Source organism: Petromyzon marinus, chromosome 49 (genome assembly GCF_048934315.1).
Source record: "Petromyzon marinus isolate PM22_M1 ecotype Great Lakes invasive population chromosome 49, UKy_Petmar_22M1.pri1.0, whole genome shotgun sequence".
NCBI lineage: Eukaryota > Metazoa > Chordata > Hyperoartia > Petromyzontiformes > Petromyzontidae > Petromyzon > Petromyzon marinus.
Genome location: NC_133715.1, coordinates 10,753,729 through 10,809,843, shown reverse-complemented (window position 1 = coordinate 10,809,843; position 56,115 = coordinate 10,753,729). Strand labels below are relative to the sequence as shown.

General features: G+C 41.6%; 2 protein-coding genes across 4 annotated transcripts; both read right to left on the bottom strand.

The window, feature by feature from the left end:
• Positions 1–2,948: 2,948 nt before the first annotated feature.
• LOC116953024 (gap junction beta-2 protein-like) lies at positions 2,949–3,981 on the bottom strand. The gene has a single exon (XM_032972841.2). The coding sequence runs from the start codon at positions 3,956–3,958 to the stop codon at positions 3,152–3,154; it is 807 nt and encodes a 268-aa protein (XP_032828732.1). The 5' UTR covers positions 3,959–3,981; the 3' UTR covers positions 2,949–3,151.
• Positions 3,982–5,960: 1,979 nt separating this feature from the next.
• Positions 5,961–54,042, bottom strand: SPAG17 (sperm associated antigen 17). Of its 3 annotated transcripts, none has more exons than XM_032972879.2 (47): positions 53,809–54,042; positions 47,084–47,224; positions 46,488–46,547; positions 45,833–45,964; positions 44,818–45,007; positions 44,043–44,189; positions 42,889–43,055; positions 42,608–42,739; positions 41,941–42,013; positions 41,608–41,717; positions 40,958–41,095; positions 40,434–40,544; positions 39,596–39,749; positions 39,052–39,276; positions 35,548–35,600; positions 34,842–34,934; positions 32,725–32,879; positions 31,893–32,071; positions 31,471–31,568; positions 29,885–30,181; positions 28,375–28,486; positions 27,714–27,881; positions 27,134–27,241; positions 26,824–27,038; positions 26,218–26,356; positions 24,762–24,910; positions 23,518–23,662; positions 22,871–23,085; positions 22,490–22,628; positions 21,839–21,993; positions 20,178–20,378; positions 19,339–19,460; positions 18,306–18,436; positions 17,383–17,516; positions 15,537–15,731; positions 15,252–15,365; positions 14,493–14,541; positions 14,166–14,265; positions 13,157–13,213; positions 12,966–13,068; positions 12,396–12,528; positions 11,664–11,783; positions 10,378–10,529; positions 9,017–9,153; positions 8,044–8,104; positions 7,389–7,509; positions 5,961–7,027 (listed from the first exon to the last, which is right to left on the bottom strand). In XM_032972879.2, exons 1-47 carry the CDS (start codon positions 53,905–53,907, stop codon positions 6,885–6,887), a joined length of 6,372 nt encoding a protein of 2,123 aa, XP_032828770.2. In that variant the 5' UTR covers positions 53,908–54,042; the 3' UTR covers positions 5,961–6,884. The 3 variants fall into 3 exon arrangements, with proteins under 3 accessions (XP_032828770.2, XP_032828769.2, XP_032828771.2); XM_032972878.2 differs by having other exon boundaries at positions 14,166–14,268; positions 53,809–54,040; XM_032972880.2 differs by lacking the exon at positions 53,809–54,042 and adding an exon at positions 53,721–53,798 and having other exon boundaries at positions 14,166–14,268.
• Between the last annotated feature and the right edge of the window lie 2,073 nt (positions 54,043–56,115).

Genomic DNA, 56,115 nt, shown 5'->3' with positions numbered 1-56,115 from the left:
AAGGGGATATGCTCTCGCTCAGGAACGTTGAGTGAGCGCTACGGCTGATAGTGATGATGATGAATAAATATCCAGTACAAGTGCATATTCGGTAGAGTCCAGAATTTAGAAGGTGATTCTATGGATCCTATTATCAGCGGGGTCATATGCGGTTTTACTCCCATCCGCAGAGTACACATTTGTAAATAACCCTGCAGATAATAGGAATAAATATGGCTCCCGGATAATTCTAGGGATTTTCACGTGGGTATTAAGGCTGCGGAGAGGAGAGGTTCTCCTGTAATGTGCTAATACTACCGAGACGACATCTCACTGACAAATGCTGTCTACACGAGTGCGGCACGCGGTTGAGTGTTGTCTATAAACGTGAATCGTTAACCAGATGCTGCATGAGCAGCTATGCAGCAAGAGACCATGTACACACTGCCTCACCTCCCGCATCTGCGACAAAGGTGTCCTAGTGGAACATTAGCAGTCAGGGGTGGTGATGTGCAACCAGCGAGTAAGAATGTTAACACTGCCACACTGGTGAAAACATTATAAAAAAAAACAGCAACCCAGTGTTGTTGTAAGCTCAACTGATTTTTGTGACCCCATTGCTGGCAGACAAAAATACAAATCCTGGTTTTGTGAGTGTCAGGAGTGGGGGTAGGCGAACGTAAACTTGAACGGAACATGTGCTCAGTATTGCATCATGCAAAACAAAACGGATTGACCAATAGGTCTCTGTGCAAGAAAACCATGTGTTAACCCGTATACGTAAATATATATATTTTTAAATAATATTCATCCTATATTTGATATCTCATTGTAAACATCCTTTACGTGGTGCTTAACCTAGCAGTTCTTCGTCTTGGAGCCCTCCCTTGATGTGGCGGAGTTCCTGGTAGACCTGAGCACTGGACTGGGGCACCCACACCAGTCAAGTACTCAGTAAGAGGCCAAACGAAACGTGCTCCTCCTGACCAACCCACGTGATCCAGCGTGATGGAGTATGGTAAAGCCACCCCCATGCACCTAAACCACAACGCCCCAAATCACCAGCAGCTCTGCATCGAGCAGCCAGGGTATCAGTTGGGAAGGTGAAGGAGCAGGGAGGTCTTCATCCGGCAGTGGATTGACCAAGGCCGATGATGATGGTGATAATGAACGTAGGAATTCACCTAGTATTGTATTTTTACTTGTTGCAAACATTCTCTTGGCAGGTTTTATCACACGTCAGTCTTTACAGTTTCATGTTTCACTTTCTGCAATCTCTGCAGAAATAAACAAGATTATCTGGGAATATGTTGGCAAAACAATATCATAAACATGTGTTATGAGGTCTGTACACTACAGTATATATACACAAACCCATTTTCAAACATTTTGTTCCAAGAAACACTATACATTTACACAATACTGTACTTCGTATAAAATCATATTATACGCTATTGGACAGGATATGAAAATGTGTGTGTTTTTATTTAATGCTTTTCAACTCAAATTAAAGCGCTAATGGATTAGCTCTGTGTGTAATGTGGGAGCACGATAACTTTCATGAAGATCATCGTTGACAAACTAAACCTGAGTATAAAGATGTGTTACTATTGTGCACTAACCCCACATGAAACTGGACCAATTGATCAAAACGTTGCCTGCGTTCTTACTCGCTCCTACTGGATATGTGAAAAGAGCTTTATAGCTCATCGGATTCCTCCAGTATCAATACATATTCTGATTCTGATGTAGCAGAGCCTCTATCCAAGCCCCATTGTCGCATTGCGACCTACAGACAATGCTGACTTATGTCAGCGCGAACGTTGTTATTGATCCGTACGGCATATTTCTGGTCAGGCCACCTGGTAATTTTATGCCAAAATTCGTGGTTTTGCTCATTTAAGGCCATCCTCGTGGAGGGTCGATGCCTGGTTCAGATACCACTTGTCACTGAATGAATATTACACACACATGAATCTTACATGCAAACATTGTAAGTGTTTATAAAGAACACGACTCTCCGCTAAAGCAATAATCCACATACTGTACATATTAAATAAAGCTACATCTATGCACTGAAATATATATTTGTAATGATTAATGAAAGAACAATATTTTTTCTTTCAGATGGTCCACAAACATCACGTCAACCGCAGCATGTGCTGTCGATGTCTGGCGCTGACGAGGGTCACGACCCTCAAGGCAGTCGTCAGTGGTGACGCTGGACCATTTGGGGGCCCTGAAGCATTCCTTCATTGTGTTGACCAGACGAAAGGAGGTGGAAACAAGAGATACAGGTATACTTTAACTTAGCTATTTCAATGCTAAATTCTATGCTAATTCCTTTGTCAAGGGGTGCCTCTGCGGATGTGTATACTTTAACTTAGCTATTTCAATGCTAAATTCTATGCTAATTCCTTTGTCAAGGGGTGCCTCTGCAGATGTGTATACTTTAACTTAGCTATTTCAATGCTAAATTCTATGCTAATTCCTTTGTCAAGGGGTGCCTCTGCGGATGTGTATACTTTAACTTAGCTATTTCAATGCTAAATTCTATGCTAATTCCTTTGTCAAGGGGTGCCTTTGCGGATGTGTATGCTTTAACTTTAACATAGCCTTTTCTGTGACCAGTCACAAGCTAACCACTCAGCCATTTCAATGCTAAATTCAATGCTAATTCCTTTGTCAAGGCGCTTTGTTTCTTCTCACACAGCTTAAAGGTCGCGATCTGAGCGTGGCTTTTTCACTCCAGCGCTGTCCTCCAGACAGTCTCGTCCCCTTCACCTGATGAAGGCCGCTTGTGTTGTGGCCGAAACGTCGTGAGAATATTATTGTGTTATTTTATTTTATCAATTTATTATTTTATTCTCATTCTACGTGACTTTACCGAAAGAACCAAAGAAGAAGATACAGAGTTATTAGTGATATAAGAGAAAATTAGACGAACATAGTAATTAGAGATGCAGACAAGATAGAAATTAGTGATTACTTGGCATTTATACTGATTAGCTCGTAATGTTGATATCGATTTTAACTTCAGCTGATATATATTTGATGCACCCATATTTTTTTGGACTCTTGTGACCCGTCGAGTCCTGTTGGGGCCCTAAGCTCCTGCTTGGTCTGCTCATGCCCAGCACCACGACTGGCAGTGGGCAGCCCACCGCTGATCTCAGCAAGGCCGCGATGTCCGAATGTCCTTGCTCGTGGCCCCTTGGCACCTCCGCCGCCGCCGCCGCCGTCTGCGACACAAACACTCGCGGCTCAGCAGGTAGGCCACCTCGGCCACGTTGAGCAGCAGGCAGACGGCCGACACGGCCAGCATGAAGATGGTGAAGACGGTCTTCTCGGTCGGGCGCGACACGAAGCAGTCCACCAGGTTGGGGCACGGCGACGCGTCGCACTTCAGCAGACGTGGCATGGCGACCCCGCTGTGCAGCGTGTAGAAGATGTACAGGAACGTGCACTCGATGAAAATCCGCGAGATCACACTGAACACGTATGTGAACAGGAGCGCACCGTCCATTCGGATGGTGCTCGGGGGACTTCCCGACGGAGGCCGAAGCTCTGAGCGGTGCAGCTCCACGTCGTGCTCCTCGTCGTGCTCGACGCTATCTCCCGGAAGCTCCGCGGTCTGGCCCGGCAGGTTGTAGATGTTTCCCCTCTTCCGCTTGGCCCTGCGGTGGCGGTGAGCGACGTGCATGCCCACCAGGAGGGTCGGCGTCGACACGAAGATGAGCTGCAGGGCCCAGAGGCGCACGTGCGAGATGGGGAAGTGGTGGTCGTAGCACACGTTCTGGCAGCCCGGCTGCAGCGTGTTGCACACAAAGTCGGACTGCTCGTCGCCCCACACGCTCTCGGCCGCCACCACCAGCACCATGATGCGGAAGATGAAGAGCACGGAGAGCCACACGCGGCCGATGGACGTGGAGTAGCGGTTGGCGCCGCTCAGCACCTCGTAGAGGCCGTCCCAGTTCATGGTCTCCCCCGCAAGCCTGTTCAAGATCAACACATTACAATTAGTGAATGCGATGCGGGAATGCTGCGATGTGTGGTACAATGGTGAGCACACCCGCACAAGAATACGGAGGGCGCTGGTTCGAATCGATCTCTTCCTGCGGGGCAGTTGGGGCAATGATTACGTTTCTTAAATGCACCCCAACCCACCTTATGTCCACCCAACAGTGTGAATGGGTGCCACCACAGTTCGTTGATCGGCAGGTCGCAATGTGGTGGGGTCAATTGTGGTGACTGCCACCTCATCCAAGACGCCTGGACAGTGTGGAAGAGTAGGCCTAAACATCCTCTAGAAGGGCTCTTTCAAGGTCCCTGTAACGGAGGCCCTTCCACCAGCATTTTTGTTGTCCTCCTGCGCCACCGTTGGCTACGTACGGTGAAAAGAAGTTGAACATACAGCAGTGGCATGATAAAACAATTGCAGGGCTGCGCTATTCTGATGCCGATGTGTGTGGTCAATGACCTCCTCCTCTCCTCTAACCTTGGAGTTCAAAGGTAACACATTCAAATTCTGGTAAGGGGATGACTTAAACCATCATCCGGAAATATTGATAAATTGAGTACCACTTTTACGAAAAGTGAACAGTGGTGCGGCACCTGTCACGTGATCAAATGTTGTTTCACACCACCGATCCCATTGTTTGAGCAGAGGCAATTTTAACCCTTGCCTTTTGACATGAAAGCTACAAATCATAAAATGATTTTTTTAATTATCACAAAAACGATGACACAAACTATAAAGACGATCACAATCCGACGAATTAATATATGCTAGGAATCAACCAGAGCTCCGTTGTCCGTATATCGCGACCTTTCACTATGGACCAAACAAATCATTTTGCGTGTGATGTACAAGTCTATCTATATGGCATCCAGTTACAGTATGAATAATTTGTCACTACATTTCTTATTTAAAAGGCCACAGCAGCTCACAAATTAATGTATAATCAATTACATCAGCTATGAAATGTATTAATTTACCCACCTTGAGGGAGCAAAGCCTTGTCACGGCGACTGAATGTTTAACCTCTAGGCGCATTTGTTAAAACATTTATAGTGTCGGTGTTTTTGCCGGTGACTGAAAGAAAACATGGGTGTGTCCACAGTTAACTGCCATGGGTGTTATGCATACAGAATGGGTACTTTTTTTTAATTGCCTGATGCACGATGAAGTTAGGCCATAGCGTGCCGAGCTGTCGAGTATAATTTGTGGATACGTGCGGTACCGTACAGAGATAGACCATTTCCCAACCCACATCACATTTGGCAGCGCGTGGTTTTTAAGTTGTTACAAATTACCTTTCTCCCGTCCCAATCTTTTGTGAGGCCATAGCATGTAAACATTCAGCATAAGATACTTCATGATTCGTACGAATGCACACTCTAAGTTCCCACACTGAGGTTGCACAGCAATCCATTATGGGGTTTCCACATTACCCCACATTGGGTGTGCCGCCTTCAGTCGCATTTGTTCTGCAATTACTGGGTACAAAGTAACCACTTGGATCGGGCAATATGGAAAACCCGTGTTGGATCATTCCACACCCCTTTCTGAATGTTAAACTATACGCTATTTTTTTTTATATACCAGATAAGGTCCACTGAGCTATGTAGCTCTTTTGCAGAAAGCGACCTGGCCACAAATGGAAGCTAAACGAAGTGGCTTAACACGTGGAAATCTACAGCAGCCAAATACTGTCAACGCGTGATGTTGATTCTAAATGTGGAGGGAAAACCCAGAGGACCCGGAGATAAATCCACGCGACCACAGGGAGAACATGCTATCCCCAAATATATACAGGCGTCAGGATCGAACTCACGACCTCCTGTACACCAGGCGAGGTAATTAACATGTCGCCACAATTCCACTATTGGATTGTAGATGGAGTCGACTTAGATTTCTGCGGCTTAAACCACATTACCTTGTATAAACATTAACATGTAAAATCTGAGATTCAACCACATTATTGAAATCAGCATCGGTTTTTATTTGGTTTTGCAGCAAGAATACAATCCACAGAAGCGCACACAAACCTATGGAACGTTTACTTTACAACCCAAGTTTCAACTAGCTTGGGTGTGAAAAAGCCACCTATATGAAATTGATTATGTCTGAAATTATTTGGAGCTGGTTTCAGCAGTATCGCTTCACACATGAATTATTTAAGCCTAATGCTTCCACAACACACAATCTTGGGGTAAAGTTAAGGCTCATGGGTAACCCACCAGGCTACCTACCCACTCTAGATAAAATACTGTGGTTTTGGTTCGAATAGTATAGATTCATTTAATTTCGTTGTTTCATAACTCAATATTAAATCAGAATAAATCGTCACAGCAATAATGCTAACTTTTAGATGATTTACAAACATAAGCATTGCCTGGCACCTAGTGATCAGAATGTGCAAACATTCAAGGGTATTTTAAACACATGAGGAGAAGCAGCTCAGTAGTAACAATAATTATATGAAGAAACTATAATGGATATTGTCTGTGCATTTCATGCTGCTTTTTCTGTTATATCCAATAATATAGCAAGGGCACAATGGTATCAAAACTGTTATAAGACATCAGCTAAGTGTCCAGAGAGTGATAAGTGACACAGGCGAGTTATAGTGCGATAACGATTGCGAACGCTCAAGCTCATGTCAAAATGTTTCCAGAGCTGGTGGTGGTGGAGATTTAGAGAATATGTAGTGAACTAGTCCAGACCACATGCACTCAAATATCAGCCACATCTCAATTTATTGGTTATTATCTGTTCATTACTGGATTCAAATTGGCACCAGAGTCTGCTCCTTAAAAGTATGATTCGTTATGCTCCTCCATAAGATCGGAGTACATCACGCCATCTCTTCTTAATGGAATTCCTTGAAATGCATTCATATTTACACCGAGGGCATGTGAATGCTTTGTGTGTCGGGAGTAAGCACAGCATTATCTTTATTCAAAGTTGGAGCACTCTTCGTGTTTGTAGCCGCCCTGATCTTGCTGTTGCATGCCTCTTCATACTCAACATCAGAGAGCACTGGTGCAGGCAGAGAGTAAAGGAGACAGGATTGGTAGCATTGACAATAAAACTAAATGTATGAGAAACCAGCCAATTCAAAGTCACAGCCAACATCAGTAGTGATATCTTAACTGGTCTGACCCCCTTCACCAACCTGCACTCACTAGCTGAGTACAGTCAATCGACCCCTTGACTGACACAGGGTGGAGAGGTGTTCATTCAGCAGTGTACTGGCAAAGAGCTCTACATTATGAATTGTTATTTAAAGGATAAGGAATCAGTATTTATTGTCTAGTCCCTCGGAGTTGACAACATAATTGTATTACTACGAGAAATTCAATAGCTGGTGTGGCACACGTGCAGACAGACTGAGAAAGGATATTTGCTGTGACAGGTACGAGCAGGGTTTCTGCCTCGGTTTGGATCTGCACTTCATAGGAAACGGGACCCAAGTTCTCTGCTCTCAGCTCCAAAATCAGCTCGATGTGAATTCCAGCTGCCACCTACCACAAGTATGGGCACAGGGAAAACAAACATAACAGCAATTGAACAAATTAATCAGTGGATACAGAGCAAGACTTTAAGGAAATTCAGTGGCCCTTTTTGGAAAATGGGACATCACAAAAAAGCAGAACAAATATAACATGCAGTTTGCTTGAAACATATATAAGCAAATGCATTTACATATATAACTCTACATTAAATAAATGCAAATTCATTACAGTGTTGTATTAAGAATACAATCAATAAACAAATCGCAAGCTTTATAACATTTTGTTCAAGGTAGGTGAATCCTTCCAAGTGGCTTCAAGTTGCAATTTTTACATTGGTAGCACTCACCAAGTTAAACACATTGCATCATTATACGTTTAATGTTTAAGTACATTGGGTACAGATTAACCATTTGAATTTTCATTCATAATCTATATTTTGGAAAGAAAATCACAAACTGTACCTTTCCCCGAGTTTTTTTCTCGACAAAATATTGACATAGCTTAACGTGAAGAATAATTGCTTTAGTTGCACAAAAAACATACTGGCCCAGGCGTGTAGATAACTCGGATGCCTGTGCTGGATGGAGGAGCTTTCACTTTGAATCTGTGAAGATAGAAATGTTACTTTTTCATTTCTGGGTTTGCGCAATACAACTTCAAAGCCATCACCTTGGGTCTCGGGAGTGTATCAAAAGGGTCATTATAGGTACGATGCCATAGATTATGTAATAATTTCAATGAACTAGCCACATTCTATGAATCACACTCTGATTCTATATTTGGCATCACCATCATCAGCCAAGAACAATGCACAGTTGGATGAAGGCTTCCCCAATCAGTTGTCATCTCCCACGTGCTGCATTGTAACACTCCACCTGGACCCTACACACGAGTTGATTTCATCGCTCCATCTTCTCAATGGAGGTCCTCCTCGACAAGTTCCGTTCCTTTGATGCCGCTCCATCACAATTATATACTATGGGCCATCATCCCTTCTCCTGATGCATCCTGCCCAAGCCCACAACAGTTTGAATGATGTCTTTGACTTGTGTATGTTCTGTAATCCATGCTTGTTGATTATATTTCTAAATGTAATTCCAAGCATACCTCTCCATTCTTCTTTGTACAGTTTTTATACAAAAGAAATAAGTGTTAATGATCATGTTTTTTTTATAAGTCACAGCAGGCAACTGTAGCCAATCAAAATGGAGGATCACTCAATCAACCTTCTTGCCAAACTTGTTTAAATGCACCCTGGGTTCAAGGTTACAATCCTCAGTGCTCCAATAATGCCCTGTAGTGACACTGTCAGATGAATGCAGGGCCCTGTGCGCTGGTGTCATGACCAAAACTGATGAATCATCCATAATAACTTAATCGCACGATTGCCCCTTTATAAAAGCCCGTCCGAGCCTAGACGCCAATGCGTTGACGTAATAGCTGGCATAAGGGCAATGATGACACATTACATTATAATGGACGTACATGCGTGGATAAGAGATAATGACTCGCTGACCTGTGCTGCTCCGTGCCTACATTCTGGAGGCGGATGCGACGCACATTCGAGCTCCCTTGTCGTAGGGACCCAAAGTTGACACGCGTTGGAAGCAAAGTGAAGCCCTGCAAAAGTTCTGATCTTGCCAATGCTCCCACCTGTCATGGAAGAGTAATTATAGAATATCTCTGATGAGTTTTCAGGTTGTACCACATGTTGTTGGGCGTGATGTCGGACGTTTTGCTCCATGTGTTAGGTTTTTCATGAACTGAAGCTCCCAGCAGGTGCAGCGAAATGTAGGACATCATGCTGAACAACACACAGTATAACTTTAAAATACTTTGAAGAGCTACACAGCACAACCGCAGAAGAGTATGCAGGAATAATAAATACAGTATAACAATTTCAAAAGAATAACATATGCCTTAGAATAAATGTATACATCATACAGCTTTAAATGTGAATTATACAGGGTTCACCATTTACTACAATTCCTCATTTTATAAGCCATGCTCATTTGAAAATCCCCCATAAAAGAGCCACGTTTTTAGGCCTAACTTAAGACGAGACAAAAATGGGCATGACTCAGTTTGTGATGGAAGATGATTCCATAATTCTGAATGTATTAAAAAAAAACGCTGTCACCAGTACGAGTGTTGGTTGGCAGGCCTACCTGGAGTTGGCAGTCTATTGATCATTGTGTCCGAAATGGGTTCTATGGCGTACCCATTTACATTAGATAAGCGGATACAGGTCTATCAATTTCCTTCAACATCAATATAAAAAAACACAAGGTCAGTTGAATCTCCAAATCTACAAACCCTAAATTGTGGCAATCTATGTCACTAAAATTGCTACCTTCAGAGCACAAGATATTTTTACATTGTCAGCTTTATGTAAAGAAGGTTCTTAATAGAGGTTTACTTAGGTAGACATTGTCCTGATAATGTTATTATTGTTAATTTAAGATATTCCGATAAGTTATATCTTCAAAAATTATACTGTATACTCATCATGATCATTCGATGTCTTCAACTCTAAAACAGGAGAGTGAACAATTCTGAAATAAGTGACAATTTTACATTCTGTCTCGTACAGAAGATTACAAACGAGAGGGGGCCATTCGGTCTACCGAGCTCATTTGGCTGTTAGTAGCAGATCAATTCTAGGATCTTAACAAGGTACATCTTGAGGAGTGAATCAGCTTCCACAATGTGCGTGGGCTGTGTCTTACGGACTCCCACCACATCCAGCTGATGACGACGATGATGTCGACCACGACGATAATGATGACGATGAAGACGATTGTGGTGGTGGTGGTGGTGGTGACGATGACACTGACGATAATGATCTTTGGGATGAGACTGGGACACGCGAGCGACCTTCTCGTTGTGCACCGAACGTGGGCGTGAGGCGAGGACAGCGGCCGGGAGCCGCACACGCTCCCTGCGCGCCGAGCCTGTGACGTCCAGCGCGAGGCTCTTGGCATGGTGACGCGTGGCGTCGCGAGGGTGACGCTCGGCAACTGCTGGCACTGTCCTCAAGGAAATGCACAAGCACAAAAACGAAAACCATCACGTATAGTTTAGCATTTAAATGTAGTTTCCGTGTGTATGTTGAACTTATTTTTCACCGTAAGTAGCCAACCGTGCTAATTGGAGGTGTGAGGGAAGGACAACCAACTAAACATAGAAAGCAGCTCTAAAGAAATTCGTTTTCAATCTAGGTGATTTAAAAGTGCACAGCTCCGGTGGCTTCCTAATATCGGAAGGAAGAACATTCCAGACAGTCGCAAGAAGCGCCTCTGAAAGCGTGCGATGCACTGACCGTCTTTGGTCGATGGCCAGACAAAAGCCGCTGCGGGGATGACCAAAGTGAGTCCGCGTGATGATGGTTTATGCTCCTTGACGAGATCAGCGAGGTATTGTGGTTCATTTGTGCCAAGCACTTTGTGTGTAATGAGTACGACTTTAGAACTTATTATTTCAGCAACCGAAAGCCAATGCAGCTCGGCGAGCACGGACATAGTTGGATGTTTTAGCGTTTAAATTGAGTTTATCCTCGTGTGTATTGCATATTGCCAACACTGTATTGTTGTTGCACGCTGTATTTGGTCTCTAATCATTTCCTTACTGAGTGATTAGCTCAAACACCCCTGTGTTCTGGAACTTCAAGATATACTGCGGTATAAATAGTCAATGATGATGATGCCTCCTACAATGTGGTAATGAGTACATTAAGCACAACAGCGGGTATCTTTTTCACATACTTGACATTTTGTTTGTAATAAAAACAGATGGAAAAATATACATGTATAACCCTTTCGTCAATATACTGCTAGACGAGGGCCTCTGCACTCAATGTAGTTTGCGATAAATTATTTGACTAAACATCACCACACTGCCCAGTACGGCTTGGTGAATGCAGGCATCATAGGCGCTGCACTGCCCTCTGCTGCTCAACACATAGGCCTGTAATCTAAATGACAACTTGGGGTCACACATCCAAGGGCTATTCAGGTTCAACTCGCTTCGCTTCCGAGATCCAACTAGTTCTGGCACATCATAGGTAAATTCTGGGTAGCACTTATAAGGGTTAACATAAATGGGTATGCATTGGGGATTGAGAGTTCGGTTTGGTGTTCATGTTGAGATAGATGTATATGAACCTGCAGTTACAGGGCCATCTGTGTGGAGCTGTGTAGCTGTCCGGGGAGAACGCACGTGCTGGTGAATTGGGTACAAGCGAGCAAACTCAACTTGCCCTGTGGCTTGTGGGCCAGTGCTTCCTGTAAGCATATGAAAGGTAGGGTACCAACGCATATGCACGCACAAGTCATTTGTAGAAATATTACCAACAAAATCACAACACCAAAGATGAACTGCCAGTAATCCGGTATATGTCTTATTGTCTCTACATTTCACACTGCATGTGTATACGACTTAGGTGCCAAGTGCACTGGCTAAAATCCCATGCAAAGTGAGACCTATTGTTTAGCCAAACTCTCCCTACATGGATAATTTGTGTAACAAACCGTGTCTCTGGAGGGCATTTGAACAACATGCGTGTATCTTGGTTTATAATTCTGCCACGTTTAAAAAAAAATTGCATACTGTCCTAGTAATGATAAATTGGTGACATGTGATCCAAAAGTTGACATGGCCTAGCGTAGTGCATTCGCTGCTTGTTGCAGAAGTTTACAGTTCGAATCTAGCGGCTGCCCTGATTAATACTGCGGGTGTATTAACAATATAAATACATGCTATCTGCTGCACAATAGCTGTTAAATATCCTGTGACGTTTTGCTGAAAGTTTGGCAGGACCCTCCTGAAAAAGTCATGAGACTCAGTAATGACAGCACTTGATAGCGATGTTGTGCCTTAGATCAAACATACGGTACCTCCCAGTGAAGTTATTGGACTATCATCGTCTGTTTGTCTCTCATCACCATCTTCAGACGTGCAGTCTAAAGCGGGGGATGGCTTCCGGGGTGTGTGGGGCACCTCTTTACTCAGGGCCTCCAAGTCCATTGCCTGGCACATGATATAATACACAACATGAATACTGGGCATTTTGACAATAATCTCAAGCCAATGGGTATATCAAAAATATGATTAGGTGTGTAGGCCTAAAAGTAAATGTATTTGTTACTTACGACAGGTTCATCAAACCACCTTCATGGATGTGTGCTCTTCATTATTTTTTAAATAAGTGATGAAAGATATTTTATATATAGAGCAACTCATGGCACAATTTCTTTGCGTGTTATAAATTGGACTTATTATTATCCTCTTATGGATGAAGGCCGTCTGGATATCTTTTAAGTATCTAAAAACATATACGTGCTATACTCAATATCTGGAATAAAAATGTGCAAGAAAAAGTAACGAACTGACCAGGTCAGTGTATATAAAAGAAAATCACCACCGATTTAACATGATTCATGAGGCTCTAGATTACAGATGTATACCTGGCTGAGTAGAAAGGTTCGGCCAAGCTCTGAGCTGAAGTAGGGTGTGATAATTCTGTGTTTTAAGGCTTGGATGTCCTCCTTTGCTTGTTCCACCTCCTGCCTACGGAACACACAAAAACATTTCAGTGTTAAATACTCAACCTGGATCAGTGACTCTCTGGGCTTTTATCCGACTCATTAAACACTACCTTTCTTTTGCTATCTTCTCAGCCCACAGAGCCTGTGTTCTTTGGCTGGCCTCCTCCCTATGGAAGACAGAGAATAGAATGCATTAACCGCCACTTTTTTCAAAGTTTCTTGCTGTGGTTTTCACACCTGATGATGATTGCTTGTGTTGCAGTCGAAACGTCGTGAGAATTTTTATTTATTATTTTATTGTTTCCCTTCTATGTGACTTTACCGAAAGAACCAAGAATATAAGTAAAATGTAAATTAATTCCCGAAATAAAAGGTGTAAACGTTGTCATTATTTCCGCATCAACCTGCATTTGCATCACAGCCCACGGACGACCTGGAGGAGTGTCGCGGGCGGCTTGGTGGTGGTGTGGGGCCCGCACTCTGAGAACCACCGCATTATAAAATCCAAGCACTGTCTTAAAGCTTTCGTGACTGCAGGAATTAATATTACTCTTTGGGTCTCTCGGTAAAGTCACGTAGATAGGTTCAAAGAAAATAACAACAAGCAATTTATTGTTATTTTCCTTGAACCTATCTATGTGACTTTACCGAAAGACCCAAAGAATACAAGCACTGTCTTTCACTGATACATATGAAAGCATTTTTGCCACTGCCATTATTGTAATGATCCTCAACAACATCACATTGTTGTTATTATTACAGCATTTGATGGTAAAAGGTTAAGCTTTGCATATAGACGCAACAGTAAAGCCCAACTTACTGTAGATTGCAAATAATGGGGTAGAGCAGTAGTGCAATGGTTAGTGCACTCCACTGTAATTCTAGTGACTGGAGTCTGATTCCAGGCCTTGGCTAACATCAGTGGAGAGTGAAATCTGAACCGGCGCTGACCTCGCTCCACTAACATGAACTGACCAGACTTTTTTTTTTATAATTCACTATCCTGGTCGAGTATGGTCAACCAACCCCATAAACTGTAATGCCATGGGAAGGCCATCATCCAGCAGTAGAATGACTAATATCCGTAAAGTATTATTAATAATGATTATTATTCTGTACCTGTTTGGTTTTAATCCTGTTTCCTCTTGTTCTGCTTGAGCATCTGGAGGGAAGCTGGGAGGCTGTGTTGTGAAGGATTGCTCGTAAAGATCCGCTAACTCTGCTGCACAGGAAACATATGGCTCAACTTACACATGGGAAATTAGATCCAAACCATTCCACTATCGTCACTGGATCAATGATGAAATGACATTGAATTCACTTTACTTGAATCGCACAACTCTAATATACGGACTCACAATTCAATAATCAAATAATTTTGCGATGAACCAGATGGGCTGGGAAAGCCCTCCCTTCTGGCAGGGGCTCTGATAGCTGCATGCTCACCTCTCCTTTCATCTTCATTATAATATCTGGGGCTGTCTTCAGGCATAGACTGCAAGGTACAATGTCACATTCAATAATCGCTTTATTCAAAAGGAACAAAGGGAATGTGTGGTGTATTCAGAAGGGGATATTAATAATTTGAGAGAATATAGTGTTAAAATTACATGTCCACAAAAAACAATTACACATGCACATGTATTAATCATACACGAATAAAGGACATTATTACAAACAAACATCACCATGAACACAAACAACATAGAACCGCATATGAGAGTGTGGCTTTATTACTCCAAAATTAATTAGTGTATGTTTTTTAAATGTAATTTCAAGATCATAAAAAATATATATGAAGTATCTTTCAATAGTTGTACCCTATAGATTGTTTTGTATCATGTCTCCTTGTTTTTAATTTAACCACCTACAATGAATTAACATTTACTGTAAGATCATTGCTTTGGGAAAAAAAAACATTTAATGAAACCATTTACATTTACCCTTTTCTTGTAAGTGCAATATTACACTTCTGGAACATTTCTATTCTCACCCCTTAAATCATGCATCCATAGATTAATGAAATAATAAATAATTGGCAATGTGCAAATATAAAGGATCAACATTATTGGAGGATGCAAATTTAGGACAGATCTCAACGACAAAGCCATAGAAATTATAGTTTCAAATCATAACTAAAAGACCCACGATGATATTAATCATTAAGACGATGAGAGCTGACAATGATTATAAATGCACTTTTACCAGCACAAGTTTGAGAAGTTGGCTGATGTGGGTTTTCTCATCAGCCAAGCGAGGATCCTGAATCTTCATCTCCTCTCTCTGCTTTTCCCTCTGGAGCAGCTGCTCCAGATATTCCTGTTGACAGGTAGCCAGATTGCACACTCATTCACACCCATGAATGTGACTGACACAAATAGGCCACGTTGAAAATGGTACAGTATTTGCAATGAAACTTACTCAAGAGCAGATGGAAATGCAACACACACCGGTCATTTCTCTCTCGCTTTCCCTGAACAATGGCATTACCTTCAAGCACAACTGTAGCTTGCACCGCATTTCTGTCGTGACAGCCGGGTAACACAGCAGCTGCCTAGCCCGCAGAACGTCCGGACGTTTCTCCACGCATGGCGAGACCGCTGGCCTCACGTTCAACTCACAAGGACGGTCGATGGTCAAGCCACGACCTATGCACGTGCCGAATCGTGGCCCTGCCTTCTTTTCCTGTTGACGCACATGGATGTAGCACGCAAAAGTACATCGGTCATATGGCTGCGCTCATAAACCACAATTCTGAATGTTACAACTACTAGGTTTGGCTTGCATGGAAGGCTGATGTTCAAGGCATATTTAACTGTTTGGGAACGGGCATTTGCTACAAATATGGCACAGCTTAACTTTACAGGCATGAGCGTAGAAGGCAGATGGCTGGCTTAGAGCAGTAATTGTGATTTTAAGAATACTGAAAATACTCAAGCAACAAAACAATGGTTTAAGGAAACGAAAGCTTTCACATTAAAATTAAGCTACAATGATGTGATATACATCATGAATAGAACATTTTAAGGTCTCATTCAAGTTATTAAAAAAAGTATCAGGATTGATGTCTGCAATATATTATGTCCAATGTAGTTTAAAAAGCTGTTCGAAAAATAATTTGTAATATTGCAAAGACATTTTTCACAAGACCAAGCTAAAATGGGCCAAAACTGGGAGTTTTAATTAAGAAATGTTGTTTGTGCCTGCAACTACTTCTGGAGTAATTCATCTAGGTCACGATGAAGAAAGGCCATAAATAAATATTACAGCAAAAATAAAAACAAGTATAACTCATGACCAATGCAATAGGATACATAAATCTCTGTGGCAAATTAATTCATCAACTCACTTTCATTGAGAATATATAAAATATTTAGATCAAGGAAGAAGTCTGTTCTATTAAAAACACTAATTGTAAATAAATTGCACTGCTTTCATGAAAGCAACATAGCTCTCCTCCCATGGGCTGCTGTTGCTAATGACATTGGATAGCGTTGCTTCGAGACACGCTCAGTGTACAGTCAGAATGGAACATATTAAAATGTCGAGTGAAATGGCACTTCTACAATTCGTTAAGATGTCGAGTTCCAAGCAAAATACCTTTGGGTGGTACCAATCTCAATTGGTGGTCCTGAGCCAGTGATGTAAATTAAACATTCATATGGCAGGTACTATGCTCTCTATTAAACAACCACTTCTGTACTCTTAACGCCCTAACAGTTAATTCATACCAGTACGAACCAAACCAAATAAGCTGTTTCATATCTGCTCCAGAAGCCACCGAGAGCTTTCATGGTCACGAATGGTGATCACACTGCAACAACACCATCAACAACACCATCTGTACAAGTATAATCCCGACTGCTGGAAGAGGGCATCCGCACTCAGTGAGATCTGTAAGGATAATTTGACCGTACTTTGCCATGCTGATCAGTACGACTTCGTGAATGCAGGCAGCATAGACGTTGGAGTGACGTACAGAGCCACAATGGATTTTGCTGGACTGCCCTCTGCCACTCATGACTTATTCCCACAGCCTATAACAACTGTTTTGCATAGCAGTCACAAATACAAGCACTATCCAGGCTCATAACCCTGATGGGGCACATTACACGTGATTTGGTCATAGATAACAACACCATATATATTATTCTTATTAACATGATGATGTCATGTATGCTTGGCATCATCGTTAGTCCCCTGCTGCTGCTGCTGCTGCTGGGGCAATAACAACCCATGGGTGCTGAACTGCTGCCACAAAAGGCTGGCCCCGTTTACCGACGCAGTGAGAGAGAAGCCCAAGTGCATTTAGAGATGTCCGTGTGAAAACGTTCACCTCACGTGCTGGGAAGGTGCGCCACTGGCGAGACCTCAGACTCTGGGGAGTGATATCACTCTCTTGCTTCTGCAGCAGCCAGCGCTGCCTCACATCTTTCTCCACGGGGCTCAGCACAGTCACCCCTTGAACAGCTGTCCATTGAACAAGCATTGGTTATGAAGTCACAATGATTTACACAATGCGTGCTATCAAGCTCACGATCTGCATTCTTTGATTGTATGTCATACATAAGTTAGATCGTGTGCCTCCAAGTTCGTGATCAAACAAAGATTTGTCTGTTTTGCGAATTTTGCGTGCAAATTGTTACTGGTTATATTATTATTTTGATATTTTTTTAACAAAAATTACAGTGGATAGTAGTAATTTGTCATCCCTTGGATTTAATGTATATTTATATAATAAAAAGTATAAAAATATTGTTTCATTTTCCATGCGCACATTATTAGCTGCTTTAACCACATGCCAAAGTGCACACCACAACAATACCACATTCACGTTAATCTATTGTTTGCTTCATCTTGTAATTTTGCAATGCAAGTAAAATGTATACCACTTTGGTTGTTTATTCTCCCCTACCATGGCTGCATTCACTCTAAAGTAATTTTATCCAAAAATCCATTGCATTAATATTATATATCTACCTTGTTCTTACCTGGTTGAATACATCCAATGAAAATACTATAACTTCGAAACTTCTACCCATACATAAACATGGAAAACAAATTAACCTGGAGTCACATTCAAGGTCTCAAATCCATAGCATCTCATGAAACCTTCATGCATTTTTGTCTCAGAGCCATAACACCGTCACTAATAATGAGCAGCTCGCAACACTGCTCGTTCAAGGCTGGCCTGTTCCTCAGTGTAAGGTATGTAGTGTTGAATGCTGAATGTGCTCTAGTAGGTGCACACACACGCACCAGGGTGGTCTGGCAGGGTGTCTCTGATAACGGTGGTTATTGGATGACCTTCAGCCCAGGAGAGGAACCTCTCAGCATCCTCACGACGAATGAGCTCGGTCCCAGAACCATCGGCATGAATCGCAAACAGCCTGGCATCAGTAACGCATCAAAGAGCATGGCGTACAAACGAGGCTTACTTTCGGTTGGGTCTGTCTGTATAGGTCACCTGGAAAATATATCCAGACCCAGCACACCACGTTCAGTATACATTTCGCTATGGCTCTGACTATTAGTGTCATGTGCCACCTACTCCAGTCTACCAGAGATCCGGAATATATCCAGTGAGAAATTAAGACCTGCTTATAAACAACCACACAATGAACACAAATAAAAGACAAACAAAACAATGTAGGTGGTAAATGTATACAGTAAAAATACTCACAATGTAACTACAGCATTGAGTAGTACTAACAGGATAGTTAATTAACATTAAGCATTCGAAGCCAAGACATGTTAAAGTCTAATTAGAATGTGCCATTACACCTGGGTGTAAATTGTTCGATAATGGGTACAGCTGTCATGGAAGTACTGTGTTGAAGCTTTGCCATGCTTAGACCTGTTAGGCAAATGTACATAATACACTGCTTGGGCCAGCTAATCAGGAATGTTTTGGTGCGGAGTTCACAATAATTTAAAGTATAATCATTAAAGCTGATGGGTTATGTATTTTGTTCCACAACTTATCATATTCAATCGACTGCTAAACTGCATTCTTTACAAGAATGTAGGTTAATTTGCCTCCCATGCCAAATTAATTCTGTATCAAAATGAGCTTGCAGATGCTTTAACTAAGAGGGTAAATTCGTTAATTAATTTACTGATGAAGTAGAACATATTGAACGACAGTGCAATCTCCCTGATAAAATGTACCAAGTCCCAACGTATTTCTGCAGCGCCACATATCTATCGTAATCCTAGACACGGCCCTGCCAAGAGGGAATTCCCTGTGCCCCTGCACAGGGCTGTCGTCAGGCCCATGTGCATTAATCACCTTGGCGCGTGCGTGTCATAGCGTGCAGGTTTCTGCGCCTCGTCCCCATCCCCCCGTTCATCCTCAGCACCAGCACCAGCCGCCCCCGCGAGGGACGTTGAGGCCTCGCCATTGCACAGCACCTGTATTCAGGCCACACCGTGGTAAGGAAGGATGGCCCATAATATCAATAACGCCCTATAACAATCAATGTGATTTTTCACAAGAGACATCCATCTTATATATCGGCCCGAACGTTAGATTACGTCTCTATTAATCCTACTTTCGCCCAGACTACTGGGCTGATTTTATGAGCGACCGATCACTTGAGAAAAAGGGGGCACATTGCAGCAAAGGCTTTTAATGGTATTAAATACAGGACTACGAAATGGTAAACACATGCAGCATGCCTTTGTAAATACAATAGTCGAGACTCATATTTGGATATCTGTGTCTCTATGTTAATAGCGCTGTTGCATTGCAATTCAGTATGAAGAATATACTGTTATTTGAGTGATTATCACAAATCCCCGGTATTTCTCATAAGAGGTAAGAAGCTATATTGTCAAAGTAGCCACTCTTGTTATTGTGGATTCTACTCTGCTGCCAATGCTGTCTGGAACTCCCTCCACCTTGTTGTTCGCATTGTTCAAGTCCTTAAAGAAAACGTTTTCTCTTTTACTTACCATTGACTGCCTCCCCATGCAATTTATTTCATGCTATTATAACTACACTAAAGTCCCCTACTCCAAAAACTTGGCAGAACCCTCCTAAAGAGTCATGAGGCTAAGCGAGGCTTTCCTTGGCCAAGTAAGCGTAATAAAAAAATAAAATTGGATGCTTTGAAGATGACAAGACACCTGAAAGTGGTTGCCATACACATCCACAGCTTCACAGGCGAGTGGAGCCACATGGCGCAGGAAATACGTCCCAGGAGTCAACGCCGGGTCCCGTGTTCCAGGCAGGGAGTCCAGGGCTGGCGAGGAGACCCTGCCCGGGCTGTACCTGGCTTCTCCATCCGAGGCTATGAACAGGGATCCCTCGCCACCACTGGGACATAGCTGGACACACAGAGAAAGACATATATGTGTATATAGGGGATTTATAGATCTCCGAATTAATTTTTATCAGCGAGTTGAATATTGCAAAAATGGTGACTAAAAATCTTAGAGACCGTTAATAGATTTAATAATGTAGAAGCAAAGCTATTTGTTGGATACATGTAGATGCGTTGGTCTTAAAAAAATATCATATCTCCCCATTATTTTAGTGGGTATATAAATGGATCACCCCGTATAGTGTGTGTAAGTCCGATGTAGGTCTATATCAGAATCACAATATTTATTTATACTGCAAGAATCCGATGAGCTGTCTAGCTCTTTTTCACAGATGTCCAGTAGGGGCAGGTAAGAACGTTACAACAACAAACAATACAAAAACATGATAGTAGTGCAAAGTACCAGAAAGGTAAATAACCTAACCACACACAAATATAAACTAAACCATCCTCATCCTACCAGACAAATCCCACTGAGGCATGAACTTATTTTGAAAAGCAACCTGGCCACAAATGATAGCTCAACAAAGTGGCTTATTCTAGATTTGAAGTTTTCGTGACTGCAAGGATCCATACTCTTTGGTTCTTTCGGTAAAGTCACGTAGATGAAAAAAAAGAAAGAAATCACGACGTTTCGTAAGCAACACCCACCTGATGATGGAAGCTTGTGTTGCTTCCGAAACGTCGTATTTTATTTTTCATTTTTATTGTTATTTTTATTTTTGTACACCTCCGTGACTTTACCGAAAGAACCAAAGAGTAAAGTGGCTTATCATTTGAACATTTATAGCAGCAAATAAGACCCCTTGTGTAAGTTGTTATGTAAGTCACATTAATTATATGTATCTCAGTCTGTGGGTCTAATGTAAAGTCAAAATTCCCAATGTAAATATATGGGATGTATGCAAATCCAGGAGACATAATAAGATTTACATCATAATTATATAATTAAGGGGGTCCAATACACTCACATTAGCTCAGAGGCTAATATAGGACCCATATACTTATATGGGAACCATAGGATACTAGCCAGATGTGCACAAAGACTTAAATAAGTGCCATACGCTCACTTATAGCCAACAGACGTGCATATGGCACAATAGTTGCTTAATGCATCCAAATTGCTGTGTTTGCAAATGTGTGCAGTTGATGCAAAAAAATAAATTTGCTTTCAAACAAGTTATTTTTCTTTATTGGCATATTGATGTTAGTTATGAAGCATGGATTACATTTAAAAGCTTATAAATGAAACCAAATACTCTGTTACAGACACAACGCCTTGCATGGGGTATTTCTGAGAATGTTTTTAAATGTAGCCCAAGTCGTGAAATTAAATGTTCTTTATTGCATTCAAAGGTAAACAGAACATTATGCCATTTCTTAAAACCCTACGTGAGTTGTATTAAATCTTGTGGGGGTGCTAAATATTTACGGTGCATTCAAACTCACATCCGACTCAGTTACCTGATAGGTCCCATCAGGCTTTGCATGCAAGACTGTACCACTCCCAAACAGGGTTATGCAGCTGCCCTCGTCAGGCCTGCATTGCAAAGTGGGCAGTCCCACACTCTCCACTCTCACACACTTGACTCTCCTCACCGTCCTTACCATACCCTCACCTGCACACGACAGTCATGGGCTTAGACAAGAGTAAGCCTCGCTAGTTTCTGGCATGCATGCCAAAACTCGTGTTGTATTACAGCTACAGCTAAAGTGAGCAGATATGTTATCATTGGCACAAATGCAACAGTTATTGACCCACAAGACAGAATCAGACCACTTATGAATGCAAGTTATATGCTGCTGTATCACAAAAACAATGACTCAACAATGATTAACACTCACTCGCACTTTGAATGTTAATGTGGACACTTTGTAAAACACGTTTTGTAATGACTGCATTACAAGGCAAACGTAATTGTCAGATCAAATGCAAATGTCAGATTCGTGGAATCTAAATTCACCACACCCCACATGCATGAAGCAAGTAGTAAATACATATTTGCAGTTAATCAAGTAGACAATGTGTCGCAATTCCAATTAATTTATTTTAATGGATATTTTATTATTTACATTCCAAGCTCATGAAGAATGTTCGGGCTAAAGAGGACTAACCGGTTTCCTGTTCGTCGGAGTTGTGGTCCAAAATGTGGCGGTGGTATGTGGTGATGCGCGTGCCATCCACATGATCAGCTACGATCCTCCCGTCAGCATCCGTGACCGTTACCACCTTATCCTCCCGTGTTATCATGACCTGCGATATTTGCAACGTATGAGGAGTTCAAAGGAAAAATGAAGCAGACTCACACAAGTAACTTTGTTTTTAATGATACGCTTATGCAAAGCGTCAATGTTTGTATTTTGTAACAAGATCAATGTGTCGTTTCTGAAAATGTTGAACAATCCATCAACATTGATCGAAGAATATAAATTGTAAACTCATATCGATTTAATCATGAAATTAAACTTATACATTTGTAAAACTACACAACTTACTGCTCCTGTCTGTGGGTCCGTAGCCTTGTAAAAGCGCACCGGCTTGACTTCTAACCTCTCTCCCCCGCAGGTGCCAATGGTATGACCCAATGGAGTGGTTGTGAACCAAGTGCCTGTCTTGGGCTGCTCCACAGTTTCCAGAGGTGGGGGAGGTTCGGGTACATCTTGCTGAGAGTTGCCTCGCTTGGCAGTTGACTTGGTGAGAGACCTACCCACTTTTAAAAGGGCAAAATTCAGAGGTATGTACACGTGTAGAATAAGGGCTATAGTGTGAGCAGGGCAGAAACATCCAGTGTTGTACTGCATTTATATGTTCCCAACCTTCACCAACCTACACTGACCAGCCTGGTGAAGTGTGGTCAAATAATCCCACAACTCACACAGCATGGACAGGCCCTCATCCAGAAGTAGATTGACAAAGGTCAGTCATGTATGTATGTTGAACTTCTACCCACAAAAAGCAGTTCTAATGTAGAATACAATATATACATATATACGCATGTGGGACTACAGTGTGGGCAAATGCAAAATCGTTGTTACTAAGGTGCACATGTGCATGAATATTCATTGTAGCGTCATGTGAAAAGTTGCTATTAGACAACAAGTGGACAGACATGTGGTGTGCGGTGTGCGCACAGATTTCTCACCTCTTTTGTTACCACTGTCCCTGGGCACAATGTCTGGCGTCGGGGTCAGGTCGGGCTCCTCCTGCTTCTCCGGTTTTGCTACGGGCGGTGGGACCACTGGGCCTGAGTCAGGGCTGAAGCTCACTGATCCATCCGCAAACAGAACCTAGTGGCAGGGTCAAAAACACACATGCAAAATTCAATTTTTCATTCTATGACTTTTTAATAGCCCCTTTGCAACAGATTAACCAGTTTTCTCAGAAAAGCAAAAGTGCTCAAATGAAACTGGCCTGGCAATTAAATCAGTACATTAGTAAAACATATAGCATTAAAACTCATCAAAAATATGTGCGCATATGAATAATTACAGTGTGCTATTATTATTACAGTTGCTATTACAATAGATTGCATTATGTAGAGCCATGAGCTAGAAGCAACCCTGCTAAGTGTCAAGCTTAAATGGAATTGATATTATGCAGGTTGAATGGATTTGAAAAAATACACACTCAAAATATTGCTCTCTAAACAGGTTAAAAGCCCATTGAGATACACAAGGGAGATCTGGAAGTATGTAAACAAAATACAAGCAGAAAGGACAAAAAGATCAAAATAAAAAAAATCACTACAACATACAAATTATCCCCCACATAGACTGTTTCGGCCCAATGCTGTTTGACAGCATCTGTCATCGCCAGCACAACGCATGAGAGTGGTGTGATAAGAACCATGCCACCTCTGTACCCAACTGTTGATGTTTACACCCTGCACCATGTACTCGTTAAGGCGACATTGACCGAAGGGAGGCCCATGACAGACCTAGATACTACTTGGCAAGGATGTTACGTATAGCTAGGGGTCGAAATCAGGTTGCCGAAGCATAGTAGTACAGTGCGCAAACGACTACACCGCCGGTATTCGCCCCTATGTGACAGTGACATTACAACAGCACTTGTGCCAGGCTAGGTGCAACTTGAGGCCACATGAAGTGTCAAAGGCTTGCACGAAGGTCACGGGACAGGCCCAGGTGTTATTAGTTAACTGAGTGAGATGACTTGTAGATGCACAACTTGTGATCCCTACTGCACCAGTATAACACACTCGCACCAACAACGTGCACATATACTGTATGTCTAAAGAATATGAATTCCTGCAATCACGAATGCTTTAAGTCACGATTTAGAGACAACAGCAAGCCAATGAATGAGACGACACAAGACGGGATGAGATCCGATTAACCAAAGCATTTAGCAGGCAACATGTGCCACCTGTGTGGAGCCGTCAGAGATGCTTCTGACGACGGTGCCGTCGCTGGTGACGACTCGAGACAGCTCGTATGGGACACCCTGCACAGGGCGAGCTCCCAGGACCCCACTGAACCGCACCAGCAGTCGAGCGCCCGTCTCCCTGATGACACCTGCATGTGTGAGCAGCAGAAAACCTTGCGATGACATGAACTTCACGCTGCTTGTGTTGCATCCATAATCAATCAGCTACTATCAAGGCTTTAATTTCAGCTGGGTCTGTCTGGGTCGGCAACCTGGAAAATGATTGCACCTGGTTATACCACTTCTGGTGTACACCCTGATATGGCTGTGGGTATTAGTCGCGTGCCTATTCAAGTTTACCAATGACCCAGAAAATGTTCAGTAAGAAATGAAGACCCGGTTAGAATTGAAAGCTTTAAAAAAAACACAGAACCACTATGATGACATGAACTTCAAGCTACTTGTGTTGAAGCCATTTACAACATTAGTTGAACAATAAATCAGATGATTAAAATGAAACGCTCACATAAACACTGATAATCTAAATGCACAGGTTTCCTGCATAACCTTTTTACATGTTTTTTTAAACAATTAATGTTTTGTCTACAATTATAATTATGAATGTGTAAGTGTGATTGTGACTGGGAGTGCCTCATGTCACATATATTACCCTCACAATTTGACATTTAAAACAGTTAAACCCGTTTATTGGCTTAAAATGTCAACTTGAAACTTAGAAATCTCATAAAGCATGATTGGGCATGAGGCTATCCGCATCCTTCAGGATGTGTCTGCTACTTTTAAAACCACAAGCGTTGCACACACAATGACTTAACATTTAGCTAAATAAAGATTTCCGTTGCACAAAACAATATAAAACAAACTTAATAAATGAGTTGAATGAGAAACACGGCTTGGAACAATAATTACATAGGCCCATGCGTGTTACTCAACTATTGGGTCAGACACAATTAATCAAGCTGCTGAAGTTGGTGAGTGTTTGAATTAATGCAAAATAATAGAGTTAAGTTGATGTTGCAACTGCAACCATGTACCCGGCTGGGTCTAACACAGTTGAAAGCACCAAACTGTGGTTCAATTGCACCAGCTCAGCTTACTAAACTTTCATTTTAGCAGGTAATGCCCACTGAGCTATATAGCTCTTTTTCAAAAGCAACCTGGCCACAAATGATAGCTCAACAAAGTGGCTTATCACGTGCATATTTATTTATCTAAGCACATGTTTCTAAATGTGGAGGAAAAAAACGGAGGACCCGGAAAAAAATCCACGCGGCCACGGGGAGAAAGAGATTAAAACGCCAAATATACAGAAATCAGGGTGGGGGTCGAACACACGATCTCCTGTATACCAGGTGAGGTATTTAACATCTCTCCACCATGGCACCCCTCTCACCATCGTGGCGCCCCTAGGCACATAAGCTTCAAGGTTAGTTACCTATGGATGTGTCTGTGTATATGTGCATGGACAGCCCATTGGGACAGGACATGCTGAGAGCCAGGGTGGATGGAGAGGAGAGTTTTTCCTCGACCCGCTCCACTTGTGATGGCTCTTGCTTAGCCTGCTCCGGCAGTTTCTGCAACAAAATACATTTCACATTCAACGATAAATTCATTCCTTCTACTTTAGTTCTTTCGGTAAAGTCACGTGGAATGAGAATAAAATAATAAAATAACACAATAAAATTCTCACGACGTTTCGGCCACAACACAAGTGGCCTTGTTCAGGTGAAAGGAACAAACCTGTCGGACGACAGAGCTTCATTGAAGCTGTCGTCCCATTGAAGCTCTGTCATTGGTTGCATTAAGTTTGATTTTGGTACCACGCAGTGGGTTGAAAACCACAAAATATTGCGTTCATGGACCATTTTTAGGAAGGTTTGATATTTTGTACTTGCCCACTAAGCAGCAGGCTCAGTTTGAACAAAAGCGTAACGTTACACCATGCGATGTTAACAGCTATGCCACCCGGCATAGCTGCAATTGTGTGTCTATGGCTATGGTGCTGATTTATAACAAGATTGATAATATTTATAATAAAAACCTTGTCCACCACAGCTGGCGTCTCGCAAGGCTGTGGCGGAGCTGGGGAGGACACCGTCCGCTTGCGACCAGCCCTGGCTGACTTGGGCGACTTGGGCGACTTGCTGCGTTTGTCCACACCAGCCAGAGGGGACGTAGGATTGGCACTGGGAAGTGGAGTTGGAGCCATTGCCGAAGGGATGCTCAGTGCAACTACCAAACCTGGGTCTTCTTTGGCTGAGTAAAATGAGGTAACAACAAATATAATTGCACATATACTGTTCAGTAGATTTGGTTAAAATATTCACAACCCATTCAGGTACCTCACTTACTTGCTTTGCTCTTTCCACCAGGGCCATGACTGCTAAAAGACAGGGTAATTCCATCCGATAAAGTGGCAGTGAAGGAGCCAAAACTCCCTTCGCATCCATGTGGAAACCCTGTAAACGCAGATGCAAATTTATTGTCAGAAATAAGCTATAGATATTTATGTATGTTGAACTTCTTTCGCACTGTACGTAGCCAACCGTGTTAATCGGAGGTGCGGGGGAAAGACAACAAACTCAACACAAAAAGCCGTTCTAAAGAAATTCGTTTTCAATCTATATTTAAAAGTGCATAACTCCAGTGACTTCCTGAAATCGGAAGGAAGAGCGTTTCAGATGGCCGCAGAAGCGCATTTGTTTCAATGTGCGCAATGCGGTGACCATCTTTGTTTGATGGCTAGCCAAAAGCCGCTGCGAGAATGACTGGAGTTCGTGTGATGATTTATGCTCCTTGACAAGATCAGCAAGGTATTTAAAGATAACTTCAGCACAAATTACTCCCATTGCACATTATAAATCTTAAGTGTTTTAAAATTACAACACTTTTAATTGTAAGTGTTGCAATGAATATGTGCACATCATAAACCTTTCTTCTCCAGGTTCTGGTGTTTGTCGTTGCAAAGCCCTCCTGTGACCACCTCCGGTGTTACCCTGCAAGCCTCCTCGTGGCCATCAGATACCAGCACTGCATTTAGCCGGTGAACCAGAAAGCGGTGGCCGTCCTTCTGCACACAGACACGCACGCTTGTGCAACCTGCATACGCACGAAGTTCACCAGAGTTCATAGCGCTTCCACGGCAAGCAATGATAAATAGACGACATGCTGTGACTAAACCGGCTTAAGCACGACCGGATAAATTAACGACATGAAAGATGGGAAGAGGGAAGATGGTCATTGAACTATTGAGGACAAAACACGTCATGCTTATTGGGAAAGAATACAAGTCGGAATGGACCCAGATATTAAGCAGCAAAGTGGCAGTGTCTGGTAGACTAAACTGGAGTGTGATTGAGGTAAGTGAAGTTACAAATCGGATTACTTAATAGAAGAGTTCACGTTTTGGAAAAAAAAATACCCGGTAGGAATTCAAAATGGAATTCCGAGTAGACCAGTTAAATTACTCTCCTAAAGGCATGAAACTGATTACACATTCAATACCTAGCTTCCATTGTAATTGGTAGTCGGTAACTGATTATGTTTTTTAAGTAACCTTCTTGCATCGCACACCAGTGTGCTGTGCACACACCTTGTATGAACTGCGTGGTCTCCACACGAATGATGCCTCCATCACTTGGGTAAAGGCTGATTGTTTTGCCATAAACCTGAACCAATTTTCCATCCATGTCATAGCCCAGCAACTGATAAAACAAAAACATAAAAAAGTCTCATAAATCAATGAAGTCAGGCACAGAATAGTGGGCTTATGCACTGCAGGTGTTGTATATTATGCTGCTAGCATGCACGTTATTCAGTGACTGCGGACGAAGAACAGTAAGCAATGACATAAAAATGCAATGTCTCCTTTTATTTATTTAGTATAGCTACATCATGTCCCTATAGTACTAACGTGTATTAATACAAAGTATTTTAATATAACCAAATAGCTTGATTAACCCGTGTGGTTTGTATAAATAAATAAAAAACAATACACAACTCATCGTGAAATGCATTTATCCACCTACATTTATTAAACTTTTAGTTAATTCAGAAAAAGGGTTTTATCATTTATTTTATTATTTTGCCGTTTCTTAGTTTCCCGAGTTATTAATTAATATGCCGTGTGTCTGCTGCGCCTTGTACAGTGCTTTGAAATCCTCGATAAAGGCATTTTATACATGGAATTATGTTTATAAATTGCTTTTGTATATATTAATTTATTTGTAAGTCTAGAATCGTCCGGTTACACTGTGGCAAATATTAATGTAAATCTTCTCCTTACACGATGTATTGCCTCGTATTTTCCATTAGTGGACAGAAATATAATATTCTTATTGGTTATTCACTACTAATCAAAAGAATATGTAATGTGTTCATTTAATTAAATGTATAATTTCACCATTCATTCTGTAACAGAAATATGACATTGGTGGTGCAAGCCTATAATCTTGCACTTTGGATATAAGAGGTGGTGGATAACACAAGTGTCAAATTCTAAAACCCACTGGGATGTGAGGTGTCCAGAAGGCAAATGGATTCATAAACCTATCTATGACCTTGAAGTATTGTCCCCTTAAATGCATAAAATGTCTCTATGTAATCCAGTTTCCTCCCACATGCCAAATGTTAATCAATCAAATTGGCCAAGCACACTTTTGCTAAAAGAATGTAAGACTCAGTAAGGCTTTCATGACCAAATAACCCACATCCTCACGATATATGGAAGCCCTCGTCCAACAGCAGATACATGTACTGTATATATGTATAACATGTCCGGGTATATCTTACCATTTAATACTTAAGGATACATCAGTGCTAAATTTGTACACATGTAACATGCTATATATTAAACACAAACAGCTGTCTCATTCTTCTCAATTAACAGTCACTAAATATGCAAAGGAAATACAAAAATATTTCTACATGGATCAATATGTTGACACATGCCATATACTATAGGTATCTTTCCTTGACAATACATACTTCCATGTGAATAATTGTATTTGTTTAACTGCATTAACCTTCATGGCATATGCTGAACCTTTTGAAGAATTGCCATCAACCAAAGCGGCTGCGCGGTTTCCGCTCAAGGCACGTACCGGGTCCCGCTGCCGAGGAGCGTCAGGTGGCGTCCGGGGCCGTGGGGTCTCAGCAGGTTGCGCGGCCTCCTTCTTCGCCTCCTCCTTCTGCCGGGGGGAGCGCTTGGAGGCGGAACGCGGCGGAGAAGATGCCGCCGACTTGCTCCTCGCCGAGCTGCGCCGCCCGCCGGGAGACTTGTCGTCCTTGTGCGCCTTGCCGGGCGACTTGTCCCTTTTACCGCCGCCTTTCTTGGCCGCCCTCACCCTCTCCGCCTCCTCGGCATCTTGACGAGCCCTCTCGCGCTCCTCCTTCCACGACTATGCATTTGTGAGGTCCAGGAATCGGTTGAACCACTCAGTTTCTCAAACGTACGAACCCTTCCCCCCCCACACAGGTTCCAGGGCCGAATGAACGCAGGGACTAAAGTCCTTGATCCAGGTCAGAATCAGAATTTTTATTTATCCTGCGATTAGCATGGTTGGCTATGTATGGTCCAAAAGAAGTTCAACATACATATAAGATAAGATACATACAAGATAAGATACATACGGATAAGATGAGCTATGAAGCTCTTTTTCATAGATGTCCAGTAGGGATGGGTCAACAAACAATACAAAAAACGATTGCAGTGCAAAGTATAGGAAAGCTAAGCAAATCACTCAAATAAATACATAAAATAGATAAAGTATATAAGTACAAATTGTAAAAGTACATACATTCCAGCTGATTATTCAATATATGCAAGCTTTGGCAAGGCATCAAAATAACAACAGTCCCAGACCACACACAGCAAGGCAATAAGGCAATCATTAAAATTGCACATTAAAATGTAACTATTAATACAAATCACATTTGCAAACATAGTTGTATCCAGCACTCACCTTCTGCTTTAGGACATTTTTTTGAATGAAGTTTTTCGTCGAAGATTTAGGCCCTCGGATTGTAATGGTTATAATACAGCACATTTAAAAACTAGAAGTGAAATAACCAAGGTAATAACAATGGAGTGTTGGGCATCAGGCATGGGTGGTGTGAAGGGAAGGAATTGAATATATAAAGAGGAACGCCCAAAAATAAACAACCCCAGGCCCCTACTCAATGTAATCCAGCCTTAGTAGGCCCAAATGGTTGGCACTTGCCAATTATCTTTTTTTTTTGTGAAAAAATAGATAGTTTATTATCTAAGCATGTGATCAGATACATATGAAGTTATTTTATTTTAGCCACATATTCTCAATTGTGGAGGAGAGGTGGTGCGGTAGTTGGTGCACTATGCTATGAACCCGGCCACACAACTTTGATTCCCAGCCACAGACAATATCAGTGGGTGAGTGATATCTGACTAGTCCTGGTCCCTCTTTCATCAACCCACACTGACAAGCATGGTGAAGCATGGTCAAACAACCCGGGCGGGCCTTCATACAGGAGTGGATTGACAAATAGCACCTCCAATTAGCATGGTTGGCTACATACTGTGCGAAAGAAGTTCAACGTACATACATACAATAGGGTATGAATTATTATTATTAGTGATATGCCAATGTCACCCTCATTTCACTGCTGTGCACTAAAAAGAAATGTTTTCATCGGAGTGTGCACACAGTACCTTTAAGGAGCCCTCGCGAACAAAGGAGCTGCTGTATTTGGGAGGGGGTGGAGGCTCCTCTGCTTTATCAGCCTTCACGGCTGCACTGCCTTTTCTGCCTGATAAGAACATATAAAAAAAACACGTAGATAGAATACTACTTAAATGGGTGGAGCAGTTCAATTCCCACCCACAGCAAAAATCAGTGGTGATATCTAAACTGGTGCTGTGTACCCCAACTTGCAATGACCACCGTGCTAAAGTATGGTACAACAACCCCCGAAACGAAAACTTTGCATGAGGCTGCCTTCATCCTTCATCCAGCAGTGGATTGACAAGTGGTTGAAAATAATTCATATTTACTGTCTCATGGAGACATTTTTCAGGTCACCGATCCTGCATAAAAGCGGTGTCGTGTTGTCACAGCTTCTGATTGCACTCACTGCGAGGTGGAGACCTCTCCTTTGACTTCTTCCTTCCGCTGTCAGGCTTGGACTTAGAGGTGGGAGTGGCAGGAACTGGGAGGCTCATGGCCTTAGCCTTCGGCGCAATGGGTCCCATTGTGTTCTCCTGGCCCCGCAGCCAGTCCGTGAGTAATTCAGCAACGTGCTCCAGGTAGTCCCTGTGAGTGGTGAGTGAGCGGCAATGGAAAATTAATAGTCGACAGTGGGACTCTATTCACCAAGCTAAAACCGTGAACCACATAATTTTTTCCACAGCATTCAGATAGTTATCAAGCAACTGTTGTAGCCATCCCCACTGGCTCACCAATATATTCATCTGCAATGAACATTATAAGGCGTTAATCAATTCCTGACTATACGAACAAGCGTAAGAGCTATATGGCATCAATAAATTTGCAATGCACCTGTGATCGTGCTTAAAATATTATGTCTCCTATAAGAATCAATACCGAGTGAAGGTCCACTTAGAATCAATCGCTATGTGAATTTTAATAACAGCTCTGATGAGTGCATCAGCACGCTGCTGTTAGCAGTCAACGTACATGTGTTTATTGTTTTATTGTAGAAGCTAACACGCATGTAAACGTGATAATATTGAGTGAGCAGTGCTGTTACCAATGGTGTTAAGAGTTTCATTTAAATGTGGCCCAAGTCTGTTTGCAGGCAAAACGGATTGTATAAATGATAAACTACAGCCATCATTCACCAAATGAGACGATGTTTACATTCATTAATATACATTGTATGTGAATATATCACTGCCTTTTGGAATAGATGAATGGTTACATTGACACAGATGGTTGATAATCACCTAAAGCTGACGTTGGTGTGGAGAGCAATGTCCCAGTACTCCAGGCTCTGCAATTCATCAGACATTGGATTGTGGAAGAACAGAAGCAGAGATCCATCCAGATTCAAGCGGTAGGTATCCATGCAGATGTACCTCTCGCTTGCCTCCACCAACACCTATGAACACATACATGCAAAGATGATAGGAAGTCTAATTTATAGGATGCTTATATGCCTCACCAACACATCTCAACCATTGGAATACTCTGCTGTAGTGTAGTGAAGGGGACCCCAGTGGCAACCATCCCTACGCAGCACGTGTATGCAATACTGGACTGCAAATGGGCATTCATCTGCCAGCAGGGGGCGATGTTACTATTTGGTTTTCACAATCAAATACGGTATTCCCTCGTTATTCCTCAGGGATACGTTCCGGAGATACTTATGAAAACATATCATTTTAATGAATTACGTATGTATGTTGAACTTCTTTCGCACCCTATGTGGTCAACCTTGCTATTATTATGAAAATCACATATCTCTCATCACTTTATCTCATCACTTTCTCTCTCGATGCAGTCTTGTAGAGTTCCAGATGCGATTCGAGGAAAGACAAAATCGCGGAAAGCAGTAACGTGGAATACTGCAGTATGCAAGTACCTCTGTGAGTCATTTTAAATTATCCAGCCACAGATGGCCAGATTTTTTTTTTTAAAAAAACGTCACAGGATCTTTAACGCCCACTGTAGCAGACGGCTTCTGTTTACGGTTAATAGACATGCAGTATTAATTAGGATGACCGCTGGGCTTCAACCACAAACCTCTGCATCGAGTGGCAAACACTCAACCGCTTGGCCATGTCGCCGCCCCAAACATCACAAACACCCAGTGTCAAAATGTAAATACGCCGGCAAACACCACAGAGCGCCTGCCTCTTTGTCACTCTTCTACAAACTCATATACACAGTATATGTTACCTACAAATACATAATAATTTACGGCTGTTTGTCAATCTATGCTGGATGAAGACTTCCCAATGGCATGTCATTTTCCGGTCATCCTCGCAGTGGCTTTTGGCTGGGCATCGAACAAAGACGGTAACTGCTTGGCGCGCTTTCAAATGTGCTTCTGCGGCCGTCTGGAACGCTCTTCCTTCCAATATTAGGAAGCCACTGGAACTATGCACTCTTAAATCTAGCTTCAAAACTAATTTCTTTATAACTGCTTTTTGTGTTTAGTTTGTTGTCCTTCCCCCACACCTCCAATTAGCATGGTTGGCTACGTACGGTGCGAAAGAGGTTCAACGTACATGCATAAAGTGATAGGGGTTTGTTTGACCATGCTTCACCACACTACTCTTAGCTGTGGCCACGAATTTAAACCACTTGATAAGTTCAGCGTATGCGAATCATTACACACTGATCTATCCATCTGTTATACTAGCAATTGAAAATGCAACCACTGTTTTGTATAGTTCAATTATAAATATTGCACTTTCCAAAGGACATTGCATGACCTTTCTGAACAAAATTGTGATAAAATGTGAAAACTTTTTTCATGATATTTATTCAGATTTTCTTCTTTCCTTCCACTGCTCAACTGTAGAATTCCCTCCCATCATTTATTTTCCCCAATAAATGAACTATACTGTATCAATTAAACCTACAATACTGCTGTTTGCTGCTGGCCACTTGGTATTTTGCACCTTTGGGTCTGTGCTCAGCAAGCATCATTTGTATTATTATAACTAACTGTACCATATACAAAATAGACAAAGCTTGGTAACTTGCACTGATATACACAGCATGACTCGCAACCCCATCTGTGTAACAAGGACCAGGACTGTCACTGCTCGACAAAGTTTCTCTGTTGCAGTCTCCTCTGTCAGGAACACCATCCTACTGCTGCACACTCACAGTAGCGTTCAACTTACATCTCCTTTTAAGAGCCACTTAAAGACTTACCTCTACCGCCTGTCTTTCAAGTGACGCTGAGCTTGGCTCCATACCTGAATGTCACTATCATTTATATCCGTGAAATATTGTGCGCATTATAAATTGCATTAATCTTATTATTGTAATGGTACATAAAGTCTTGGTACCTGAAATCAGTGTTTATAGCATTATTACAAATATTCACCTGTATTAGTACATCAGGTTCATAGCGCTCCGTGTAGTTCCAATCATCCAGGCACCGCAACTGTGTCTCTTGAACCTTCTCAATCTCCACATTCTGTGAGATAAAAAATATAAATGTATCCACTAAGCCACTGGATTCAACTTTACATTTCAACTCCGACAGAATAATCTACACACTTGGCATTTACTTCACTCCCACAGTGATTTAATTATCATGAAACAAGGTTACGGTTTGAAGCAAGAATAAATCAGTGCAATATTGTCCAGTCCACTTCATTCATTTGCATATAATTTCCAAAATATGTATACGATTTTACTTTACTGTATTGCTAGAGCGAGAATCAATGGTAATAAAATTAACAAATGTACATGCCCATTAAACGGGTTTGATTTGAGTAATTTCATCGCCAACTCTGGCACAAAACAAGATTAAACATTGTTTATCCAATTACATTATCATTATTCACCACAATACATGTAGGAGTTTGTTTTATCGGATAGCAGATCAGATCTATAAATTGCATTTTAATGAGGTCTACGACCAGCTCAGACTGGTGCTACAGTGGTATAATTAAACCCAATGGGGCTACAAGTGTTTCCCTGATGGCTTCAACGTGCTACTCTCACAAGTGCTCGTGTAACTTGCCAACATGGGATGCTTGTGCACAACTTAATTGTAAATCATATTATTGCAGCCAGTGGCTTACCAAGTAGTCCTCTTTGTGTGTCTCTTTATCATCTGCATGCGAGGCTGAAACATCTGTTACGGACACAAGAAAACATAATATTTTTTGTTCATTGTGACCATGAAGGAGGCACAGTGAAAGGATAGCCATTTGTTAAGCAATTCTCTGCCATTTTAGAAAAACGTGGGGCATTATTTCCATGCATGCAGCCATGCCCATGCGGTAGTCCTGAGTTCAATAGATAAATAATAATGCTGGGCCTCCATAACATAATACTGAATCAACAATGGCTGCAAGACAAAACAGAAGTGAAGAGTACAAATTAAAATAACATTTAGAATGGCCACACATGTAAACATACTCTCTGACTCCGGTGCCCACAGCCCAGATTCACACTCCACCCCTTTCTCTCACGCATGTCTTCTTGTTATTTCTGCATTTTATTTCATTCTGTGTTATTGATTAATGAACGGGGATGATTTTTGTTTCCATTTGTACTTCATGAATAATTTCTTTGCATACGTGGCCATATTATCTAAATACAATGAAAATGTAAGAAAATAAATGACCGTAAGAACTTCTATTTGGCAGAATATTACTTCCTTTTAAAACACATGTGAATCAACCTACTTGTGTCATTGGTTGTGTGCCCACTTAAACAAGCCCCAATATTTACACTCAGTAACTTACTGTTTAAATAAAAACACGAGGGAAGATATTTTTACTCAGAGACTATCTTTTTCTGGGAGCAATAGTGCATTCTTGTAGATTGTATATACAAGAGAGGTCCACGTGCAGGGGAACAAGATGCTTTAGATGATAACACATCAAGTATGGTCGTGACATTTTGTACAATTTCAGCCTTCTTCCCCCATATGTATTGGTTTTCTCTGCACGCGCTAGTTTTTCCTGCACAAATACGATTAACTATTTATATTTTACCAGGTAAGGAAGCATTGAACTATATAGTGAGGGAAAAAAGTATTTGATCCCCTGCTGTACGTTTGCCCACTGACAAAGAAATGATCAGTCTATAATTTTAATGGTACGTTTATTTGAACAGTGAGAGACAGAATAACAACAACAAAATCCAGGAAAACGCATGTCAAAAATGTTATAAATTGATTTGCATTTTAATGAGGGAAATAAGTATTTGACCCCTCTGCAAAACATGACTTGGTACTTGGTGGCAAAACCCTTGTTGGCAATCACAGAGGTCAGACGTTTCTTGTAGTTGGCCACCAGGTTTGTACACATCTCAGGAGGGATTTTGTCCCACTCCTCTTTGCAGATCTTCTCCAAGTCATTAAGGTTTCGAGGCTGACGTTTGGCAATTCGAACCTTCAGCTCCCTCCACATATTTTCTATGGGATTAAGGTCTGGAGACTGGCTAGGCCACTCCAGGACCTTAATGTGTTTCTTCTTGAGCCACTTCTTTGTTGCCTTGGCCGTGTGTTTTGGGTCATTGTCATGCTGGAATACCCATCCACGACCCATTTTCAATGCCCTGGCTGAGGGAAGGAGGTTCTCACCCAAGATTTGATGGTACATCGTCCCTTTGATGCGGTGAAGTTGTCCTGTCCCCTTAGCAGAAAAACACCTCCAAAGCATAATGTTTCCACCTCCATGTTTGACGGTGGGGATGGTGTTCTTGGAGTCATAGGCAGCATTCCTCCTCCTCCAAACACGGCGCGTTGAGTTGATGCCAAAGAGCTCCATTTTGGTCTCATCTGACCACAACACTTTCACCCAGTTGTCCTCTGAATCATTCAGATGTTCATTGGCAAACTTCAGACGGGCATGTATATGTGCTTTCTTGAGCAGGGGGACCTTGCGGGCGCTGCAGGATTTCAGTCCTTCACGGCGTAGTGTGTTACCAATTGTTTTCTTGGTGACTATGGTCCCAGCTGCCTTGAGATCATTGACAAGATCCTCCTGTGTAGTTCTGGGCTGATTCCTCACCGTTCTCATGATCATTGCAACTCCACGAGGTGAGATCTTGCATGGAGCCCCAGGCCGAGGGAGATTGACAGTTCTTTTGTGTTTCTTCCATTTGCGAATAATCGCACCAACTGTTGTCACCTTCTCACCAAGCTGCTTGGCAGTGGTCTTGTAGCCCATTCCAGCCTTGTGTAGGTCTACAATCTTGCCCCTGATATCCTTGGAGAGCTCTTTGGTCTTGGCCATGGTGGAGCGTTTGGAATCTGATTGATTGCTTCCGTGGACAAGTGTCTTTTATACAGGTAACAAGCTGAGATTAGGAGCACTCCCTTTAAGAGTGTGCTCCTAATCTCAGCTCGTTACCTGTATAAAAGAAACCTGGGAGCCAGAAATTTTTCTGATTGAGAGGGGGTCAAATACTTACTTCCCTCATTAAAATGCAAATCAATTTATAAAATTTTTGACATGCGTTTTTCTGGATTTTGTTGTTGTTATTCTGTCTCTCAGTGCTCAAATAAACCTACCATTAAAATCATAGACTGATCATTTCTTTGTCAGTGGGAAAATGTACAAAATCAACAGGGGATCAAATACTTTTTTCCCTCACTGTAGGTCTTTTTTCAGAAGCGACCTGGCCACAAATGATAGCTCAACGAAGTGGCTTATCATGTGGAAGTTTATTGCAGCCAAATACTATAAACGCATGTTTCTAAACACATACTAAATGCATATGAAACAATGCAAAGGACAAATATCCCAAGCAGGCCTTTCCTGGTAAAAAGTAGAGATTTCATTAGGCCTTCTTGGGTAAATAATAAAAGGTGCAGCCCTGAAATTACTTGCTTACATCACTGCCTACTGAAAGGGCCTTCACTAGAGGGACCTGTGAACTGCAACTCATAAAGGTATTTAGCCTACTCTTCTAAGCTAGCTAGACATCCTGGAAGAGGCAGAAGTACTCATACCCCACCACAAACAACTTGTCGATTGAGTGTGGTGTACCCATTTATACGGCTAGGTGGACAGAGGCGGGGTAATTTTAAAAACTTGTCCATTTTTTCAACTGCCACGCAGGGAGATCGAATCGAATTGGTGGCCTTGGGAAGCAAGTACAGTCTGCTAACCCTGAGCTTCTTAACAATTTTTCATTTCACAATACACTTTGGAGCTTGCTAGATCTTCGCAGAATACCAAACCAAAAAATCACTGTGGGTCCGGGTGGGCTGACAGCTGCCTGTCGTACTGTGCTGCGAGCAATTGAGAGGGGCTCGATCAGCCACTGAACAGCACAGAATGTTCGTCTGTACTAGACTACAAACAGTAAGGTTCTTTACTTTCCTATAAATCTGAAAATACTGTGGCACACCTGGGACTTTGCCGAGGCACACCGGTTGCGAAGCAGTGTGCTAATCATTACACAATGGAAGCATCCCTGAGTAAATTATCATTCTTATTTTTATAAGAGACCACTAACAAGCAATCAATTATTTTATTCCCAGGCCTTAATCAGAGATGACCATAACACAATCATATTCCTAATTCCCACTTCCCTGTGGCTTCAATTCCATGCACCCTTTCAATTACCTGCGTTTCCATCGCTTGAAGATCCATGCACATCTTTTACCATATTTTGTCGCTGGACATTCTTGGCAAAAGCCAAGGGGTTGTCCCATGCTAGGGCCACATTGTCTGCTTGGTGGACCACGGTAAGCTCCCCCGCCTCATCCACGGACGACAGTTCAAGGTTCTCAAACACAAACTGCCGCACTGCGTGCTGCATGGATGCCTGTTCGACTTGAACTGCACAGCCTGAAAACGCGCAGACGTAGACGCACGTTTACACACTAGCAATATTATTTTCCATGCATGTCAGAGGTTGCATGCGTGTCAGTATTTGTGCAAATATTTTGCTGACGAGTAATAACATATTTAAAAAACTATTACGGAAATAAAAACAACTTTATAAAATTATTTAGATTTTTTGTGATTTTATTTTTGTACAATAATTTGGAATTCGTACTTAAAATTTCCAAACTTGCGAGCTAATATTTTCATGCTGCGATATAAATAATGTCATTGCTAGTTTACCATGTGGAGAATGTACAAACAACTGTGGCATAATTCAGACCGTGTGCACCGGAGCAGTACTGCAGCAACTCCTGGGCCCGAATCCTGGTTGCGTTGTCCACTTTATGGAGGCCGGGATCAAGGAGCATTCCACACACGGGGAGGCGCCTCAACATGTCCTTTTCAATTTGAGCCACATCTAACCCATCTGCAGCCTGCAGGCACACACATAAACACACATTGCACTGCATAGCTATTCAATGGCCAGGTTTCAGCATGTATCAGGCATGGAGCTGAGCTCACTGGATTGGCGGTGTTGGTCGATGCCCTGCCAAACATGGAACAAGTTATTGATTTAGCAATTAAAATTAATTCCCCATACACGTTGTTATGAGATAATTGTAGCATTATAGTCACAACAATACTTTTAATTCTCAGATCCAGAATTTAACCATATTAAGTGAAAAATAAATAATTCTATATGACGATTTTTCTACATAGTCATTGGTATCCAGGCTGAGACCATCGACTCACCACACTTGAAAATACAATTTAATCACAGGTGAATTCCCACTTTCAAACCCAAAATTCCAACAATACTGGCACATTGCTCCAACCCCTGAGCCTCCTAAGCACCACAAAATATAAATCCAAGAATTGAACAGCGACCCTAAATTATTACAGGTCAGTGAATCACTGGGGGAGTGGATCATTACAAGTCTACTAATTATTATGCATATACAATATGCATGTTATCTAATTTACACATTAATGAAACACAATATTAACATTATATTTATGGACAAGTATGTGATATGAAGGCTGAAGTTTAGGTTGTTAATGACTGAATTTGTGTGTATAATATTAAACCATGTTTTTGGCACAGGAAATGTAAATACCTGAAGGTGATGAGTGCGGCTCATGATTTCATCGTTGAAACGAAGAATCTTTGGTTTGATGTGCTCTTGGCCCAGACTGCAAAGTGATGTCCCAAATAAGGCAGCCAGTGACTGTAAACACCACAAGCATGTTTAAAAAACAACACATGTGCTTCTTTTGCAAAATAACTCAATAGCTTTTCTCTTGATTTGAAAGATATGCAGACCATCACTTGCTACTTATTTTGGCCATGGCCAGGTCGCTGAGTTCAAAGAACTTCACCACTGTTACCACCCACCTGACTTGGTACTAAGATACAATTCACTACATCTCAACAATCCTTCAGCACACTTGTATCTTGTAATGCTGCATAATGCATGCTGATACAGAGCTATACAACTCTTAATTATAGCAGATGAAAATGTTACTCCGTATAATTGTGTGTAACTTAATACTGGTGTAATGTACATAACATGTAACTCTCTGCACGTGTTTTTTGGCAATGGTGGTAAGGGTAGGAAGCTTGGTAAAACAGGGTCCTGACCTCATTATCATCTGGGGACAAGGGGAAACGGTTGGCAGCTGCTGATAGCGAATTGGCCAAATCGGGATGTAATCCATCAGCACGTGGAGGGTCTCTCAGCTGGCTCGGTGGGGGGCGACCTTCCTCTGTTGCCACCACCTGTCATCAAACATCAGAATCATCATCACCTCAATTACTAACATCATCACGCCAGAGCAAATAATAGAAGATAGTTATTACCACTGTTAATATTTGCAATATAGTCAGCATCATCAATTAATATAATAATATATACAGCCCTGTCTCTATCTACTACTAAATGAAGGTTTCCCTGTGCTGTGACGGTCATGGGGCTGCATGACCAAACTTCATCATGCTGGGCAATGTGGGTTAGTGAATGCGTGGATGGATGCCCAGGGCTGGTTCAAACATCACTCGCCACTCACGTGAATGATTGTTGGGAATAAAACCCAAGTCGTTGGATTCAGAGCACAGAGCGCAAACTACGTCATCAGCATTTAATAATGATCAATGTTATAAACATAATCAGGGTACTGTACAAACAACAAGAGGACAAAGCATTACCATGTTTTATATTAAAGTCTGAAGCACAAGCACACGTGTATATCTTACTTGCTGGCCTGTACACGAGGAGTTACAGCAGATTATACCTGTTCCAGAATGCAATGGATCATCAGAGGCACCGACACACACTCCGGCGGGATTGGATCCAGCAGGTCCCGATAAAATCTCATGTCCACCGCAGAAGGCTCCTCTCTTACTTTGAAGCAGAATATGCATTCACAAAAAAAGAAACAAGCACGGCAAATGCAATGAAGATGCTGACAGTCAAACTAATTAAATACCAAGTGCTACCGAGCTAAGTTGATTAACCAGATATTTTTGCTGCCCATTATTGAGATTCAAACTATGTGCAATGGTAAACTTTTTTTTTACTGACATTGAAAAATAATCATACAGCGGAGTTTTGAAAATATTGTCACCTAGAGGAGGTAGGTCTGTGGTTTCTGACGGCTGCCCCTTTCTCTTGCCATTTGCCGAAATTCCATTTCGTACCTGGTGAATACATGTGTCGTTAGTTTTAAAATTATCATCTAAGTTTATAGACGAAACAATCTCTCGTTTGATGCACCTTGATGAGCAGAAAACAAAGTGATCAATCACAAAATACAAAAATAGTCTTCTCTATTTTCAAAAAGCAAACTGATATGAGCAACGATATATGTGGATATCGAAATGATAAAGCCATTTAACAGCCTCTGGAGTGGGTTAGTGGATGCCGGTGATTTTGTTATTTAAAAAAATCTATCATTATATTCTACAGAACCTAACATAAAATGTCTTGTTTAAATATGGTGGTATTGTAATTCCATGTCTGCAACCAAACAGATTGTCTTACACCTTAGAATTTGTCATGAGTATTCTGGAAATAAATTAGGTTTTCTAAGTAGTCACTCCACTGTGAGTACTGAAGTCTACCCATAAGTCCAAAACTGGAGCAATTGACAATAGGCTTTAGGGCTGTTAAGTGAACACTGAGTTAAATGGACTAAGTTATGCATAGCTGTAGAGATAGAGTACCAAGCATCCTTAAGAATGACATTTGTATTTGACCTCAGAGGCTTGCGTGGCTTCATTGTCAGTTCTCACCAGTGACTGCCCTATAGTGGGAATCTGCAGAAGCTCCATGTTGTTGAGGTAGTGGCGATAGTGCTGTCGCCAGTCAAGAAGGTCATACATCAGGCATGCCATGTCCTCAAACAGGGCGGCACCAAACTCTGCCTGGAAGTGAACAGACATCCATACACACACATGCCTATATATAAATGATCAAAAAGACCCCCATATAGCCGAAAAGACTGTTGGTGAAATTGATGTGCTGTTAGGTGTGAAGATATTCGTGGCACCAACCGCACTGCATACCTACTTACCATGGTGTTTTGGTCAGCAGGATCCTCTGGGAGCAGTGAGTTGTGGACTGTGTACTGCAGTCGTGCAACTGTATCCAGGCTGTAACCATGGCCCACGCCCTCCAACACAGGTGACAGATACCTCCAGAAGGCCTGCAGCTCCTCGACCCGACCGGCAAGCAGCTCCTCTATGGGAAGAAAAAATATTCACGGTTTATACTCAGTGAGGTCACAAGCATAGTTACATTACAGTGGGAAATGTCAATCCCAGGCAATGTTTGACTTGTCAACTTACGTATCGGTGTGTTCATTCATTCGACGAAAGAACGTGTTTGCAATCAGAAACTGATATTTTTGTTACGTAAGCTCCCTGCAATTGACTTACTAAGACTACTGTAAACATTAATTAAAAATGATATATTTGGCTATTTTAATGCAAACCTAATGTACCTAGAGTGCCAGTGCATGCCCCTTTGTTATGCTGCCACAAATATGATATCGACCTTCCTTCCAAAAAACTTTACTCAACTAACAACTCATTGATGTGTGTTACGTGTAGCACCAGGGAACTTCGAATTGAGTAGACTTATCATTGGAAAGTACCAGAGGTGTTAAGATCCAGCCTCTGTGAAGGAGGCTATGAAAGTAGATACTATGTGGCTTGGTAGCAGTTTCTCTCCAGCAACAATGGCAGGCGGAGGAGCAGTACTCACACAACAAGCGTCGTTGTGGCAGCTACATCACAAGGAGTTGGCACATTGCAAAGTTCCGTTGGTTCAACTGCCAGCCACACTGCTCTATTAACCCATAGCATTTGGGTATGTGCTGTCCTTCTCCCCGTGAACCTTTACCACTCCACGTGTACCATAGCCTGACATAAGCACTTCTTCTTTCGTATGGCATTTTTGGGGATTGCAACAGATTACAAATTGATGTCGAGACTTGATATCCATTCCGACTGCTTCAGGAGTAGGTGCATGGATTTGTTTCAGATCCCTAATTAATGATCTGATTGGGCGGTCATTCACGACATGTTGCACGGTCTGAGATGTCGCATCAGTCACAAATTGAACTCTCAACTATAACACCGCCACTGAGTGACAGATCACAGCTGTTTAACATTTTTGTTGCATGCGCTTGTGCTTAGTGGTATAGGAGCAGTCTTCATTCCGCACCTGGCTTGTCCTCAGTGTATGTCTGCGACGACACACATATGACGGCCGACACTGTGACCCCCAGCTCCTTCAGCATCGGCAGCAGCTGTGGCTGGAGAAAGCCCATCAGGAACACATAGTGCTGTGGTCCATCATCCGGTTCATCATCTGAATAACACCGAAGATGGCCGAAAAAACATATACCAAGCATATGCTCTATTTAAAAAAGCATTACTATCAACTAAAGGTAGAACAGTGACACGGTGGTTAATGCACTGTGCAATAGACCTCACAGTACGGATTTGATTGCCACCGATGGTGAACATCAGGCGTGAGTGATACCTAAAACCAGTCCTGGGAACTCCCCCCCCCCCCCCCCACTTCACGAATCTCCACTGACCAGCATGGCGAAGTATGGTCAAACAACCTAAATGGCCACATGACATGGGGAACCCTTCATCCTAATAATGGGCTGTACATTTTGTTATTACCCACGTTAGATATTGGTAAGCATAAGCACATAGGGCTGGTTGTTATTTTAGTACATTTTGTAGAAAATGTTTGACATTTTACATACAATGACATACTCTTTCAAATTATGCAACGGTATCTTTGTAATAAATTACACTTTGTTATATTCCCACAATTAAATGTCCTGGCAGCTATGGTCATTTCAGCTGTTCACTCTATGCACACTTGCTCGTTAGGAATGATAAGAAAATCAAAAGGCTATACAGCTACAGTATTAAACATAACACAGCATCAAAGTTGATGATCTTTGATTCCTGAGACAGACCGATGAAACTCTTGACTTCTTCCTGCTCTCCACGCCGCATGAGTTTTGTGTTCTTCTTGATTTGGGGTGGCTCCGGAAGCTTCTTGCCTTTGTTTCCCTTGGCGCTCTTTCCTCTCTTTTTGACCGGGGATTTCACCGGCTCCTTACCACAATCTACCTCTGCCATTTCCTTGGCGTTGTCCTCAGCTGCCTACAAAATCATAGAGATCATACAAAGACAAGCGACTTTACAGATTAAATTGTATGTTAGGCTGTAATCAAACTTTAATAATAAATGAATGAGGCAGGTTTTTTATTTTCAAAAGGGGTCGATTTGAGGTTGAGACAGCTAACCTTGAATCTAGAGGTAACCTCTGCAGGACCTGAAAACTAGCATATTAAAATTGACAGTTTAACGATTCACATGATTTATCATGCCGCATCTTCAAAGATAATAAAATTGGCACCAGGCCTCCAGGAGACAGAGACGGGTATGGCTAAATTGCAGTTCACACTAAAAAAGTCACAGCTCATCATACACTTTTAAAGATCGTCGTTTTAGTATGTGACCTCTTACCAACCTTTGCTGACCATCTGCTTGGTGGACAGCCACAAATATTTACTGCACTTAAACAAACCATAATATATCCCAATACTAAACAATGATCTAGCTTACTATATATATCACTTTTATTGTGTTTTGCTGTTTGAAGAATTACCCTACACCCTGAAAGGCAGGAGAATGGAAAGGTCCCAAGTGGGTAGTTAGGATGAGGGTGAGTCAGTCCGTCCACATGTACAATACACATTCAGAACTTGTACGTTGCAACATGGAACACGGAAAAACAAAGCAGAGCTGTTCCATCTGGCTCGCGTCAACCGTTAAGTGCATTATGTTTAAAAAGTACACTCTTGAAAAAAGCAAAAAATTGTGTACATCTAAAGGGCTCTTTGTGTTAAATTCCAAGTACTCAACAATATACATTCATTCTAATTTTGTGTTTGTGTCTGGCTTTTAATTTGGGGTTTCACAAACCTTATTTTTCGCCTCACGCCACTGCTGGTCCTTTTGTTTGACTCCCAGCAGCATAAACTTGATGAGTTTGGCCAGCACAGGAAGCGAGATTGCCTGACCAGCATCCACCGCAGTTTTGGCTACCTCCAAAATCTGTGACAATGTTAAACAATATCACGCACACACAACAGGTCCGCGCATCATGCTTGTGATTTAAGATAATTACCATCAGCATGGGGTTGCGGTAGTTGTGACAGCTTATGCCCGGGTGCGTCACGCCGCTCCTCAATCTGCCAAATTATTGTTTAGGTTTGCTTAATTGTTCGGTGCATATTGCGTGGTTGCTCTGTGCAGCATCTTGAGATGAGTTTGTATCTAGATGTTTGTCATTATCATGTTGTGATAAAAACATGTTGGTCTGAGCTGTTGACAAGGTACAAACCAGAGTTGTTATATTAGTCAACAAGCAAAATGCAATACAGTGCTGGTGCAAATGTGAATGACAAATTAAATTATGCATTACGACGATGCCAGGCATAGAACACAATCGTAAAATTGTCTAACAAGACCATGTGTATGCTATAAACTGGAGACCAGGTGGTGGTACACTAAGAATTGCTCTTCACACAGCACTGGAAAAATGATAAAGGGTCAATTCAAAATCTAGGTCACTCACCTCATAATAAACAGGAAGGTCCTTGGGCCTCTTCCCTTTGGGGTTTCCGAGCTCATTAATCTGAATAATAATAATAAACGTTCCCCCAGTTGTGTGAGGCCACAATAACAGGGCACAAGCAATGAGTTACGCATTTCTTTTACAGAACAAAATGTTTTTTGGAGGATGGTGAAAATGTAAAAACTTCTAAAAATATGGGCATGTTTATTTCCTATAAATTGCATTTACTTTCATAACGTATTTCACACCGGGAAATACGATGTAATTTCAGATGTGCAGACATCATGCAATAACCCTAATGTAATAAAATAGTAATATAAATATGTATATAATGGTCGATTATACCATGCTAATATCATGAAATAAAACATTGCAGTATATCGGCTCATAAGCCTTTTGGATACATGTTTCCTGACCGCATTTCTTTAATCAAGCAAACTTTGGACTGATTTTCGCTCTGTGACACATCAGAAAAGCATGGCCTGTTAAACAAATACTGAGAATTTGAGAGATGTTATAGGCAATATCTCCATCCCCCCCCCCCCCCCCCTCGAGCACGAGGCCCATTCGTCGATACAGCACAGAGAAAATTGTACCTGAGTCATCACGTCATCCCAGGTGATGGCAGTGAAGAGGCGGCGAAGGGGGACCCTGATCGCTTGCAGCATCGCTGGGATGTGAGCTTCATCTTCAACTCGCCCGCACACGACCATGGCGACACTCGCCTGCCAGCCATCCTGTATGACCAAATTCCCACCGACCGCAGTGACCACACCTTCGCTACAGACATTCACCTTTACACAAATTTATAAAGGGAACGAAGGGAAAATTCCATCTATAAATATATTTTACTCCCGACCTTACTTTAGGTTGACGAAACTGCATGCCAATGATGTTGCCGCTGCACAAATGAAACTTTCCCTGGTCCTCCCCTCCAACTCCCTATCCATTTAATGTACTCTGTATTTTACTGCCCCAGCAGCGCGTGGGACTTATTGGTGATGGACCCGGCCATCTGAGCATGCCTAGGTATTTGTTGGTGCTGCTCTGGCTGCTTCGGCTGTGAATGTGGCTTGTCGTTGGTGTTGGGCCACCTGGTTGTTTCATGCAGGACTCTGCCATAGTGTTGCTGTTTCTCTTTTTTCCCATGTTTTCCGCGCTCATTGTACCAATCTCACCCCACCTCGAACCTCACGGAGCCTCCCATATTTGAAAAGTGCATTTAAATGTGGTTGCATTCAGACACTCTAAACTTAGAATTGTTTTTGCTGTTTATGAAACCAACGAAATACCTTTTCTTGCACATATTCTTTAAAATGGTTCAGTATTATATATTTGCTAGTAGCAGGTAGCACTAGAATTTGCCCACTTTGGCATGACACTCCTTGACACTCCACAGGTAGCTAATTACTTTGTTGACTGATTAGAGATGTCATATATTTTTTTCAGTTCAGCAGAGCACTTTATTTAAGACCTTCATGCTTAGTGTGCCCTATGAGTGAAACTATTCTCCAGGCCATAATTTTTGGAAGCCCAGATAAAAAAAATTGGGATTATTTGTTGGAGTTGTAACTAATTAGTTTAACACGTAGGCTTTCGCGACCAATATTATTCATAATAAAGGTTTTAAGGTTAGATCGCGTTATTTATAAATGTGTCGTAACCCTCCACCACCCGACACGGCCAATCAGCAAAAAAAAGGAAGCACTACGACAGAATGGCTACAATAATACTCAAATTAACAGAGTACTGAATGCCAAATCACGATCGCAAAGCAACACTGCTGAAAGCGATCAGATTCTTAAAACAATTAAAATTCCATATATCTCAGGAGTAACTGACAAATTAGCCCGTGTTTTGCAAAAGCAAAACATTACAGTAAGATTTGGTACAGTAATTGTTTATGTGGCAGATGCTATATTGGACAGACGGGACGTAACATCAGCATAAGATTAAAAGAATACCAAAGAATATTAAATTATGTCAAACACAACTGTCGGCAGTGGCAGAACATGCTTGTCAACAAGGACACTCAATTGATTTTGATAACGTTGAAGTGTTGTGTAAAACTAATTATTACTGGCAAAGACTAATTAGAGAATCCATTGAAATTGAGAGAAACAGAAATAACGTGAATCGTTCTGATAGCTATAGGCTTAGTGCGGCTTGGAAGCGTATTATTAAATAATACATATTACAATTCCTTATAGGGGAAACACATACTAATTAACGGATTACTAATGTAGCATATAATCACAATAACACACATTACAACTAGTTACAAATCTACAACTCATTACTAATCATAACCATTGACTGATTACCAATCGATTATATAATTACAATACCCCCCCTCCGCCTCAAATCACTGCACCTGAAATGAGTTAAATGATGACGTCACCCTGCTGCTCTATTTAAGACCGGGAGCAAGTGAAGGCTTTACCATTCTGGCGAATTGCCCGACGATGCTGGATGTAATTACCAGCGAAACGTCGTACTACTCAAACTGTAAATGTTGTGGATACACTCTTCAACGCACCGGTGGGCTAAAGTAGTGAACTATTTGTCTTTTGTCAACGTGACACTTTTTTTTGCTGATTGGCTGTGTCGGGTGGTGGAGGGTTACGACAGATTTATAAATAACGCGATCTAACCCAAAAACCTTTATTATGAATTGTAACTAATTCCAATATATATTCTTAGCTCTTTCGGTAAAGTCACGTTGAAGGGAAACAATAAAATAATAAAATATATATAAAACAATACAAATTCTCACAACGTTTCGACCATAACGCAAACGGTCATCATCAGGTGTGAAAAAACCAACGGCAAGAAACATTTGAAAGAAGTGTCTGTTTGCATTTATTTATTTTTAAACGGTGTATTTATTTATTCATAAAAAAAACGTTAGCGCCATGCGCAGCGATTTGCCAGTTTATTTAGAAGGACGAGTCCATCTATGTTCTGAAAAAAGGAGGGGGAGACGAAAAATTAATGTATGCTGTCTGAAAGCCACCGTAAGCATGAACAATCAATTAAGACCTGAAATGGTTTATCAAATCCAGAATCCATCTTCTCGGTTGAAATTGTCTCTGTGCTTGTATATGTGGATAGCCTCATGAACGAATCTCTCATGGTAGCCAGATGGCTTACAAAGAACCTCTGTCTTGGAGAAATCAATGTCATGTGAGTCTACTGAATTATAACAATGATCTGCCACGGCCGAGGTGTTGTTTTATATATATTTTATTATTTTGTTTCCCTTCAACGTGACTTTACTGAAAGAGCTAAGAATATGAATTACTGCAGTCACGAAAGCTTCAAATCAAAATCTAATTCCAATATAGTTGTGCTAATTCTGTTTTAAAGCCCTTCAGGACTAGCAGTAGAGAGTTAATATCAGTGGCTCACTCATGAAAACCTACATATACTGGATGTGATATGGTTCACTGTTTACATTCTCTTTACTGTAATTTGGTGATTAATTGCAGCACAGTAATATGTAATTTTAGTTGATATTAATTTAAAATGATTTATAATAGTAATCAATAATTTGTTAATTACTGATAGCTGAAACAGCCTCACTGAACCCTGCTCAGGATATCTAGCCAATTCCCAAAATAAAATTTTGTATACGGATGTATTTTTGTATGTGGGGAGAATTTTGCAAGTGGGACTGCCCAGATATAATCCACATTTACAAGGAAATAACATTCAAGCTATGCAACACAACGGTCATCAATTTCCTTCCAGTACTTCTTTATATAAACACTCGCCTTTTGCCCATCCAAGGACGGGTGTGTTTCAGTAAATCTGAAACTTGCAAGGGAAAAGCAGACCGCGACGTGATATTCATTGCATCAACTCGTGTGCGACTTGTAAGGCCGCGGTGACACAGACCTATTTCATTTGAAGTTTATAATCCCTTGTTCATCATGACGTCCTTTTTACTTTGATGTCTCAACAGCGTTACGGAGATCACGTGACGTGAGGGTTCTGTAGTGAGGGTTGTCAGTTGACGCCGAGGGGGGGGGAGGAGGCGCCTCGCCCCCCATGTGGAGTGACGTCAGCCGCTAATTATTATTAATGTAGAGAGGTGTCCATTTGGAGGACGTCACCTTATGATTATAATGGGGGGGGGGGCTGTTCGATGTGGAGTGACGTCACCTGCTGATGATTATTAATGAGGGGGGAGGGTGCTCCATGTGGAGTGACGTCACCTGCTCATGATTATTGAGGGAGGGGGATCCATGTAGAGGACGTCACCTGCTCATGAATATTAATGAGGGGGGCTGTTCGATGTTGAGTGACGTCACCGGCTCATGATTATTAATGTAGAGGGGTGGGGGGTGTCCATTTGGAGGACGTCACCTGCTCATGAATATTAATGAGGGGGGCTGTTAGATGTTGAGTGACGTCACCTGCTCATGATTATTAATGTAGAGGGGTGGGGGGTGTCCATTTGGAGGACGTCACCTGCTCATGAATATTAATGAGGGGGGCTGGTCGATGTGGAGTGACGTCACGAGTGTTAAGGACATTCCTGGGTGATTATAGTAGGCACTAGCTTTTTTGCCCGTCCAAATGACGGGTGTATATTTTGCAGTAAATCTGAAATATTTATTATAAAAATAGTTCAGCTCATGATTATTAATGAGTGGGGGGGTTGCCCCATGCGGAGTGACGTCACCCGCTAATGGTTATTGGGGAGGGGTGCGGCATGTGGAGTGCGCGACCTTGTACGTTAGTGTAAATTTCCATGCCGGGGGGGGGGCTCTTTTGCAGTGATGTCACACACGGATGTAGCACTGTGCTGCGTATATTTATTTTTTACCGTCACTTTCTGTATAGAAACGGCATATTTGAAGCGACCTTGCGTAATAAATTATTTAATTCAGCTCGACCTTCCTCTGCGTTAGTGTAAAAATGCACCCACACATGAATATTAATGAGGGGGGGTGCGCCTCATGTGGAGTGACGCCACGCGCGGGACACACATTCTTGGCTAATTATCGTGGTAAAAATAGCCACACAGTGCTACAGCCAGGAATCTCAATTGGATTTATTTTGTGTAAGCCATCCCACTTCCAAGTGACTGGATTATAGACACTAGCCACTGCAAGCAAGGTGAAGACTCTGGGGGTTACCACGGCAAAAGAATGTTGTTGAAGCAACCACACCTTGCCACGACGTTCTTACATTTGCCCATACCTAGCAGATGTTGTGAAGGCGACACTAGAGCTCCGCGGACTAACAGCCGTAGTCCACCACCAGACATTATGTATTCCCAGACATTGTGTATTCCCAGACATTGTGTATTCCCAGACATGTATTCCCAGACATTATGTATCCCCAGACATTATGTATTCCCAGACATGTATTCCCAGACATGTATTCACAGACATTGTGTATTCCCAGACATTGTGTATTCCCAGACATTATGTATTCCCAGACATTATGTATTCCCAGACATTATGCATTCCCAGACATGTATTCCCAGACATTATGTATTCCCAGACATTATGCATTCCCAGACATTATGTCGCTAATCTGCCCTCCTCCATCCTGAAAACGTGTCCCACTGATCGCAACCTCCTCTTCCTGACTGGAGTACGCCTAAAACCTTATTTACATTGCATTCATGGCTTTTATTTTGGTGATTTCGAAAACGTTTTTTTGTTTTGGCCATGTTTTTGTTTATTATAGTACGGAGTTAGACTGATGGCCTTAATCTAAGTTTTCTTGTGGTTGTTGTTGTTATTTGACTTGCATCCCACTGGGATTTTTGCACACAGCGTTGGTGTACGGTGCTATTTCAGGAATATTTTGATATTTTTGTTCCTGTATTTTCTGTTTACACAGTCACATAATCACTTTAAGATGTTTTCTTGTTCATGTTTTTTTGTTTGTTGCGGTTGCACCCGATTCAAGAGCCGAATGGCTCACAGGGCTATACCAAATAAATGAACTATGAACTTATTTTACACCTATACAGTATTTCGAGGCCAGACACTTAAGTACCATGTTCTTTGAATCACCACACAATACTATATAATGTATAGCCCTTTCTCAATCCACTGCTGGATGAATCCTTCCCAAACCGTGTTGGTGAAAGGAGTCCAGCGACGTTTCGGATCTCATCCACCACTGGTTGTTATCTATGTTAGGGAATTCAACTCAGGCAGCTGGGTACATAGTGCAGTGCGCTAATCACTGTGCAACTCCCAACAATTTCACAGCCTTTAAGTAAAATACATCAACAATACAGTTGTATTTTTCGGTTAGATCGCGTAAATATAAATGTGTCGTTAAACCCGCTACCACCCGACACAGCCACTTTAGTAAGGGTTTTCACGTAAACAGAACATGCCAATTCGTTACTAGTACAGCACACCGGCGTGTTCTGTTTACGTGACAAATCTTACTCAAGTGGCTGTGTCGGGTGGTGGCGGGTTTAGCGACACAATTATATATTTACGCGATCTAACCCAAAAAACCTGTACTATGGATTATATTGGTCGCGAACGCCTACGTGTTAAAGTAAAATACATACAAACTGTTAACGAAAGCATAGGTCTTACTACAAATAGATACGTACCTAGGATGTGTGCCCAGGGCTGTCAATCACAAGGTTGAATACTAATTAATGAGAAGGAAAATAAAACTATTTCAATACAGTCATACACTCCGTAATACATCTTATAAATTAAAACCTAATCCAAGACCTTCCTGGAAAAGAGTGGCTTTCCTGCATAAGCACGTCCTCATTTGAGCTGGGAAATGAAGAGGATTAATTCACAAGTAATTGTATTTGTGTTAGCTCGTGTACGTATGTCAATACATAAATAACAAATAACAACCCTCCACCACCCGATAGAGCCCATCAAAAGCAAGTTGTCTTGCGGGAAAAGATGACAATTTTTTTGGTTTACCAGCAAAACAGGGGGATGGATGTTGATCAGCTCAAGACAAATGATGACACGTTATATGACGTTTCGCTGGAGATGACCTAGCCGGCATCATCAGGTGTTTAACGATCATAATATTGGCCGTGAGAGCCTACATTCCCTGTACAACCAGAGGATTCACTTTTGGTTTGTTTACATTTGTGACATTAACAATGACTCCGCCAGTATGTGCGATGATACCTCTGGATTGTAACTTTAAAAGTTACGTCATATAATATAATGAACGAAACTTCGAACTCGCGTCGGACAGCCGCGGGACACATACCTTAGTTGAATGACTTAATTGTTTTAAGTCTCTGTAAGAACTGTAATTGTATAAAGTTGTTTTAAACGCAGAGCAAAAAAAAAGCTACCTCATCAAAGGGTGCGCCAGACAGACCGGCGTCCCACGACTTGACAGCGGGCGCCGACGCAACGCTTTTGCTGCCGCTCTTACTTCGCTTTTTGGACATTATTATTGTTGTTGTTGTCGCGATTTTATTTAATAACTTTGTGTGAAAGCAGCACAGGTGAAGAAGGAACGCGCAGGGGACTGTCCTCGTTGTTTCGACGTCGCCATGGAGACGCCCTACGGGAAGCCGCACGCCAAACGGCGCGTTTCGCGTTTAGAAAATAATAATTCACTTTAATTCGACTACAAATTTCGATTTAAAGCTTTCGTGACTGCAAGGATTCATCTTCTTTGGTTCTTTCGGTAAAGTCACGTAGAATGAGAATAAAATAATAAATTGATAAAATATAATAACACAATAAAATTCTCACGACGTTTCGGCTACAACACAAGCGGCCTTCATCAGGTGAAGGGACGAGACTGTCTGGAGTCTGTTGAATGTTGTCTATGCACCTTTTATTACGATAAATGTTATAATTGAGGGTGTTGTCTCTTACTCAAAAGCTACTAATGAGAATTCACATATGTAAAACATTTTAATTCTCATCAGGCTCAAAGGTGTAAAGTGCAGATTTATTTTCCACTCGGTTGCTCCGGCTTCTATTAGCTGTGAGGAAGGACCGTCGTCCGAAACGTCGCCTATTATATATTTCCTTATAAGGCGGTATCATTCACGAATATATAGAAGATATAGAGGTTTCGGCTAACTTTACAGCTTAAACGAGCATTATCAAGTTTTACGATGTATTAATTTGCACGTGCAACTGCAACTAATGAAATAAAACGGTATAAGCATTATAATCACTTTTTAAGTTGTTCTCGCCGTATTAGATATGCAGATATCGCCTTATAAAACGAAATATCTTCCTGGAGAGGTTTATATTTTTAGACACATGAACAGTTATTATTCCACCCAATAGCAGACAGATTAGATTAAGTGACGTCACGCGATTTTCGCCGACTTTTGGCCCTCCCCCACTCGTCACATGGCGTCACCAAACGTCAGACCCCCTCAAATATGACGTCACAAAGCTCTGTCTCCCCCCCCCCCCAAAACCATATTTCAAAACCATATTTCCATTTTGAAAATAAAACATGCTTCAAATCACTTTAAACTATTGTCATTGTAGCGCGTATTTCATGTGGCGCTGCACTCTGATGTTGTAGGATGAAACACGTGTTAAAAAGGTGACGTTGGAAAGCTGAAATTTAGCATAAAATTGACTTGAAAATATTCAACGTCTAACTAATACTGCAGATGTTCAGAATATTATATTGAAATTATCTTATCATTATAAAATATTAAAAGTAATTCTAACTATAAAAAAATACTTCGAACTTTGTAGTAGAACGAAACAAAATGGAGAGTACAATTAGAACAAGCACATATTCATTCCACAGAATGAAAAGCCCTGGTAGAATTATTCAAATCAAATGTTTAATAACAATCATTTTAAAAAAATTATGATTCTCCATTCTCCCATGGAGAAGCAAAATGCTCCTTCATGGAATAAATAAAAGGTGACCCTTAGTAAATTTAAATAATCAAATAGTTATTCATGAAAATTAATCACAATTACCGTAGTGTTGTTATAACAATTATATTTAATTAAGTAGAACGTATTCTTGGTTCTTTCGGTAAAGTCACGTAGAAGGGAAACACCTGATGATGATTGCTTGTGTTGCAGTCGAAACGTCGTGAGAATTTTATTGTTTCATATTTTTATTATTTTATTGTTTCCCTTCTACGTGACTTTACCGAAAGAACCAATAATATGAATCCCTGCAGTCACGAAAGCTTTGAATCAAAATTTAAGTAGAACGTGTTGTTTATATTTAAAGTTGCGCATTTTGATGTGACGTCACATTTCTGAAACTCCCCCCTCCCCCCCTCGTCACACATCGTCACAAATGTCTGACCCACCTCCCCCCCCCTAGGTGTGTGACGTCATTTATGGACGGCCCCTAATGGTTGATATAAAATAATTGGATTACATTGTTGCAGCACATTCAATTCTAGGGTACGAGGAACCTGAATACCTGAGTTTGATTTTCAGTCGCGGCTAACATCAGGGGCAAGTGATATTTTAACCACCCGCTTCCCCACCCCAATCTTTATTGACCAGCGTGATGAAGTATAGTCAAACAATCCCAACGCCAATACTGATAAAACAGCAATATTGATGTGTTCTATCTTGTTTAAAAATATATATTATATATATATTCCTATAGTAATTATTTTACCTGGAAATTAACAGGATATGATCAT

Bases quoted from the DNA above. Each gene is read 5' to 3' on its own strand.
- LOC116953024 (XM_032972841.2), bottom strand. From the start codon at position 3,958: ATGAACTGGGACGGCCTCTACGAGGTGCTGAGCGGCGCCAACCGCTAC.
- SPAG17 (XM_032972878.2), bottom strand. From the start codon at position 53,907: ATGTCCAAAAAGCGAAGTAAGAGCGGCAGCAAAAGCGTTGCGTCGGCG. The intron at 13,214-14,165 runs GTACAGAATAAT...TGTCTTCCATAG, and splicing joins ACAGGATTAAAACCAAACAG to GGAGGAGGCCAGCCAAAGAA. The intron at 9,154-10,377 runs GTCGCTCGCGTG...CTTCCATGACAG, and splicing joins GTTCGGTGCACAACGAGAAG to GTGGGAGCATTGGCAAGATC.